Source organism: Dermochelys coriacea, chromosome 3 (assembly GCF_009764565.3).
Source record: "Dermochelys coriacea isolate rDerCor1 chromosome 3, rDerCor1.pri.v4, whole genome shotgun sequence".
NCBI classification, from domain to species: domain Eukaryota; kingdom Metazoa; phylum Chordata; order Testudines; family Dermochelyidae; genus Dermochelys; species Dermochelys coriacea.
This window is the reverse complement of record NC_050070.1, coordinates 155,326,272-155,398,360: the sequence shown is the minus strand read 5'-3', so window position 1 is coordinate 155,398,360 and position 72,089 is coordinate 155,326,272. Positions and strand designations below refer to the sequence as shown.

Here is a 72,089-nt window from a genome sequence, read left to right as displayed (position 1 = left end):
TCAGCAACTATTGCTCATGCTGAGCAAAGTTGACAAAACATATGTGACTAACCCCAGTGGGGCCCGTTAATTTGTTCCATCTTTCCTCACTTACAAAGTAACCTTTTCTGGGAGGAAGAATGGACTTCTGGTTAAAGCCTGGGGATCAGGAGACTCATGGTCAATTTCCAGCTCTGCTACAGACACCTCATGTGATCTAGGGCACATCACTTAGTCTTTCTGCGTCTCAGTTCCCCATCTATAAAATGCGAATATTAGCACTTCTGTCCCTCACAGGGGTGTTGTGTGGATTAAAATCCATTAACAATTGAGACATGTTCAGATACTCTGGCCAATGTGGGCCATAGAAGTCCTTAGATAGAAATAGACCTGCAGAGATTCTGCCTAAGCTGCTCTACCCTGGAACAGGTTCTGGAACTAAGACATTTCTAAAAGGCAAATTTATAAGGACTAGGCCCAGAGCCTCAAAGGTATATAGGTGCCTAACTCCCATTGATTTCAGTGGGAGTTAAGTGCCTAAATACCTTTGAGGATGTGGGCCTAGATGGCTCAGGGAATTGATAATGAGATGAAGAAACTTTCACTGCTAGGTCACTGGTTTTAATCCAATCCTGCTGGCAGTAAGGACAAAGTCGTTACCATGTGATAGCTCTTTGGTAACCTGTGTACAATGACATGATGTTATCAGTCCATGTCTAACACGTGTTTGCATCACAGAGAAACCCCAGCACCAGCTGGTGTCCTCGCTTATTGACTTGACAAAAAGTCGTTCTGCAAAATGCTTTGATTCTGTTTTAAAAAGGCACAATATATTAAAACAAAGAATAGAAATGTCAATCAAAAATGAAAAATGGGGGGGGGGGGGAAGGGAGACACATGCCTTCGTACGTTTGCAAAGGAGAAATAAGAAATATAGACCCAGATCCACAGTGGTGGCAAGGGGAAAAGCTCCCTTGAATTCAGTGTAGCTATGTCCATTTACACCAGCTGAGGATCTGACTCATGGATAATAAAAAGAGTGGGACAGGAAAAGTTTGTTAAAGAGATAAACAGCTGGACTCTAATTTCAATTATGCCATTGTAAATCTGGAGTGGCTCCATAGAAGTCAAGAAGCTACACCAGTGTAAATTTAACTGGTGTAATTTAACTTTAAAATTTAAGAGGAGAATTGGGACTATTAAGATTTTAGAAGAAATGTAAAGGAAGGCAAAGACATTGTAGAATGAATCAATGTTGAAGCTTAGTCCACCATAGGAGCAGCGAAAACAGAGGAACCAAAACAGGTAAAAGATGATACCCAAATGTCTCAGGCACGGGAGTGTGAAGAACAAGAGACAATATATAGAGTTAACAGGGATGGGTTGAGGCTATCACAAGAAAGATAGAAAAGCAGAATCTTAAACTTGGGGCCTAGTTTAGATCTTCCTCATACCAGTATAAATCCAGTGTGATTCCACCAAAGACAATGAGTTACACCATGTAGAGCTGCTGTAAGTGAAAGGAAAGTTGGATCCTTAATGTGGAACTGAATTGATGGCCAGGGCAACTGAAGATGAAGTGTGGAGACTGCACCCTGGTATTCACCCCTTGCATGCTATTGTAATAATCTTTGTACAAAGTATGCCTTGTGAGGAATCATTTGAAAGCTCATAATTTGCTGATCTTTATTGACCTGGTAAAATATGTGTGGCAACATTGTATGTAAAGTGATAAGATTCCACTGTATGGTGTAACTAACGCTTTTTCCAAGTCTGGGGAGTGGCTAAACCAGTCCCTCAGAGACAAAGGGCAAGCTGACACCTCAACCAGGTGTAAACAAGGTCAATGGGCCATCAGCTGCTAAATGGCCATTTTTTGGCAGGAAAGGGGATGTGGGTGAAAAATCTCATTTTAGTGAAGAAACAGCATAGGATTCCTGTCCACAGAGATTGATTGCCCCCATACTCCCAGCTGGTGATGCTTCTCAAATGGGGGGAGAGGACTATAAAAAGAAAGGAGCTACACCCCAGGAGCACCCCCCTCTTTCTCTCTGTCCACCACATCTACAGCACCCAAATGACAAAGGAAGCAGTGTTCGACTGGGGAGGGGTCCTGACCTAAGAGTCTGGCCAGTAATCTGCTAAAGCATGTGGTGAGAAAACCTTGTTTGGAATTCACATAGTTTGTTAAGTTAGTTGCTTTTTATCTTTGTTTTACTTGTAACCATTTCTGACTTTTATGCCTCATTATTTGTATTCCCTTAAAACCTCTCTCTTTGTAGTTTATATATTTGTTTTATTGCTTTTCCTAAACCAGTGTGTTTAAATAGAAGTGTGTGGGAAACTCCATTTGGGGTAACAGGGCTTGTGCATACCATTTCTATTAATTAAATGATAAACTCTGTATAAACTTGTATTGTCAAGTAAGGGCTAGGCAGTACAGGATATACATTTGTGGGAGGAAATTCAAAACTGGGAGTGTATTGGGGCCACCCAGCAGTAAAAAACAGGCTGTTAAGAACCAATGTGTGGCTGGCTGAAACACACACAGAGACATAGCTGGAAGTAACTTACATGCTGGAGGCTGTTTGTGAGCAGTCCAGACTGGAGGTTACAACAGCAAAGCAGTGTAAAGGGCACCCTAGGTTACAGGGCAAGAGGACACACCTATTCATTAGTCTAGATTATACCCTGTGTATGTCACAGTGACATATGAGAAATGTGCAAGAGCATAGTAGAAAAAAAAACCCTGAGTGGTTTATGAGAAGAAGCAAAAATGCCAGTTGCTGCTGAAGAAAATTACAGCACTCAAGGCAAGTGATAACAAGAGCAGGAACAAGAAGATTAGGTAAAGTGAGAGAGAAAAAGGCAGATTCTAGAAATACTAAAGAGATGGCAAGAACAGGCTTTCACGGTGACTAGAGAACATTTTCACTTGAGGATAACGAAAGGTTAAAAAATAGCCTCAAATTTGCCAGGGGAAGTAGCAGAAGTGAGAAATTTAATCCAATTGCAGCGGCGAAACTGTCAGAGAGAAGAAAGAATGAAAGGAAAATTTGAAAAGTTAATTTTTATCCAAGTTCAGTTTAGCGAAGAATTGAGATATCTAGAGAAACAACACAGAGACTGTGAGAAAGCGAACAAGATGGGAGGAGTAATGGATGGGAGGTTAAGGAAAACCTTAGGACTGCTGGCACTAGAGCTGGTTGGCAAAATGGAAAATTGCCTAAACAATTTTTTTTCACAAAAACTGGTAATTCTGGAACTCCCAGTTAAAACTGTACATTCCCCATTCTTCATAAAGTGACATACGAAACTGTGAATATTGCATCACATTAAGGAGCAGGAAGAAATTGCAAGCACCATCTGAAATTCTTAGGTACAGAAAAAATTGTCTGCTTTCCACAGAAAATTTCAAATTTTCATTGAAAAATATAAAAGCTCCCCCAAACAAAGTATTTCTGCCCAAACCAGAAAATTTATCTCTGGCTATGCCACAGTGGTGTAGTTCAGCTGTCTCATCTCCCCATTCTCCTCTTTGAGCTGGACAGCTCAACTGGACTTCATCTCTCATGATGATCTCATCTCTCACCTGCCCTTAACATGAGGGATGCTCATGGTGCATCATGAGAGATGTAATCTGACCGGGGGGCCAGCCTATGGAGAAGAATGGGATCATGAGGCATCTGATCTATAACTTCCATGATGCACTGTAGATACATTTTGATATCTAAATATTTCCTTTTTTTAAGTGAAATATTTCAGTTTTGGAATTTTTGCCAAAAATTTGAAATATTCCACAGAAACCCCACTCATCCCTATTTTCCAATCAACTGGGATTCCTAGCTGCATATTGAACAATCAGTAGACATAAACCCAAGCAGAGAAGTTTGGATCTGTACTTTCCTCAAGTGTGCTCAGGTTGGTATTTGGATTCAGAGTTCTAGCTGAAGTCTATTATAGAGAGAGACCTCAAAATTCCAGTCCCAGTGTAGACTGGCCCAAAGTCCTAAAGGGTGGGGATCTGGTTCTGTTCAATCCTAACAGTGACCTTTGCATTTTGGCAAACTCTGAGGCTAATTCTGACCTCATATAGGTATGAATCAAGAGTAACTCCATGGAACTCAATGATATTGCTTCCACTGATGCTCAGAGTTTCTTCTTACATTTGCATTTCCAAAATCCATTTTTCTTTCTGAGTCTGACTCACTTTCAGTACTTAATTGCATTTACAGATAAACCTGGGCTTAACTCCCTTCACCTACTCTTCAGATGTGCTCATCATCAATTCCCCTATTCACTAGTATAGTCTGCATCTGTAGCATGCATAGAATATGATACAATGGCATCATCTGCATTCACAAAGAAGTTTCAACCTTTTTCTGCCAATAGCTCCCGTATCCAAGTCCCAGTCTGAGACCTATTGAAAGCCACATGAGTGAGAATTAGATTTTTCTGTAACTGTCTTTTCCCTCTGTTATTGGCATTTAATCAGTTAAAATTGGTGGCTAGCTAGATAATTCAGGCCCCTGTTCAGCAAGGTACTTAAGCAGGTGCCTAATTTTAAGCACATGGATAATCCCATTGACTTCATTGCCTTACTCACATGATTAGAGTTAGGTATGTGCTTAACGAGGGCCCCAGCATTAAAGCAAGAATGACAACACTTTTCCAGTCACTAACTTTTTATTCAACATAAATGTTGTTGACAGCACAAATAATTTTCTTATGTAAGCACTGAGGATCTGATCCTGCTCCCATTGAAACATACACTGACTTCAGTGGGCTAGGATCCAGCTCTAAAAGACAGGGCAATAAATACAAAAGGGAAGAGAAAGAGAAGCATTGAGATAGCGCAAGCTATGACTTGCTGACGGTATACACAGGGTAGGATTTTCCAAACTGCTGCACCTTTGCCTAACTCTGCTCCCACTGGAGACAATAGTAAAACTCCCATTGACTGCAATGGCAGGAGAGTTCTGCCGGTGCTGAGTGCTTTGGAAAATCCTGTTAATATTGTGTGCATAAAAGTTATATCCATGATTGTTTTATCAGTTCATCTCATTTGGCTCCCCTTTCCCCAAATAGTTTAGTTGTTAATCTCAAGCAAGCAGTGAAGTGGCTCTGCTTCTCTTTGTTATTTTCTTCTGGTCAACTACATTTCTATAGATGGCCTTTATTCTTGCAACTACAGTGATGAAATAAGCCTACTGGCTGCAGTCATGAAAATACTAAATGGATGTTTAATTTCAGCAAGGCAGGACATTTTCTTAATGCCATGGTAATAGTAATGTTGGCGTCAATGACCCACTCATCAATTTTCAAACAATGGGTCTTTCAAATTTGGGCCAATCCCAGAAGATATTAAGATGATTTCCTATAATTGGCACACACCCCTCCATTATTTTGCTGTGAATTTTGAGTCTATATGGTTTAGCAAAACTGGTGTTTGAAAACATCTAGTCATAACTTTCCACTGGGATACTCTCTCTGAGGCCGGGGGAGAACTAACAGTGCTCACAGTAGCTAGTGTTCTATCCTTCAAATCCAATTTTCTATCTTATTTCTTTTTCCCCACCTAACCTTACATAATCAATATTACCCCTGCAGTTCTGTAGAAAAAAGTGCATACAATGTACCCATTTGGTTTATTTTTACCAGAGATTTGATTATCTTGTAATTTCCTTACCTAGTTCTCTGATGAGGATAAATCTATGATTTTGTAAAGAATGTCTTAACTGCAAGAAATTACTGCCTTTCTAATTTATGTTCCTATTGTAGTTGTGTGAAAGGTTTTAGCTCAGTTTTGTTAAATACATTTTCTTATATATTTTTATCTTTTTTGGTGTCTATTTTTCCTCTTACCTCTTTTATGAAACTGGGATATTCTACATGGTGGTACATTTAGAAATGTCCCTGGAAAGTGCTACTTGTTTTCTCACGTTTCTATATTTGCAACATTTTGGAAATCCATGGATTAGATGACAACATTTTTTTCAAGACTCTTCCCCAGTGAATGTCTGATCAATTAATTAAATGTTACGCCCTCAGGCTTTAGACAGAGAAATAACAACAACATCAAGGTGAGGCAGAACTCAGGTAATGTTCTCTTTGTTTTGAACAGTCTTTTAGAATAGGAGTGGATGTTAACAGGAGTTAACCACACTGACATGCAACTGCGAGAGTGAACACAAGGGTTGGTCCATTTTCCTGGAAATTTACCATGGTTCAAACAACGCAAAAACAGATACATGGTAGTAATTAATTAAGGCTCTTCACCACATCCCTGTAAAGTGAGTATTGTTCTTAAATAGAGGAGAAAAAGCTTGACTCATGGCTGGCTAAAACAGCATATATTGAGAATAAGAGTAACATTTTCAAACTGGGAAGCTCAGAACTGGACATCAAATCACTACACCTAGGCACCTAAATAAATGCAGTCTGATTTTCAGAGGTCCCAATTTGCAATTAACTTCAATGGAAGTTGTGTACGCTTAGCATTTCTGAAAATAAAGATGCCCCAGGTAGACACCTAAGTCTAAAAACTTGAATTTAAAATTGCTATAATTTATCGCCTCAGTAGGGAACACTACTGAAGACCTGGAACAATGTTAACTAATCAGATGGCCTGTGCAAAAAGGTGTAAGCTAACTGGCTATCACTGAGTCTGGTGAAAACTATTTCTCAAGTGTGAATAATACATTGGTTGTTTTAATCTTGGATGACAGATTAATACCTTTGGAACATTAACGTAAAATGAAAACCTGTGACACATGAATTTAATAGCCATAATGTAGGGGTTTACTTATACATTTTGAATGTCTTCTTGAGATCTATGTTATAATACATGTACAATGCAAACTTCATGTTTCAATTAACAAAGATTTTATTGTTACTCAAGATGCATATTAGTCTGGACTGGTATATCTTGATGTCCATATCAAAATACCTCAATGACCTTGATTCTTCTCTCACTTAGACTAGCATAAATCAGGAGTAACTCCACTGAAAGTTAACCCTTTGATTTCTGGGAAATTCTGAAAGTGGAACATTGGAACTATACTAAAGGGTTAAGAAGTATTGGAATAAATATTCTGCACCAGTTGTGAAATATTCATACAAATCTTTATATTTTCTCCCTGGAACATGCTTCCATTCTTCTACACCTGTCAAATACAACTTTGCTTTACCCTCATCTCATTGTATAATATGCAAACAAGTTGGATTGTAAATCTAGATTTATAAATGCAGTGCGGTGTAATGTAGTGAAGGGAACTCTAGCTTGTTTTAGTTGGAGACAAGACATGTAAATTACCAGTCATCTTCAATAATTTAGTCTGACATGACATTATGATGAAATCTGAATAAACTGCCGGCAGCTGTGGTCTTACTTTCTGCACTTCTGTTACAGAATTAAGACTCTTCTAGAGATTATGCAATGGACTATATTGTCCAGTAGAGGTAACTGATCACATGGAAGGTATTAATACTCCATTAACAAATATGTTTTGATAGCTAAAAAGAGCAAAGCAATTTTACCAAGAGCAGCCAAACAAGTCTAAAAGCTCCTATCCCCTTAGCAGCAGAATAAACATGTCAGGTTGATTATGAACATGAAAGAGATATGTTAGCAGCTCTTGAAGACAACAGCCATTAAGCTATTAATAGTCCTTCATTTTATTGACTAGGGTTTTATACAATACAATTCATTGCATCTTTCATGCTGTGTCTCAAGCTGTCTCCCAAACCGCTTTGCAGAGTTAAATAATACAAGACAGTATATGCTATAAATTACAAGAAATGGTGGAGTAAAAGTTGTATGGTGAATAATTAAAGCCTTTGTTCGCAAGGACTGGAACAGAGGGAGACAGCAGTGCTGAGCATAAACCAAGGAGAAAAACATGTTCTCTGATGAGACTTGAAGCGACAAGAGAGCTGAGAGGCACAGGAAGGCTGTTTGAGATGGCTGGGGCTGTAGAGACAAGCTCGCATATTATTACTGACCAGCTATCTGGACAGAAAAGAGGCCAGCGCTAGTTGAGACAAGGCCCTGGAGTTTTTAAAAGCCCAGATGGCAGATTTGAATTGGACCATGACATGAATGAGGAAATCACTTACCCTGGGCCTCTGGCCCCATTATCTAGGAGAGGCTAGGCAAGGAGGTTTCATGCGTTCCTTAAGACCCTGCGGAGGTATACAGCCAGACCTCAACCTGGCCCTATATTTTAATTGCATCCAGGCAGATGTAGTCTATGTCAAAGACCAGCCAGGGAGACTTCCTAGACTTTACAGGGGTATATCATGGACATACCAATGCTCCCCTGAGTTCTGGAGTTGCTGCTGTAATAAAGAGGCAAAGCAGCACTTCTGGGTGAGTAATGAGAGATGAGAGATAGCTGATGTGCCTGGCTTTGGCATTCAAAGCAATGGCCTCACATTACATGTTTACTACAGCTACCAGAGGAGCAATATGGGATGCCTTTGTGAAGTGTGATCAGTAATAAATGATTAATTAATGGCTTCTAAATGAGCTGAGTTCATTATGCAGTTGGGAGGATGTGAGGAGAGCAATTATTAAAAAATTCATATGTCCATGGTCATAGAACTTATAAATATCCCAAAATGCCCTTTGATTACAAAGTGGCAGACACTTTGCTTGCACATCATATTTTTCTTACTACTTGCCAACAAACAAAGGCAACTCTTGTGCTCAGTAGGCTCCCTGAACATGCTTTGATGACATCAACCACTTGCAGGCAAAATGTCTGAGTGCATTTTTCTGAAAAGCAGCATCGCTTACCCCATAACCTCAGCCATGCAGAACACAGTGCCATCCACAGCCTCAGAAACAACTCTGACATCATAATCAAAAAGGCTGACAAAGGAGGTGCTGTCGTCATCATGAATAGGTCGGAGTATGAACAAGAGGCTACTAGGCAGCTCTCCAACACTACTTTCTACAAGCCATTACCCTCTGATCCCACTGAGAGTTACAAAAAGAAACTACAGCATTTGCTCAAGAAACTCCCTGAAAAAGCACAAGAACAAATCCGCACAGACACACCCCTAGAACCCCGACCTGGGGTATTCTATCTGCTACCCAAGATCCATAAACCTGGAAATCCTGGACTCCCCATCATCTCAGGCATTGGCACCCTGACAGCAGGATTGTCTGGCTATGTAGACTCCCTCCTCAGGCCCTTCGTTACCAGCACTCCCAGCTATCTTCGAGACACCACTGACTTCCTGAGGAAACTACAGTCCATTGGTGATCTTCCTAAAAACACCATCCTACCCACTATGGATGTAGAAGCCCTCTACACCAACATTCCACACAAAGATGGACTACAAGCCATCAGGAACAATATCCCCGATACTGTCACGGCTAACCTGGTGGCTGAACTTTGTGACTTTGTCCTGACCCATAACTATTTCACATTTGGTGACAATGTATACCTTCAAATCAGCGGCACTGCGATGGGTACCCGCATGGCCCCACAGTATGCCAACATTTTTATGGCTGACTTAGAACAACGCTTCCTCAGCTCTCATCCCCTAATGCCCCTACTCTACTTGTGCTACATTGATGACATCTTCATCATCTGGACCCATGGAAAAGAAGCTCTTGAGGAATTCCACCATGATTTCAACAATTTCCATCCCACCATCAATCTCAGCCTGGACCAGTCCACACAGGAGATCCACTTCCTGGACACTACGGTGCTAATAAGCGATGGTCACATAAACACCACCCTATATCGGAAACCTACTGACCGCTATTCCTACCTACATGCCTCTAGCTTTCATCCAGATCATACCACTCGATCCATTGTCTACAGCCAAGCGCTACGATATAACCGCATTTGCTCCAACCCCTCAGACAGAGACAAACACCTACAAGATCTCTATTATGCATTCCTACAACTACAATACCCACCTGCTGAAGTGAAGAAACAGATTGACAGAACCAGAAGAGTACCCAGAAGTCACCTACTACAGGACAGGCCCAACAAAGAAAACAACAGAACGCCACTAGCCATCACTTTCAGCCCCCAACTAAAACCTCTCCAACGCATCATCAAGGATCTACAACCTATCCTGAAGGACGACCCATCACTCTCACAGATCTTGGGAGACAGGCCAGTCCTTGCTTACAGACAGCCCCCCAATCTGAAGCAAATACTCACCAGCAACCACACACCATACAACAGAACCACTAACCCAGGAACCTATCCTTGCAACAAAGCCCGTTGCCAACTCTGTCCACATATCTATTCAGGGGACACCATCATAGGGCCTAATCACATCAGCCAGACTATCAGAGGCTCGTTCACCTGCGCATCTACCAATGTGATATATGCCATCATGTGCCAGCAATGCCCCTCTGCCATGTACATTGGCCAAACTGGACAGTCTCTACGTAAAAGAATGAATGGACACAAATCAGACGTCAAGAATTATAACATTCAAAAACCAGTTGGAGAACACTTCAATCTCTCTGGTCACTCGATCACAGACCTAAGAGTGGCTATCCTTCAACAAAAAAGCTTCAGAAACAGACTCCAACGAGAGACTGCTGAATTGGAATTAATTTGCAAACTGGATACAATTAACTTAGGCTTGAATAGAGACTGGGAATGGATGAGTCATTACACAAAGTAAAACTATTTCCCCATGGTATTTCTCCCCCCCACCCCACCCCCCACTGTTCCTCAGATATTCTTGTTGACTGCTGGAATTAGCCTACCTTGCTTGTCACCATGAAAGGTTTTCCTCCTTTCCCCCCCCTGCTGCTAGTGATGGATTATCTTAAGTGATCACTCTCCTTACAGTGTGTATGATAAACCCATTGTTTCATGTTCTCTCTGTGTGTGTATATAAATCTCTCCTCTGTTTTTTTCACCGAATGCATCCAATGAAGTGAGCTGTAGCTCACGAAAGCTTATGCTCTAATAAATTTGTTAGTCTCTAAGGTGCCACAAGTACTCCTTTTCTTTTTGCAAATACAAAAGGCTGCTACTCTGAAACCTGCATTTTTCTGGAGTGTTTGTTTGGAGTCTGATTAGATAAGCTAATAGCCCCCAAAGGACCTGGGAACATAGTTCCCCCATATTTGCACAAAGCCAGTTGACAGAGTACAGGGCTGGGAGTCAGCAGAATTAGATTCTATTCCTGCTCTGTCACTAAGTACTGTGTGGACGTCAGCAAGTCGCTTAATTGCCTGGTGCCTCAGTTTGTCCAACTCTAAAATGGGGATAATGATGCTGTAACCCACCTTTGTAGAAAACTTTGAGAGCTAGTAGTATTAAGTATTATTATTACTTCATATTCAGGGTGCTTTACAAATCTGAAGTACATAACATCTTGTGAAGCTGGCAATTAACTATCATCCTTCCTGCTATACAGATAGCGAAGCTAAGGTATAGAGATTAAAACTTGATTTTCAATTGCACCTCAACCCGGCCTCTGTTTTCACAGCTGAAATTTTGCACCAGCAAATAACTGTCTACATTCCTGCATTTACAATGAGAACATGCATATTAGCTGTTTGCCATCTCATTCAATGCTTTAGAGGTGCAAATAGGCCGTGAGATGTCTGTTAGCATTTGTGCCTACAACTCACTGCATGTGTAAACAAGTGGGAGCAATTATTTGTTGCAACTGCAAAAAATGGAGGCTGTTTCTGACAAAGAAAAAAAAAAAAGCAGCGCCACAGTGACTGGCCAAAAGACATAGAAAGAATCACTGAACAAGTTAGATAAAGAACTCAGGATTGGCTGGCTCTCAGTGCAGCGCTCAGATCACTAGACCAAACTTGTCGGATGCCCAGATGCCCCAGAGATGGGCGCTATAGAAACAAGTATACATTAATATTGCTACCATATCTGGTGGGGCCAAGTGCATTTGTAGACCAAGACAGAGATAGGGCTTCACAGTTTCCCCTATCACTCCCTGCAGCCTTCCTCCCACAAACACAATCAGCTCAGCAACCTACCCTCAGAAGCTGCTCTAGCTAGAAGTGAACATTGGATGGCAGATTTTTGGATGGTTGCCTAGGGTGTCAGATCTGTCCTGTCTGGTCCTCCATCATGCTGGAGGGGGCAGCTGGGCCAAACCTGAGTGGCACTGTGAACCTGCACACTGGGTCTCAATGCCACCCACTGAAATTTTGCTCAGTCACCCCTCCATCATGACAGAGGGGTGGCCAGGCCAAATCTGTCATGCTAGGCCAACGGGGATGAGAGTGGCACACTGAAGTTTTGCCTAGGGTGACAGATTACCTTGAGAGGCCTCTGCTTACCCTGTCCCCTGCCTGTGTCATATTTTTTTCCATAGGGTGTCCCTGTCTCTGCATGTTCATATGAAGCAGTTGTCTCTTCTTCCTTAAAACTCTTTCCACTGGATGCAGCTCAAAGGATCCTCTGGCACATCTATAGCCCAAGAGCAACTGCTGTGCATGACTGAAAAATACTGATAGAAGGTCTACCAGAAAACAACAGGACACTAGTGGCTTGTTAGTTTTTTGACTAGTCTATTGGTTCCCCAAAAGAGTGGTGCAGCTGCCGACCTAGCCCTTCACTAAGGCCTTCTCTGACCCCATAGTCCATGCCTGTTGAGCCTTATGACTATGCTGGCAAAACATGTTGAATTGACAGTGCTGGAGAATAAGGTCTTTGGTTGCCCATGGAAAAGGTGCAGCCACTAGCAACGCAAGCTGACCCCCTAAGCACTCTGCCAATGTACATATTCAAAACAGACCAGCTCTAGAGGTCATCCAGAGACTCCAGGAAGTCCACTGGGGACTTTGCTGTGACTACTGATTATATGTGGAAGGCGCTGAGATACCACAATGATGGGAGGCAGTATAAAACCCTAATATAAACAGATGACTCCATTCAGCCCTTGGCCTCTCCGCTAATGTGACCCACAGTAGGAGAGAATGGGTCTTTATACTCCTTTAATGACTGGTTCATTTGTGAGGAATTCCTGCTGTTGAAGGCAATGCAAGCTAGTGTGCACCAGCTAGGGATCATAATTAATTAACAAAAGGGATGCTGCCAAACAGAGCCTTTGGTGCTGGGCATTGAGTTGGGAGGGAGAAATAGTCCCTTAGCATGTGAGAATGCTCCAAGTTGGCTTTTGCTCCTACAGCTAATTAAACTTTCATTTTCAAATATCTCCAACGGCCAGAGATGGGACACTAGCTGGGGAGGACTCTGAGTTACTACAGAGAATTCTTTCCCAGGTATCTGCCTAGTGGGTTTTGCTCACATGCTCAGGGTCTAACTGATTGCCATATTTACAGTTGGGAAGGAATTTCCCCCCCAGGTCAGATTGCCTGAGAACCTGGATTTTGTTTCACCTTCCTCTGAAGCATGGGGCAAGGGTAACTTGCAGGTTGAAACTAGTGTAAGTGGTGAATTTCCTGTAACTTGAAGTCTTTAAACCATGATTTGAGGACTTCAGTAACTCAGCCAGAGGTTAGGGGTCTATTACAGGAGTGGCTGGGTGAGGTTCTGTGGCCTGCAATGTGCAGGAGGTCAGACTAGATGATCATGATGGTCTCATGATCTTAAAGTCTATGAGTCTATGCTCTGTATGGCTTTATTACATTTTCCTATTCATCTGGTTTATAAACTGGGTTTCCCCTCCCTTTTCTGCTCTGCAGTGGGTAAATATGTATTGCCCTGAAACCTTGCTCACAATCTAAATGTTCTTGAAAATTCTGCAGAGGCTCAAAACCAGCCATTCCCTTAACCTCCATGCAAACAAACCCCCTTTAGCACAAACTTGGGGGTGGGGGCAAGTGAATCAAAAAGAAGTGTGAATGAAGTGAAGAGCAGTTGCTTGGGCATTAGAATGAATGCTCAGGAATACACTGTTTCCATATGTGCCCTGCTCCCGTTGAGACACTGCATCCAGCTTCCAGTGAGGTCCCTGCTATCGGATTCCAAGTAAATAACGTGTGTCACAAAGGAAGCAATCCCTGCATGATTCATGCATACAGATGGCTGCTATTTTCTCCCCGGTTCGTCAATAGATGCACAGTCTCTGCACAAACATCTGTGAAAGGAAGGAGATCTCGAAAGGAAGGAACTAAAGGGATAAATGTTACTGCGGCACATGATATGAACCCTCAGAGAGGGAACTGTGTAAATGTTTGAAGTGGATCCCTACCTTGCCTATAAAAAAATAATGAGGATGATGAGGAGGAAGATCTCTCAGAATAACCCATGGAGCTGAGCTGAGACTTCCTTTTGTTTTATTAAAAACATGTAATGTTAATCAAGCTCTCAAACCAAGACACTTTCCCCCTGTCAAAACTAGAGTGTAGTTAATATGGTACCTGTCTGACTGCTCTTTGGGCTACGTTCAGCATCGCCAAATGACCGGTTTGTGTAACTGAGCTGCCAGAGACTCTGAATCATTCTAGTCTGAATACCTTTTCCATCTCTATAATATCCTGTGAGCAGTCAGAGGAGAGAACACTTTGATGAGTGTTAGCATCAGATGTAGAAGGCAACAACCTAGAGCATTACAGGCAGGCATTAGAAAGAAATCAGGGACGTTATGGTGATCCAAAGAAACCAGGAGATCCTGTGTTCATGGGAATAGGATGAATACAATCAGTAGAATCTTCTCACTTGACTCATATCAGCTACATATTTTTCAACCAATAAGCTGATATTTACACATGTCATCAGCAGGGTGCAGATGGAGGCAAGTCTACTGAAAAGTTAAGGGTGATTGTTGCTTGCCTTATATAAGGCTGGCACTCAATGTGCCAGCATTTTTTGTTGACTCGTACAAGGACTTTGCACCTGTTTTATGGATTGAATTGCTCCCGGATCCAACAGGCAAGATTTATATTTGTTAAAGAGCTTTCCTATATGTATGACTGGGAATATGCATGTTCTTTTGAATGTCCTAATTGGCCTTGAACCTGCTCGAGGTTGGTATTGCACTTATACACCCACTACACTCCATGTCCACATTGTGTCCACGCACCTGATTCACATGCTTACACCCACCATGAGAATTTATCATGCCTATCTGACTGTCCCAGATTGTCATACCGAACAGTCATTCCACTTTGGGTTCTCACTGCTTCTGTATGCCTGTCACACCTGGATGTATAGTGAACCCTTCTAGGCCAACAGCAGGGTATGGACATAGGCTCTGAAGAACTAAATGCACGAGCTTTTGCTCTATTGGTTGTAGTAGACCCTTATCCTCTTTTGTGAGAACAGCTACTAGAGAGGAACAAAGACCTACATGAGCTCATAGTGTGGGTTACATATGCACATTCCATTCTGTGTCTGTGTGCACCGGTTAGCCCACTATGCTCTTAGTCTCCATGGTACCTGTACATTCACTCCATGCTGGGTGCACACCACACCTTTATACCCACCCTGCTATATGCAAGCCACCTCTATCTAAGATACTTAATATGACCCTCATTACCACAGAGCATATCAAACTATTTGATGTATTCATTCTCATACCACCCTGGTGAGGTGAGGCAGTGCTATTATCCTTCTTTTTACAGATGGGACCTGAGGCACAGTGACACGAATCAACTAGCCCAAGGTCACACAGAAAGTCTGTGGGAGAGCAAGAAATTGAACTCTGGCTTCCCAAGTCCCATCTTAACATTGTAACTATTGCACCATGGCTTCCAGTTCTGTACTGCACCTGTACACTTGCCGCATGTGTAAGTTTTCAGACTCATGTATGTGGGAATCACACAGCTAAAACTTTCCAGACTGAGGGGAAAATGTAGGGGCAAATAATGTTCAAGCAGATTAGAAATGCAAACCCAAAGCCACGGTCCTCTGTGCTGGGTGCTCAGAACCCAAGCACATATGCTGCTCAGTGCTGGCGCAGTGTTCCTCATGAAATAGCTTTTTTAATGTCTATCAAAGGAAAATAAAAAAGAAGACTAATAATCTCATTCCAATCTGCCTGTCTCTGTAGTACTTTTTAAAATCAGAATGCTATTAAAATCAATTCAGCTCTAAACTGCGACGGACAGCAATGGCTTGATTGCAGCAATAAGTCATAAAAATACAGCAGCAGCCTGGTCTATTTGGACCATGGGGCTGGAGTGGGGTATGTGTGTGTGTGCTTGTGCATGAGTGTAAAGAGGCAAGAGGTGAGTAGGCAAGGACAAGTTCTTCATAGAGGATGCCACTTACATCTTTAGGACAAGGACTGAGAAATGATATAGCCAGCAGGTGGCAGTCTGAGAACAACTTGGCTTTGGCCTCTAAAAAGAAAAGGCATTTATACTGCTGGAACCTCAATATAAATGAGTTTTCAGACTGTTATGATTGCTCTTGGTATAATGAGCTGTGCCCAAGGAAGTTGGCTTGAAATTAGAGGTGGGCTTCGACCAGCACTTTGGGTTCAGATATGATTCTGCATCAGAACCTTGCAACCCATTTCTGCCTACAAAGGAAAGTCAGATTATGCTCAGGGTTATCTCGAGGGAGTTCTAAGCATGTGGCACTGGGCCTCGTATTTCTGTACACGTGGGTCCTCCTCTCTTATCTCCTTTCTAGAGCATAAAACATGTCTGGGTCTCATTAAGCCAAAAATTCTAATAAACATTTCAGTAACATTTTCAATCATGTATCAGACACTTTTAAAAATGAAAATACAATGAATAATGGGTCAGGTTTAACCAGTTCAGAATGCAAACAAGCTCAATTTGTTTGGCAACAGGTTTTCATTATTTGACTAGCTTTAGTTCTCAGGAACCTGAACCATGGATGGAATTCAGTGTGGTCCAATGGAGAGGGCACTGGATTGGGAGTCAGTTCTTGGCTTTTCCACTGATCTGTTCTCTGACCTTGGACAATTCACTTCCTTTCTCTGTCTTATTCTTTTCCCATCTGTAAAAAGGAGATAATAACCTTCCTATGAAAAGTGCTTTGAGATTAGCAGATGAGCAGTGCTAGAGAGGAGTTAAGAGTCATTATGTTGTACATGTGCATCACTTGTTACAGACCAGTGAGATATTTGTGTGTGGGCAGAGATGGGAGTGGTTGAGGAATCTGAATCTGAATCCAAAATAGGGCTCAAACAAACCAGGTTGCTTTGCTGCTCTGTCAAACCACCCCCATAGATCAAGTGGTTTGAAAGAGAAAAGACCCAGAAATCTAGAGAAACAAGTTGTTTCCCTGTGTTGAAAACAGCAGATGCCCAAGACACAGCAGAAGCTGCTCTCTGAATATGCCTGTTTTCCTGAAGACGAGTCCTGGGATGCTCTCCCTTTGTTTTGTTTTGAGGAAGAAAGATTCAATTATTATAGTCACTCACACATATATTTGAGATCTCATGCTGCAAAGCTTTCACACCGCCCCCCCGCCCCCCCCATCCCCGTCATTACAGCTCTTTCTCCCTTTTGAATTCCTTCTGAAATCCCCCAAGGCCTGGAAGATGTCTGGTAATTACCCCAGCCCTGCACATACAATTTATTCTGGGCATCTTGTCCATAATCTTCCATTCATTTTTAATTTAGCCACTGCTCCCTCTCTTCCTCCCTCCCTCTCTTCTTTTCTCTATCCTCCCTTAGAGCTCAGAATGAGAAACGCATTCCAAAGAAAAGACAAAGGGGGAAGGGAAGGGGGAAGATCTTTTCTGCACAAGTCTGTTCTCTGGCATTTGCAGCTGGACTCCAGGCTATAGGCACAGAGCACTGGCTCCAAGTTCAAACCAGGATCACAAAGGTGTTATCATTAGTAGTAATGGGAATTCCAGAAGGTTTGGGAGCCTTTGTCAGAAGGGGAAAGGATAAGGCCATGGAGTTTTCATGGGTTCCCTGTTGATGCTGTGCTCTCACAGAGCGATGTCTGAGATTAATGTGTTCTATTATCTTTGGCAGGCTAGGACAGTGGTTTTCAATCTCTTTTCATTTGCGGACCCCTAAAAAATTTCAAATGGAGGTGCAGATTCCCTTTGGAAATCTTTGACATAATCTGCAGACCCCAGGGGTCCATGGACCACAGGTTGTCCTTGCAGATGATGACCTGGCCTTGTTCATAGTTGCCTTCATTCTCTCCTGACTGGACAATAGAACACAATCTACCTGCAGTTGACTGCCTCAATCCCAAGGAAACTACAACCTGTACAGAATGCAGGCATGTGCTTCAGCAACATGGATTATTGCAAGCAAATCACACCTGTATCGCTGTCCACTGTATCACTATATAATGCTATGGTACATTCAAGATCTTTGTCTTTGTATTCATGGCACTTAACGATTGGGCTTGGATACCTAAACATTGCCTTCATGCTCTGGGATCAAGATCACAGTCACCAACTCTGCTCCTCTGGCACAGTGGAATTATCTATTGCAGTGGTAACGCTCATTTATGCAGCAGACAGCGCTTTCTCAGAAGGCCAGTTCAAGGCTGTGAAACACTCCTCCTCCTTTCAGATATAATTCAGTGTAACTTGGGTTTGTTTCCAAGACAGTCATCCTTCCCACAATTCTGTGCGTCATTTCTCCTGAACTAGCTGGCTGCTCCCTAAATGAGGGGTGCCTCCTACGAGATCCCAAAGAGAGTTAAAGATGATGGGGTAGAGAGTCCAAGCAAGTAGTCCAGTGAAGTCAGAAAGTTGCGCTCCTAAAATTTTTTCCTGTAGCACTGCAGACGCAAAAGATCTGCTGTATTCCACCCCACAAATGCCTGCATTTAATTTGATAACTGAGAAACTGAAACATACTTTAGGAGCCTGCAGGATGAGCGAGTATTTTTAAGAAAAATAAGCACTCCTTTTCTGTACTGTATCAATGTAGACTTACCAGTGTTTGGTTGCTCCTAGTGCCCACAATGTGCTAGATTAAACACAAGAAAACATGGTCTTTGCCCTGAGGAGAAACACCATTCTCCATACTTTTTCAATTCCCCTTATGGAATATATCATCCACAGAGGTGCTTCTCTCTGCCATACATTGGTGTGATTTCCCAGTCCCTATCATGTTTTGTGAGAAACTTCAGTGCAGAATAACAGCAGCAATTTCCCTGTTGAAGATGGGATAAAAGAATAAATTGCCTATAATTGTGTGGTAGGCTTCTCATTCCATCACACACGGCTCGCAGAGAGCTGAGGCATTTGCTTTTTAAAGGAAGTTTATTATATTACTCCCATTGTGAGTGGGAGCTTGGCTAGAATAGCCAGCAGTGCTGCTCTATGCAACTCTGGGAATCTCCAGGGCCCAGGGGGTTCAGTTGCAGATAATCACTGGAAACATTATCCCCTGTGCCATGAAAAGCAACTGCTGGAGAAACCAAATCCCTCTTCCTTCCCAAGCCATCTTGGCTCCTGCTTTTGTTATCTTCTGCCTAAGAAAAAGAAGGCAGGCTGCCCAGAGGCTCTGAAAGACAGGACAAACTCTCTCCACATTCCATCTGAGAACAGTGATACCGGAACCTGTGTGTGAAAAGGACCCTCCCTCTATAGTCTGTTGGTGGGTATTATCTATCACCTGCCTCTCACACAAGCCAAGCCCATTGCTGACCTCATTTGGTTTTGCTGGAAGACTTTTTGCTACCTGGATTCACAGCTGGGATCTGAACCAAAATGAATTTGTTTCCAAAATGCTTGATGAGTGACATCACATATTCTGTATTTATCTTTAGAGAATGAATTCACTGCTGGCAAAAGGTACAGAATTGACTGCCCAGGAAAATGAAGCCCTGTAATACGTATATGCGCAGTCCTTATTATTTGCATTATGGTAATAGCTGCAGGCCCCAACAAGATCACAGCCTCATTGTGCTAGATGCAGTAAAGACACTTAGTTTGAGATGGTCCTGCCTTAAGGAGTTTATACCCTAAATAGACAAGGCAGACAAAGGAAGCGCTATTAACCGCATTTTACAGACAGGAATTGAAGCACAGAGATTAAAGGACATGCCCAAGGTCACGCCAGAAATCCATGGCAGAGCAGAGAACTGCACCCATCTCTCCCAAGTTCCAGTTCAATGTCTTAACCACTGGGACATCCTTCTGTATAATGCCTCTTTTCTCGTGTGCCTCACACCATCTCTAAAGGCTTGTGAGTAGTTCAGTCTCCATGACCCATCAACCCTTGCTCCCTCTGCTAACCGCCAATTAACTTTACTCTTGCTGGAGTTTCTTGAGGCATGGATTCCTATCTGCTAGCGCCAGACCTGAGATTAGCAACCAGAGGTGGTCAGAAATTTTTCAACTAAACCTTTTTCTCCCATCAGAAAATGCCAATTCATTAAAACTGAAATTGTTTGTGAGAAAGGGTCAAATTTGATTACTCTCCCACTTTGAAAAAAAATTGAAAAAAAAAGTTTGAAATTATCAAAACATCCCATTTTGACATTTTTGAAATAAAAACATTCTTTTTTTGGGTTGCAATGACTTTTAATTTAAAAATTTAAATTAATTATTGTAATTAAAATTCCTTTTTTTACTCTGCTCCCCCCCAAATATAACAAATATACCAGATTCATCATAATGCACAAGGTAAATAAAGAGGGTTAGGACAAAGGGAGGGGAGGGGAAGTGACATATCTATCTTCAGGATCTATTCAAATCATACTCCTCTAAAAAGTCAGCCCAAATTACTTTGAATTTTTCAGGCATTCCCTTTTTGCAGGTAAATTTTATTGTAAATTGTCAAGATCAAAATGCAGCTTTTCAAACCTGTCCATTTGAAATGATTTGATTGACTTGATCTGAATTTTTTTCGAGTGTTTTGGTTCCCAGAAATTTTAGAAATTTTGACTTTTTGTCACAATTTGCGAGTAGAATTTTTTTTTAAATCTCGACAATTCTTACAGGATGGGAAAAATAATTCCCACCCAGCTCTATTATCAACTCAATTAATATCCTATAGGTCATCAACCAGCCCTTATCTGGGAAGGACTTTCACTTCCCTCTATTATAGATGATAGATATCAAATGGTAGCTTATAGCTTTGCTACAAAGGAAACAGTTTTCATTTTACTCAGATGAATGCAGATATAAAAAATGAGAGACAGACCCACTTTCAAATGTAACTTCCTTTCTACTCCTCGTCTGAAAAAAGGCAGATTCTCTATTTGTCATTTTCTATTTGAACTAACCAAAGTCAACCCTCTCTTCCTTACTTCTTGTTCTTTGACTCTAAATGTATGAGGTGGAAGATTCAGCACATTCAATTTTCCTCCTCTCTTTGGATTCCCATGAATCCTGCACACTCCAGCCTGGAGTCTCATCAAAGTGAAAACTTCATTATTAATGCTGAGGTAGGTTTTTTTTTTTTTTTTAAAAAAAGCAAACGCATCAAGCACTCACTTTATCACATATGTTATTCCTAAAAGAGACTTAAAGCTTAAAAGAACTAAGATATTCGGTTCCTTTTCAAAGCTGTTTGTGAACTGAGGAAATGAATATTGTATGGATGGAGCTTGCTTAGTGTGCAGGAGGGAAGAATTTTGTTTTGTCTTTTCCTCTATTATATCTGATATTCATGAGCTTTCAGAATATTCTTTCTGATTGAGCTGTACATTGTTGTTGGTTATTATGTCCCTTCCACTGCTTTTGTTTGCTTGTTTTGATTTTTCTTTACTCATTACCAAGTATATATAATCTCACTATAGGCTGGATATGACACCTATAGTTAAAGCTGGCTAACACTTCCCATTATCAGCCTGTGTGTTAGTTATTAATTTCTTATATTATACACATACAACTATGTTAAATGAATGCTAAGGTTGCAAAGTCAAGCACTAAAGAATTAGGAAATGCCAGAATTACCAAGACTGACCTCTCTGCCTCATTGCCTCCAATCCGTTCCAGTACCAGTCCTGTCTCTCCTTCCCAAGTTTCTTGTCCCAGTCCCATTCTCCTCATCTGATCAGTCCCAATCTCCACCTCTTAGGTTCCTTGTCCCAGTCTCTTTGCCTATCCAGTCCTCATCTCTGCCTCCAGACTCCCTTTTTGAGTCCCAGTCTTCCTCTCATCCTGGGCTCTTCATCTCAATCACCCTTCCCTAGCTCCTTGTTCACTTCCTCTTGCCCAGCCAGTTGCAGTTCCCACCCCACCATTTTGGCTCCTTTTCCTATATGTCTCCCTCCTCCCCACACTGGCTCTCAGTCGCAGACTTCTTACCTAGCCAGTCTCAATCTCCCTTCCACAGCTCCTTGTTCAATCTCTTCCCCCAAAACTGGATTCCAGTTGTCTCCTGCCCATTTCCTCTTTAGCTCCCATTCTCAGTGTCTTTGCTTGGCCAGTCCCAGTCTTGTTTCAGTCCCCCCACACTTGATTATCTCCCTAATCCTTCAGTTACATTCTCCCCACCCCAGACTTCTTGTCCCAATTTACTCCCTCCACTGCCCTCCCTGGTCCAACTTTTGTCCCCTCTGCATTCCAGTCAGGCAGTTGCCTCCTCTACGCAGCCTGGGTGCCAGTACAGGAGTCATTGAGAACACAGGAGAGACAGGGTCCTTGCTCTCAGTTCCGGTGTCTGGTGCCACAGTGGCCTGCAGCAGCTAGGAGCAGCAATTGCAGAGAAAGACATGATCAGTCCCTGCAGCCCCCAGATGGAGCATGCCCCACATAGATAGAATCTTCAGAAAATGTAGCTGCCAAACTCTAACAAGTTTCTATCAACCATGTGCAAACTGTGATTTTCCAAAGGCAAATAACTTGGCAAAATGGAGGCAGTTTTTCATAGGCACAACAAAAGGTGCCTTCCTCTGTTGCCAGGACTTCAAATACCTGTCGCAAATAATAGAGGAGACAGAGCTTCTCAATGAAACATTTGTAAGAATTTTTTAACATGGGCAAAACAATGTATTTTCCCCTAATTTCTTTCTTGGAAATGACTGAACCTTTTTTGGCTAAAACTTTCCAAAAAACAAATTCAGCCTGAGGCTGACAGATGGCAAATGACAAATTTCAGCCTGATCCGTTAAAGTTTTGCAAAGTTATCAGCAACCGCCAACAGAGTCTTATAATGAAGTGTTGGGCAACCTTAAGCATAGGTGACACATTCAGCTCTGCCAATTAATTAATTACTATATGTTATATTGACAAGATGGGTGAGGTGAACTGAAGAAGAGCTTTGTGTTGCTCGAAAGCTTGTTTCTTTCACTTACAGAAGTTGGTCCAATAAAAGATATTACCTCATGCACCTTGTGTCTTGAGTATCCCGAGACCAACACAGGTACAGCAACACTCAAAACTGTATATTATATTATACAGTGTGACCTACAGGCTACAGCACAGGACTGGGACTCAGGAGATCTGCTTTATATTCCTGAATCTGCCACTGTCCTGCTGAGTGAACTTGGGTAAGTCACATCGTCTCTCTGTGCCTCAGTTTCCTATCTGTAAAATGTGGATAACAATACTTACCTCCTTTGTAAAGTGCTTTGAGATCTACTGGTGAAAAGTGCTCTATAAGAGCTTGATACTACTATTATATTACATTATCACACAAAGAGTGAGAGGATGAACAAGAGAGATGGCTCACTAGATTAGAGAATTTATGAATCCATGTATTCCAGCTGTGTATCTGATGCAACATGTTTAAAGGGACATTAAGGTATGGAAGCATACAATTAATTAAAAATAACAAATTTCTTTACCTACATTACAACAAAATCTTAGATTATTAATACTGAAATAATTTTTAAAACCTCACTTTTCCCTATTTATGACTGTTTACTTTTTGCATTGTGCTCTGCTCAGAGAGTGAAGCTAGCCTGGTTATTTCCCCTCTTTGCATCTCAGTGAGGCCTAATCCTGCAAAGCTTGACACACATGCATAACTTAACTCACCTGAGTAGCCCTGTTGGTTTGAATGGGACTACCTATGTGAGTGAAGTTACTCAGCTGTACAAGTCTTTGCAGGCTTGAGACCTTGGTTCAGACCAAGAAGACTGCAAGGATTGCAAAGTGTGGCAACAAACCATTAATGAAAAATTGACTCCTATTCAAATGCACTCACAGTTCATACAGTCTCTTCAGTAAATGTACACATGTAAAATAGCACAGGGAATATTCCAAAATCTTGGCACCTTTCTCTGGCACAAAATTAAAAATATATATAAAAAAATCTCTTGCAGGAAACAGAATGATCTTAATGTAGATTTTTTTTTCTTTTTTCTCCTCCCACTCTTGTCTGCATGGATATCAGTCTGACCCCTAAGTAAAGAGCTCATTTAACAAAGCTGAATGTGAAAGCCCTGGGAAGGAGGTCAAACACTCTTGTATTTTATAAGATATTCATTCATTCCAATTGCATTTGGAGGTGGGAGAGCTGAAGGTAAGAAATATTACTGTTGGCTCACAGCCTGGGGTTAGCTGGTAATTCGTTTAAGTAAATGATTTTGCACTATGTTGTGTCAGTTGTGCTTGAAATGCTTCCCAAAGGTAACAAAATAACTGTGGGGGAATTGTAAATGGCTCTGGCTGATTAGAGCAGGCTTCCTTAAGCCATCCTCCTCTAACTGAAGGTTTAAACAACAGACTGAACTTCTACATAGAGTGCTTCCGCCGAGGTGCACGGGCTGAAATTGTGGAAAAGCAGCATCACTTGCCCCATAACCTCAGCCATGCAGAACACAGTGCCATCCACAGCCTCAGAAACAACTCTGACATCATAATCAAAAAGGATGACAAAAGAGGTGCTGTTGTCATCATGAATAGGTCGGAATATGAACAAGAGGCTGCTAGGGAGCTCTCCAACACCACTTTCTACAAGCCATTACCCTCTGATCCCACTGAGGGTTACCAAAAGAAACTACACCATCTGCTCAAGAAACTCTCTGAAAAAGCACAAGAACAAATCCGCACAGACACACCCTTAGAACCCCAAGCAGGGGTTTTCTATCTGCTACCCAAGATCCATAAACCTGGGAATCCTGGACACCCCATTATCTCAGGCATTGGCACTCTGACAGCAGGATTGTCTGGCTATGTAGACTCCCTCCTCAGGTCCCACGCTACCAGCACTCCTAGCTATCTTCGAGACACCACTGACTTCCTGAGGAAACTACAATCCATCAGTGATCTTCCTGAAAATACCATCTTAGCCACTATGGATGTAGAAGCCCTCTACACCAACATTTCACACAAAGATGGACTACAAGCCGTCAGGAACAGTATCCCCGATAATAGCAAAAAGAAAAGGAGTACTTGTGGCACCTTAGAGACTAACAAATTTATTTGAGCATAAGCTTTCGTGAGCTACAGCTCACTTCATCGGATGCATTTGGTGGAAAATACAGAGGGGAGATTGATATACACACACAGAGAACATGAAACAATGGGTTTATCATACACACTGTAAGGAGAGTGATCACTTAAGATAAGCCATCACCAGCAGCAGCGGGGGGAAAGGAGGAAAACCTTTCATGGTGACAAGCAAGGTAGGCTATTTCCAGCAGTTAACAAGAATATCTGAGGAACAGTGGGGGGTGGGGTGGGGTGGAGAAATAACATGGGGAAATAGTTTTACTTTGTGTAATGACCCATCCATTCCCAGTCTCTATTCAAGCCTAAATTAATTGTATCCAGTTTGCAAATTAATTCCAATTCAGCAGTCTCTCGTTGGAGTCTGTTGGTCAAACTGGATAGTCTCTACATAAAAGAATAAATGGACACAAATCAGACGTCAAGAATTATAACATTCAAAAACCAGTTGGAGAACACTTCAATCTCTCTGGTAACTCGATTACAGACCTAAAAGTCACAATTCTTCAACAAAAAAACTTCAAAAACAGACTCCAACAAGAGACTGCTGAATTGAAATTAATTTGCAAACTGGACACCATTACATTAGGCTTGAATAAAGACTGGGAGTGGATGTGTCATTACACAAAGTAAAACTATTTCCCCATATTTGTTCCCCTGCCCCGCCCATAGTTCCTCACACATTCTTGTCAACTGCTGGAAATGGCCCAACTTGATTATTACTACAAAAGATTTTTTTTCTCTCCTGCTGGTAATAGCTCACCTTACCTGATCACTCTTGTTACAGTGTGTATGGTAACACCCATTGTTTCATGTTCTCTGTGTATATAAAATCTCCCCACTGTATTTTCCACTGCATGCATCCGATGAAGTGAGCTGTAGCTCATGAAAGCTTATGCTCAAATAAATTTGTTAGTCTCTAAGGTGCCACAAGTACTCCTTTTCTAACTGTGGAGAGTACATTTTGTTAGTGTTCCCATTAAGAAAGCACAGGCTGTAGCTCTTCCTCTTCACCCCACCTGACAGCTTTGGAATCTCCCAGTTTTGCTCTATGGGAAAAATCTCAGCCCAGGAGCAGATGGGGAGTGGGAAAGAATCCTCCCCTTCAAACCGCAGAGTTGCACCACTGGGTATGTCTACACTGCAATTAAAAACCTACTGCTGGCCTGTGCCATCTGACTTAGGCTCGTGGGGCTCTGGCTAAAGGGCTATTTAATGGCGGTATAGACATTTGGGCTTGGGCTGAAGCCCAGGCTCTAGGACCCTACAAGGTGGGAGTTAACATTGCAAGCCCCGTGAGCCCCAGTTAGCTAGCATGGGCCAGCTGCATGTGTCTAATTGCAGTATAGACATACCCACTGAGGCTGCAATAGCCATGGCCCTAATTTGTCTCCTCCACTGGGGGAAGGAGGATGGGAGGGACCAGGTAGCTGCAGATTCTCTGGCCTCGCCTCTCCCTCAGCCTGTTTTTCCCACCGTTTCCATGCTAGCAAGCACTGTGCCACAGTGGAGCTCAGCTCTATGTAGAGGATGTGCAGACCTTATGCAGCTACTCCACTGGCAGGACCACCTTGTTAGCCATGGAAAAAGACATCCCTCGTAGTGAGGCAGCAATAAATTCCCCCTTGTGTAATTCCACTGACTACTATAGTGTTATCCCAGGGACGTTTTTTCCATGCTCCAGCAGGAGGCTGCTAGCTACCCAACCAGTTTCCAAGGAGCTGTTAATTGCAGGTGTGGCTGTCAGGACTGAGTGGCTAAACCCCCTTCCACTCCAGTACACACACACTGTGCTCACAGTAAAAACAAAGAGGAGTCCTTATAGCATCTTAGAGACTAACACATTTATTTGGGCATAAGTTTTTGTGGGCTAGAATCCACTTCATCGGCTGCATGGACTGGAAAAATATAGGAGCAGGTATAAATACATAAAAGGATGGGAGTTGCCTTACCAAGTGTGAGGTCAGTCTAATGAGATAATTCACTTAACAGCAGGATACCAAGGGAGGAAAAATGACTTTTGAAGTGGTAATGAGAGTGATCCATTTCAGACAGTTGACAAGAAGGTGTGAGTAACAGTAGGGGGAAATTAGTATTGGGGAAATAGGTTTAGGTTTTGTAATGACCCAACTCCCAGTCTTTATTCAGGCCTAATCTGATGGTGTCCAGTTTGAAAATTAATTCCAGTTTGCAGTTTCATGTTGGAGTCTGTTTTTGAAGTTTTGTTGTTGAAGAATTGCCACTTTTAGGTCTGTTATTGAGTGACCACAGAGATTGAAGTTTTCTCCTACTGGTTTTTGAATGTTATGAATCCTGATGTCAGATTTTTCATAGGAAGGAGTTGTAGACCAAGCTGGATGAGCAAGCATCTTAGAGAGGTGATTATGAAGAAGCAGAAAGCATACAGGGAGTGGAAGATGGGAGGGATCAGCAAGGAAACCTACCTAATTGAGGTCAGAAGATGTAGGGATAAAGTCAGAGAGGCTAAAAGTCGAGTAGAGTTGGACCTTGCAAAGGGAATTAAAACCAATAGTAAAAGGTTCTATAGCCATATAAATAAGAAGAAAACTAAGAAGGAAGAAGTGGGGCCGCTTAACACTGAGGATGGAGCGGAGGTTAAAAGATAATCTAGGCATGGCCCAATATCTAAACAAATACTTTGCCTCAGTCTTTAATAAGGCTAAAGAGGATCTTGGGGATAATGGTAGCATGACAAATGGGAAGGAGGATATAGAGGTAGATATTACCATATCAGAGGTAGAAGCGAAACTGAAACAGCTTAATGGGACTAAATCGGGGGGCCCAGATAATCTTCATCCAAGAATATTAAAGGAATTGGCACCTGAAATTGCAAGCCCATTAGCAAGAATTTTTAGTGAATCTGTAAACTCAGGAATAGTACCGAATGATTGGAGAATTGCTAATATAGTTCCTATTTTTAAGAAAGGAAAAAAAAGTGATCCAGGTAACTACAGGCCAGTTAGTTTGACATCTGTAGTATGCAAGGTCCTGGAAAAAATTTTGAAGGAGAAATTAGTTAAGGACATTGAAGTCAATGGTAAATGGGACAAAATACAACATGGTTTTACAAAAGGTAGATCGTGCCAAACCAACCTAATCTCCTTTTTTGAAAAAGTAACAGATTTTTTAGATAAAGGAAATGCAGTGGATCTAATTTACCTAGATTTCAGTAAGGCATTTGATACCGTGCCACATGGGGAATTATTAGTTAAATTGGAGAAGATGGGGATCAATATGAACATCAGAAGGTGGATAAGGAATTGGTTAAAGGGGAGACTGCAACGGGTCCTACTGAAAGGCGAACTGTCAGGTTGGAGGGAGGTTACCAGTGGAGTTCCTCAGGGATCGGTTTTGGGACCAATCTTATTTAATCTTTTTGTTACTGACCTTGGCACAAAAAGTGGGAGTGTGCTAATAAAGTTTGCAGATGATACAAAGCTGGGAGGTATTGTAAATTCGGAGAAGAATCGGGATATTATACAGGAGGATCTGCATGACCTTGTAAACTGGAGTAATAGTAATAGGATGAAATTTAATAGTGAGAAGTGTAAGGTTATGCATTTAGGGATTAATAACAAGAATTTTAGTTATAAGCTGGGGACGCATCAATTAGAAGTAACGGAAGAGGAGAAGGACCTTGGAGTATTGGTTGATCATAGGATGACTATGAGCTGCCAATGTGATATGGCTGTGAAAAAAGCTAATGCGGTTTTGGGATGCATCAGGAGAGGCATTTCCAGTAGGGATAAGGAGGTTTTAGTACCGTTATACAAGACACTGGTGAGACCTCACCTAGAATACTGTGTGCAGTTCTGGTCTCCCATGTTTAAAAAGGATGAATTCAAACTGGAGCAGGTACAGAGAAGGGCTACTAGGATGATCCGAGGAATGGAAAACTTGTCTTATGAAAGGAGACTTAAGGAGCTTGGCTTGTTTAGCCTAACTAAAAGAAGGTTGAGGGGAGATATGATTGCTCTCTATAAATATATCAGAGGGATAAATATAGGAGAGGGAGAGGAATTATTTAAGCTCAGCACCAATGTGGACACAAGAACAAATGGGTATAAACTGGCCACCAGGAAGTTTAGACTTGAAATCAGACGAAGGTTTTTAACCATCAGAGGAGTGAAGTTTTGGAATAACCTTCCAAGGGAAGCAGTGGGGGCAAAAGATCTATCTGGTTTTAAGATTCTACTCGATAAGTTTATGGAGGAGATGGTATGATGGGATAATGGGATTTTGGTAAGTAACTGATCTTTAAATATTCAGGGTAAATAGGCCAAATCCCCTGAGATGGGATATTAGATGGATGGGATCTGAGTTACTATAGAAAATTCTTTCCTGGGTATCTGGCTGGTGAATCTTGCCCATATGCTCAGGGTTTAGCTGATTGCCATATTTGGGGTCGGGAAGGAATTTTCCTCCAGGGCAGATTGGAGAGGCCCTGGAGGTTTTTCGCCTTCCTCTGTAGCATGGGGCATGGTTGACTGGAGGGAGGCTTCTCTGCTCCTTGAAGTTTTGAACCATGATTTGAGGACTTCAATAGCTCAGACATGGGTGAGGTTTTTCATAGGAGTGGTGGGTGACATTCTGTGGCCTGCGCTGTGCAGGAGGTCGGACTAGATGATCAGAGTGGTCCCTTCTGACCTTAGTATCTATGAATCTATGAATCTATTTGTGTCCATTTATTCTTTTGTGCAGAGACTGTCTGGTTAGGCCAATGTACATGGCAGAGGGGCATTGCTGGCACATGATGGCATATAACACATTGGTAGACGTGCAGGTGAACGAGCCCCTGATGGTGTGGCTGATGTGGTTAGGTCCTATGATGGTGTCCCTTGAATAGATATGTGGACAGAGTTGGCACTGGGGTTTGTTGCAGGGTTTGGTTCCTGGGTTGGTGTTTTTGTTGTTTGGTGTGTAGTTGCTGGTGAGTATTTATAACTGCTCCTATATTTTCCACTCCGATGAAGTGGGTTCTAGCCCACGAAAGCTTATGCCCAAATAAATTTGTTAGTCTCTAAGGTGCCACAAGGACTCCTCGTTGTTTTTGCTGATACAGACTAACACGGCTACCACTCTGAAACCTGTGCTTACTGTAGACCACTAACCCCAGCACAGCTTCACCTGCTGCCAATTGTGGGCAGGGATGGCTGTTTCTAGAATTTGATTCCTCAGAGAATCATACTAGCAAATGCATCTCTTCTGCTGGCTGCTCTGGTTTATTGGCCTCTCTCTCAGTCTCTGGCCCCTCCTCTGCTGCCTGGTGTTAGCTGCCTGCTGCTTTGTGTACCTGCTGAACGGCTGTTAGGTGTTATCATCCCCACTGCTGTCCCATCCCCCTGTGGACTCTCTGCTGCTACTTTTCTTTTTCCTGACTCCCTGCTGTAACCCTCCTGCTCTACTGTGTCCTGGCAGACTGCTTTATGTTCTGTTCTGACACACAGCTTTGGCTTCCTGTTCACATTTGGCTTCCAAACTGTGCATCCCCCTTTCCACCCCACATACACATAATACTCTCACCAAGAGGCGAGTCCTGTATATCCCTTAGAAGAAAGCGTACTGCAGGGACACAGGACATTGCACTCCTTTACCTTCCCCTGGCTGTGAGAGCCCTGAATATTCTGGCCTGTTCTTTGAGATGGTGCCCTGGTAATAGAAAGCAAATCTGCATTGTCTGTCCCACAGTTTTGAGGTGCCACCATATTCTGTTCTATCCTGCATTCTGCAGTCTTTGGTGGCAATGTACAGTGCAAGACCAGTTAGGTAATTGCATTGGAAGATACACTGGTTACTGCAGGCATCTGGGGTGGTGGATGCTGAGTTTTCAAAGGGTGCTATTATTGTAACCATTGGCATCTCTGGGAAATAGAGATGGCAGCTCTTATTTGGATTTAATCGTGTCAGGCACGCAGCCAAGCACAAAAGCATAATGACGAGCTTCATTTGGAGCACAACTAATGGCAACTTATTTTTCATTGTGCTAATCCTCCTCCAACTTAAATATCTGCTTGAGCTCTGCTCATAGCGTATTACTGACAAATTCTCCACTGGGGAAAGGCTGATCAGGGACTGCCTCTGGTATGCCAAAGACACGAGTGCCTGGAATGCACCAAGCCTGCAGAAGGAAAAGAATTGGGGCCAGAACCACTGAGTAGTCTGCATAGATTCTGGTTTTAACTTTTTTGTTATTGGAATGCTCTTTGGATTGCAAATTAACATCCTTGTCTCATGGTTCCACTTGCCTTGGAAAGCAGATGCCATGGGCTCTCGTGAATGGATTGAAAGGTCATTTGATTTCACGTTGCTCTTATAAGTACCTTTGTGTCCTCCACTGAAGAGTTACTGTGCAACTTCTTCAGTTACAATTGTTTCTGTAACACTATAGGCGTGTTTAGATAAGGGGCCAATACCTGCTCTCAGTTACGTGGGGTAAATGGAAAGTAATTCCATTGATGTCAGTGGAGGTGCTTTGGAGTTACAGTGATATAAGTGAAAACAGAAATTGGCCATAACAGTCTATGGCCTCCCCTCATTACGATAGGTCAATGTAAGCAGTCTTGTGGTCTACACTTAAATTTGTCTCCCACCCATGTGTGTAGCCCATTATGCTGACATAGTAACACCAGCTCCCCAAGCGGCATTGACTCAAGGTCGATGTATGGAAGTCGACACAGCGGGAGTGGAGACACTGCATCACCTATATCAACCCTACCAGTCCTCTAGCAGCTACCTCACAATGCCTGACACTGACTGCTCTGGTCACAATTGTTAACTCCACTGCCCAGGGATCACGCATACTGGAAGCTCCCCACATTTAAAGCTTCCATGAATTTTTAAAATGCCTTTTCCAAGTTGTCCAGCTTGGTGAGCACACGTCTGTCTGCTTTCCTTTGTTTTGCTCAGCTGACCATGTTGGCTACACACTCGTGCTGAAGTAGACAGATGATATTGGATATCCTGGGCCTCTGGGAAGAAGATGCTGTGCAGGCTCAGCCCCGAACCAGCTTTAGAAATGTTGACTTCTACAAACAGTTTGACAGGAACCAGCAGCAGTTCCGCATGAAAGCCAAGGAGCAGCGGCAGGCATCCCAGAAGGCTAGGGAGGCCAACCATCAATCTGTTGCTAAGCCACAGATCTGCCCCTTTTACAAAGAGCTGCATTCCATACCGGGCATAACCACCACCACCATCCCGCACGCCAATGTGGATGCCACCAAGGAGCCCGAAGCACAAGCCTCTGCCATGAACAGTGAGGAGGAGGTGGATGAGGAAGAGAAGGAGCTGTATGGGGGAAATCATGAGGAGCTCTCCATCTCTCTTCCACCTACATCTACAGACACTACACCAAGTGACTGAAGCGCTGATCACAGGGGAGAGCCTGGCTGAAGAGCAACCAGCCAGCCTGTGGTGAGAAGCATCTACGTTTGTAAGGACATTGAAAGTGTTAAGATCAGCTTAGAATGCATTTTGCTTTTATTTCATTTAACCAAATCTGACTTGTTATACTTCGACTTATAATCACTTAAAATCTGTCTTTATAGTTAATAAATCTGTTTGTTTATTCTACCTGAAGCAGCGCGTTTGGTTTGAAGCTTGTCAGAGACTCTTTTTGGGATAACAAGCCTCATACATATCAATTTCTTTGTTAAATTGACAAACTCATATAAGCTTGTAGTGTCCAGCGGGCCTAGGGTTGTGTCTGAGACCGAGTGTCTGAGGCTAGTGTCATTGGGTGGCACAATCCAAGGAGCAGCTTACATGCAGAGGCTGTGCGTGAACGGCCCAGGAGTGAGGGTTCTCACAGCAGAGAAGGGTAAGGCTGGCTCCCAGAGTCAAGGATTGGAGTGGCCTAACAGATCACCAATCCAGATAACACCAGAGGGGAACGTCACAAGCAGCCAGAATGTTTTTGAGAATCTGGTACAGAGACATTTCTGCTTTATTGGCATGAAAGTTGCAGAGGTATCTGTTAAAGAGGAGAGAGTAACTTCTTTCAACCCTGGCACACTGGAAACGCTCAACCCTCCATGGATTCATGTCATTTTAAGGTTTCAGAGTAGCAGCCGTGTTAGTCTGTATTCGCAAAAAGAAAAGGAGTACTTGTGGGACCTTAGAGACTAACAAATTTATTAGAGCATAAGCTTTCGTGAGCTACAGCTCACTTCATCGGATGCATTTGGTGGAAAAAACAGAGGAGAGATTTATATACACACACAGAGAGAACATGAAACAATGGGTTTATCATACACACTGTAAGGAGAGTGATCACTTAAGATAAGCCATCACCAGCAGCAGGGGGGGAAAGGAGGAAAACCTTTCATGGTGACAAGCAAGGTAGGCTAATTCCAGCAGTTAACAAGAATATCAGAGGAACAGTGGGGGGTGGGGTGGGAGGGAGAAATACCATGGGGAAATAGTTTTACTTTGTGTAATGACTCATCCATTCCCAGTCTCTATTCAAGCCTAAGTTAATTGTATTCAGTTTGCAAATTAATTCCAATTCAGCAGTCTCTCGTTGGAGTCTGTTTTTGAAGCTTTTTTGTTGAAGTATAGCCACTCTTAGGTCTGTGATCGAGTGACCAGAGAGATTGAAGTGTTCTCCAACTGGTTTTTGAATGTTATAATTCTTGACGTCTGATTTGTGTCCATTCATTCTTTTACGTAGAGACTGTCCAGTTTGGCCAATGTACATGGCAGAGGGGCATTGCTGGCACATGATGGCATATATCACATTGGTAGATGCGCAGGTGAACGAGCCTCTGATAGTGTGGCTGATGTGATTAGGCCCTATGATGGTGTCCCCTGAATAGATATGTGGACAGAGTTGGCAACGGGCTTTGTTGCAAGGATAGGTTCCTGGGTTAGTGGTTCTGTTGTGTGGTGTGTGGTTGCTGGTGAGTATTTGCTTCAGATTGGGGGGCTGTCTGTAAGCAAGGACTGGTCTGTCTCCCAAGATCTGTGAGAGTGATGGGTCGTCCTTCAGGATAGGTTGTAGATCCTTGATGATGCGTTGGAGAGGTTTTAGTTGGGGGTTGAAAGTGATGGCTAGTGGCGTTCTGTTGTTTTCTTTGTTGGGCCTGTCCTGTAGTAGGTGACTTCTGGGTACTCTTCTGGCTCTGTCAATCGGTTTCTTCACTTCAGCAGGTGGGTATTGTAGTTGTAGGAACGCATGATAGAGATCTTGTAGGTATTTGTCTCTGTCTGAGGGGTTGGAGCAAATGCGGTTATATCGTAGCGCTTGGCTGTAGACAATGGATCGAGTGGTATGATCTGGATGAAAGCTAGAGGCATGTAGGTAAGAATAGCGGTCAGTAGGTTTCCGATATAGGGTGGTGTTTATGTGACCATCGCTTATTAGCACCGTAGTGTCCAGGAAGTGGATCTCTTGTGTGGACTGGTCCAGGCTGAGGTTGATGGTGGGATGGAAATTGTTGAAATCATGGTGGAATTCCTCAAGAGCTTCTTTTCCATGGGTCCAGATGATGAAGATGTCATCAATGTAGCGCAAGTAGAGTAGGGGCATTAGGGGACGAGAGCTGAGGAAGCGTTGTTCTAAGTCAGCCATAAAAATGTTGGCATACTGTGGGGCCATGCGGGTACCCATCGCAGTGCCGCTGATTTGAAGGTATACATTGTCACCAAATGTGAAATAGTTATGGGTCAGGACAAAGTCACAAAGTTCAGCCACCAGGTTAGCCGTGACAGTATCGGGGATACTGTTCCTGACGGCTTGTAGTCCATCTTTGTGTGGAATGTTGGTGTAGAGGGCTTCTACATCAATAGTGGCTAGGATGGTGTTTTTAGGAAGATCACCGATGGACTGTAGTTTCCTCAGGAAGTCAGTGGTGTCTTGAAGATAGCTGGGAGTGCTGGTAATGAAGGGCCTGAGGAGGGAGTCTACATAGCCAGACAATCCTGCTGTCAGGGTGCCAATGCCTGAGATGAGGGGGCGTCCAGGATTTCCAGGTTTATGGATCTTGGGTAGCAGATAGAATACCCCAGGTCGGGGCTCCAGGGGTGTGTCTGTGCGGATTTGTTCTTGTGCTTTTTCAGGGAGTTTCTTGAGCAAATGCTGTAGTTTCTTTTCGTAACTCTCAGTGGGATCAGAGGGTAATGGCTTGTAGAAAGTGGTGTTGGAGAGCTGCCTAGTAGCCTCTTGTTCATACTCCGACCTATTCATGATGACGACAGCACCTCCTTTGTCAGCCTTTTTGATTATGATGTCAGAGTTGTTTCTGAGGCTGTGGATGGCACTGTGTTCTGCATGGCTGAGGTTATGGGGTAAGCGATGCTGCTTTTCCACAATTTCAGCTCGTGCACGTCGGCGGAAGCAGTCTATGTAGAAATCCAGGCTGCTGTTTCGACCTTCAGGAGGAGTCCACCCAGAATCCTTCTTTTTGTAGTGTTGGCAGGAAGGTCTCTGTGGGTTAATATGTTGGTCAGAGGTGTGTTGGAAATATTCCTTCAGTCTGAGACATCGAAAATAGGATTCTAGGTCACCACAGAACTGTATCATGTTCGTGGGGGTGGAGGGGCAAAAGAAGAGGCCCCGAGATAGGACAGATTCTTCTGCTGGGCTAAGAGTATAGTTGGATAGATTAACAATATTGCTGGGTGGGTTACGGGAACCATTGTTGTGGCCCCTTGTGGCATATAGTAGTTTAGATAGCTTATTGTCCTTTTTCTTTTGTAGAGAAGCAAAGTGTGTTTTGTAAATGGCTTGTCTAGTTTTTGTAAAGTCCAACCACGAGGAAGTTTGTGTGGAAGGTTGGTTCTTTATGAGAGTATCCAGTTTTGAGAGCTCATTCTTAATCTTTCCCTGTTTGCCACAGTATGCCAACATTTTTATGGCTGACTTAGAACAACGCTTCCTCAGCTCTCGTCCCCTAATGCCCCTACTCTACTTGCGCTACATTGATGACATCTTCATCATCTGGACCCATGGAAAAGAAGCTCTTGAGGAATTCCACCATGATTTCAACAATTTCCATCCCACCATCAACCTCAGCCTGGACCAGTCCACACAAGAGATCCACTTCCTGGACACTACGGTGCTAATAAGCGATGGTCACATAAACACCACCCTATATCGGAAACCTACTGACCGCTATTCCTACCTACATGCCTCTAGCTTTCATCCAGATCATACCACTCGATCCATTGTCTACAGCCAAGCGCTACGATATAACTGCATTTGCTCCAACCCCTCAGACAGAGACAAACACCTACAAGATCTCTATCATGCGTTCCTACAACTACAATACCCACTTGCTGAAGTGAAGAAACAGATTGACAGAGCCAGAAGAGTACCCAGAAGTCACCTACTACAGGACAGGCCCAACAAAGAAAACAACAGAACGCCACTAGCCATCACCTTCAGCCCCCAACTAAAACCTCTCCAACGCATCATCAAGGATCTACTACCTATCCTGAAGGACGACCCATCACTCTCACAGATCTTGGGAGACAGACCAGTCCTTGCTTACAGACAGCCCCCCAATCTGAAGCAAATACTCACCAGCAACCACACACCACACAACAGAACCACTAACCCAGGAACCTATCCTTGCAACAAAGCCCGTTGCCAACTCTGTCCACATATCTATTCAGGGGACACCATCATAGGGCCTAATCACATCAGCCACACTATCAGAGGCTCGTTCACCTGCGCATCTACCAATGTGATATATGCCATCATGTGCCAGCAATGCCCCTCTGCCATGTACATTGGCCAAACTGGACAGTCTCTACGTAAAAGAATGAATGGACACAAATCAGACGTCAAGAATTATAACATTCAAAAACCAGTTGGAGAACACTTCAATCTCTCTGGTCACTCGATCACAGACCTAAGAATGGCTATACTTCAACAAAAAAGCTTCAAAAACAGACTCCAACGAGAGACTGCTGAATTGGAATTAATTTGCAAACTGGATACAATTAACTTAGGCTTGAATAGAGACTGGGAATGGATGAGTCATTACACAAAGTAAAACTATTTCCCCATGGTATTTCTCCCTCCCACCCCACCTCCCACTGTTCCTCTGATATTCTTGTTAACTGCTGGAATTAGCCTACCTTGCTTGTCACCTTGAAAGGTTTTCCTCCTTTCCCCGCCTGCTGCTGGTGATGGCTTATCTTAAGTGATCACTCTCCTTACAGTGTGTATGATAAACCCATTGTTTCATGTTCTCTGTGTATGTGTATATAAATCTCTCCTCTGTTTTTTCCACCAAATGCATCCGATGAAGTGAGCTGTAGCTCATGAAAGCTTATGCTCTAATAAATTTGTTAGTCTCTAAGGTGCCACAAGTACTCCTTTTCTTTTTATGTCATTTTAAATACATGAAGGTGGGGCTAGTTGTGAAAGGAGCTGGGTGGACAGGGCTGGAGAATTAAGTTCCCAACTCAGAAAGGGCAATCAATGATACTGAAAACTTCCTCACTGCCCTGTTAGGAAATAGTTTTACATTTCCCCACGTTTATTCCCTCCCCCCTAACTGTTCCTCACACGTTCTTGTCAACTGCTGGAAATGGCCCACCTTGATTATCACTACAAAAGGTTTTGTTTTGTTTTTTTCTCTCCTGCTGGTAATAGCTCACCTTACCTGATAACTCATTACAGTGTGTATGGTAACACCCATTGTTTAACGTTCTTTGCGTATATAAAATCTCCCCACTGTATTTTCCACTGCATGGATCCAATGAAGTGAACTGTAGCTCACGAAAGCTGACGCTCAAATAATTTGTTAGTCTCTAAGGTGCCACAAGTCTTCCTTTTCTTTTTGTGGATACAGACTAACACGGCTGCTACTCTGAATCCTGACATTCAGTCTACATTTTCTTGTGCTCAGATCCACTAACCTACGTGATTAGGACTATCAGCAGATACAGAGAGTGTGATTCCACTGCATAAATAGCCCATTGCCTACTCTGCATAGAAACCAGTTAAAAAGAATGATTTCTGAAGATAAAAAAAATGTTGCATTTAGTAATTGATTTTTTTAATATACTTCAAAAATACTAGCTAAGACGATGAGTCAACAGCAACAGCTTCAGCAACTCAGGTGTCAGAGAGTTTCAATAGCAAACCAGGAAGAGTTGCTGTAAAGTTATCTTAGAAATTAAAGTTTCACCGTCCATTCCATCTAAACTATTCACCGGGGCACAAAACTATAAATGTGAATGATAACACTGTGTATGATTGAGGGTTTCTAATGGGCCTGGCTTAAAAGGAAACATTTCAGGAAGCTGAACCACTGTGAGACTAACTGAATGTGTTTGAAAAGGTTCTAATATTTGACCCCAACCCTCTTGTCACTTTGTAAGTTAACACCTGCTGCCAAAATTGGTGAGAGCTTGAGAGGGCATTCATGCCTCTTGCTGGTTACTAAAAGACACCACATTAAACCCTTTCACTGCAGAAGCCATCCTCCTCCCAGTCCAGGCTTAGTGTCAGCAGTTGTGTTAAATAGACTGATTCAAAGCTTCCCGAAACATATCTTTAACTGAATCATCCAGAGCAATGTCTCAATCAGAGATGAGCTTTTATTAAGGAGTGCTTTCTGCTCCCAGTGACTAAAATGGTAAAATGGGGTGCAAACTTGCCCTTTAAGGCTGTCAAGGGAAACTGTCAGGTCCATCACCATGACATTCTAGGGTTTTACTCCTGGCAAAAGGTTGTGGGTCAGGGAATGCATGTATTCAGAGAGAGGAAATAGTTGTGATGAGCCTGCTAAGCAGGAGACTGCAACTCCCATCAACCCTCTCCCCATTGCACAGCCCCTTCCTCCTGGCCGGGTAAGGGAGAGGGAATCCTGAAGCAGTAAGTGGCCAGGCTCAATTAGGAAGAAGCAGGCTTATGGCAAGCCAGGAGCGGCAGAGAAACGGGATGCAGAGAGGAACCTCCAGGAACCGTATGCAGAGCCGCATATGGGACAGGCTGTGAGTGCCAGACGTTATAGCTGGGTGCAGGTCTATGTGGGACTTATGGGGGAGAAACAGCAGCTGGGCAGGGAGCCAGTGCAGAGGAGTCTCAATGAGAGGCACTAACTGAGCCTGGCCTGGAAACGTGCAAGCTCTTCTTTGCTTGAAAAGAGACCGGAGAGGGCACCCCAGGTATTAAGACTGAAGAGCCCCGACTCTCAACTGGGCTGTCCCAAACAGGAACCGCTCTTGCTCACTTTGAACTGTACATGTTTAAGCCTCTGTACCTAGGGTATCTGCAACCTTTCCCTTTCCTGCCAGCCCTAGTAAAATACCCTTTTTCCTAGCCATGTGTCTGGGTTCTTATTGGGACCAACCAGGGCTCACCCCTTCAAGGCCTAGCTACTGAAGTGCTTTCGGTGCTTTTTTTCTGAGTCATGGTACACCTGGCATGCTACTAGCACCCTAGAGGTTTGGTGTACTCCAGCACTGAATAGCCCTATTAATTCCATGGTTTTGGGAAGTTGGTGGGTAGTTTGAGAACCCCAGGTTGATGCCTTTATTCAAGGCCTGAGACTGGAACTCCCTGTTGAATGATGGGCAAGAACACTCCTCTTCCTCTGTTTGCAGGGGCTGCTGGGAAATGTAGTTCCAGTTTAGCTGCAGTTGTAGTTTAGAACCCAAAAAAGCATGCTGGGAAGGGGGTGGTGTATTTAAGTAGCTTTCTTAGTTTGTAAACCAGAAAGGTGGAGATTATTCCAGAAAAAGAGAAGCTAACTCTGCCTGTTGAAGGGTCTTTCCCTCCCCTGCCCCCCTGAGTTCTTCAAAAATAAATCCATGGGAGGAGAAGCTTGTTTTAGACTGTGACACTTTGTGGGCAATCGGCTTTATGGAAGGAAAAAAGCCTAAGGAAAAAAGAACTCCTAGGAGGGGCAGTTGGTTTGTTTGACACTTTGAATCATCAGCGTTGCCTGCTCTTATGATATTTGATGCATTTCTTAAAGGCCCAGCTCCTGGAGCTGTATGATTTTGTGGGAATCTTAGCTTTCATTAAAAAAATTGTAAATTTCTAGTCTTTGTGGTTGTGGAGAAAAGCTTGGGAATGTGACCCTGACTACACCTAAAGGCTTAAAAACCAGAAAAAAATACAAGAGACCCAGAATGTATTATTTTTTTGAGGCTTGACTCATTGTTTTTTGAATAGTAGAGCTTGTGTTACTGACTCAGTTCCTCTGGCAGAATCTGTCCTACCAGAAGAAAGACAGGGAAAGCAAACCCCAAAGGAGGAGAAGCTTGCTTTGTTTGACCAGAACCCCTCAGGTGCTTTGGTCCCTTGATAGCTTTGGCCTGCAACAGGCCTCAACGTAGAAATTATTTACATGGCTCTCATCATTTACAACTGAGCTGCAGATGCAGCTAAAGCGAAATATGGCTGCTGTTTTACAACATCCAGAACACTATATGGCAATTCAGGAAATGAGGGGAATACTATATCCAGCTGAAATTGCCAGTTCAATTTTATTTAGAGAAACCTGGATTACCTGAGATAGACTGGCTAGGGACTCTGGGGCTAATTCCTCTAGTCTTTGGAAAAGTGCCATGGGAACTTTAATACTACACCTCGGGGGAGGGGGCTTTGGTTATATTTCTCCTGCAAAAGTTGACACCTTCTACCACCTGTCTGTGGTTGGCTAAATTCTACTTCAGGTAACATTCAGAGTCAGAGGGAAGGGTGCAATCTAATGAACCAGTAGAACTACTTTCTGCAGCATCTATGCATTCCTCGGAGGTCCTCCCTCCAAATAGTTACCCAACTCGACACTGCTTACATTTTAAGAGTGGGCATAATGACAAGCTGGGATGCTATGTCTTACTAGCCCTGGTAATTATTTTTTTCATAAATTTCCAGTGTGCTCAACATCCCAAAGCCAATTCATATCCAATATTCAATCTCAGTCTTCGATTACATCCTGTGGATATTACATATTCTAAATAGGAAACAGCAGAAGGTTCATTCAAAGGGGAATTTCACACAGGAGCGGACTTAAAAAACAGATAAACATTCATACCAAAAAGCAATTTACCTTACCAGCTGTTCTTTTTATTCCTCTTCCTGTTACTGCAAGGGATGCTGTGAAGTTCAAAATCAGACATTTGATGTACATTCCCTGACCAACAAACAAACCAAAACCAACAACATAAAGATGAAGTTAAGGTTGAGAGTACATGCCAGTAATTTACAGGTATAAAACTTTACAGGGATGTTGTAGTTATCCCTAAAACAAGCATTTCAATCCAGGAAATTCAGAGCTAAGGTTAAACTGGAAAGAAACCCAACCATGGTAACGTATAGAACTACACATTAAAGGCATCCAAATAACCTTAACAACGTCTTTTAGTGACTGTACAATAAATATACAATAATGATCAAACAGATTTTTAACGACACAGTCAGGGTTTCTCCCGTTCCCATATTTTCCCCTTAATGTTTTTTTGTTTTTTTTAAAGAAGATTGAAAAATCATAAATTCCATGATGTGGAATTATATTGACACACTCGTAGGTCATCAGTATGGTTGGGACCTTTAGATCCAGAGCACAGACCCGTGCTACTCGAGCAAAAGGAAGTAGTAAACTATTAGCCTCTATGTCGACCAGCCACTACAGGGAGATGAGACACATGCTAAAGCTGGTCAGGAAATGCGTTTTTCCTGTGAATTTTTTTTTTCATTTTGTTGACAATTTTATTTGTAATTTTTTTGGAAGAGAGGGGGTTCATTGAAAAACTGATTTTTTAAAAGTTTTTGGCAGCCCAAACCTGCAAAATTATTAGAGGGTTTTCTATGAAAACCCCCCAAAATGCAGTTTAAAATGGCCATTTCCTGAGGAAATTTCCATTTCAGCAAAAAAGCCATTTTCCACTGGGAAAAATTTTCAACAGAACATTTTCAGCCAACTCTAATGCACACTTAGACAATGGGCTACACAGCTATTTGCTGTACAGCTGAGGAACATTGGGAGTCAGGAACGTTGGGTCTGTTGCAAGTTCTGGAGGGGAGGATGCCTTAGTGGTTTTAAACAGCACAGCATGTAGATTTGGCATTTTAATATGGGGAAAACAGCAAATTTTCCCCTCACCTCTTTCTGTGAAACAAATGGATTGTTTTGGCTGAAATTTAAAATAATGAAATAAATAAATTCAGCCAGCCTCAAGCAGACACCCATCTGGGAAAATTTCATCCCAAACAGTTTAAGTTTGGCAAAGTTATAACTTAAGCAATTGAAAAAAGGGACTTATAAAGGGAAGTGTTGGGCAGCCTTAATAATAGGCTGACAGTATTGTGTTCTTTAAGACACAACAGTTTATCTTGTTTGATTGCAGTGATTGATTGGAAGGAGGGGAGATCTCCCCTAGTAGCCTAGTAGTAAAATATATTTATTGTATGGTCACTACAAGACATTGTGCTACCAGTTCTGTCTATCATACCTGACATCAGGTATAGCTACACTGAAGCTGGAGGTGTAGATGTACTTGCAGTGGGAATGGCAGCATGGGCTAGCTGCCCCAGTACATTTCTGTCCAAAACCCTAGGTATGTACTCAGGCAGCTTGCCCATGCGTGTGCTAATTTGTTCAAAGCTAGTGTGTACATCTAGCTGAGCTGGAAAGTACACCGTCAGCTGCAGTGTAGACATACCCATAGTGTCCCATTTGCATCACAGTCTAATCTGCAATGAGTCAGAGGCTACTAGGGGAGATCTCCCCTCCTTCCAATCAATCACTGCAATCAAACAAGATAAACTGTTTTGTCTTAAAGAGAACAATACTGTCAGCAAATTATTAAAACCTGAGACAAGTGTTAAATCTGTCATGTGGCTTTTGGTATCTGATCACTTTTAGGCAACATTGGGAAAGTTTGCTCTTCAAAAACGGCTTCCATTTAAATGTTAGTATCTAATAAATAGCCTGACCTGCACCTCAGCTTTGTAATGAAGCAGATGGAAGCTGTTCAGAGTGTCAGCTCTTGGAAATTTGTGGTCATGGTATCAGGAGTAACATGTCCCTCTTGCTCTCTAGCTCTGATTCTTTGAAGGCGTGAGAGGGTGAGTGACTGATCTGTCTGAGCCATGTGAATGAGCGATTTGTGGGATGGGAAAACCCTAGGGGAGAGGGAGCCGCAAGAAGGAAAAGGATGCTGTGTTGTATGCAGCAGTGCACAGGAAGGAAGGGACACTGGGACAGGAGGGTGAATGAACTGTGGAGAAAGGGGACCCTGCCATTGTGTGTGAGAGCTCTGTAGAAAAGCAAGAGCCTGGGATGGGTAAGTAACTATAAGGAGCAGGAGTGGGGAATCTCAATTATGTGAATGATCCTGGGGAGGGATGATAAAGACTCTGGGCTGTGGGGGTGGTGAGCCTGGGAGAGGGCTGAGGGCTTGGATATGTAATGACCTGACCCCAGTAGAGGGGCAAAAGGGGGGGTACATGGGCAGTGGGGGTGTTGACCCTGGCAGAAGGGTGAAGGGTTCCCTGCATCTGTGGGTGGTGATCCCGGGGCATGTGACCCAGCAGAGAGATGGAGGGGATCCTGGAGGGTGTGGGATCCCAGGGTGTGTGGAGTGACATTGGCATAAAGGTTGCCAGGATGTGTGGGGTAGTGACCCCGGCATAGAAGTGGAGGGGATTCTGCGGAGTGTAGGGCAGTGATCCCTGGGTGTGCAAAGTAGAGATCCCAGAGCGTGTTTGGGGTTGACCCTGGCAAAGGGATGAGGGTGGATATTGGGCTTTGTGGGTGACACTTGTCATTTGGGGCATTTTGCAGGCCAGTGAGAAGCAGTTATACGACATATCGTTTCCATTCATTTTCTCTGTGTGTGTTAAAGAGTCTGCAGCTTTTGTGCCATAAATCCCAGAATGGTCTCTAACCCTGCAAAGGAAGCTATCTGGTGAATCAAGGCTTCTGCACTGAAACTTGACTTCCAGGCAAGTCAGAGCAGCATGACCTCTCTCATTAAAATGGCCTGCCAACTCCAAGCAGCCAATTGAAAAAGAAACATCAAGATAGAGTGATGTTCAATGCACAGTCAGATAGGAGAGTCTCAGAAAGTCATTTCCCTCAATGGCCTCTGCTCCCAGGGCTCAGCTCCAGGACCTCTCATTAATGCTATATATAGTGCAAGCTGGCTGTCTAGGAAGACTCCTATCATATCCTATTCAAAGTACCCCAAAGTAATACAAATGGCATTAGTTCAGTTACTTACTATGCTAATGTTCTCATCATAGGCACTGAACTCAGCAGCCTTCAGTGGGTATTTTTACCTCTTTACACCATGCAAAGTTCAGGTCATGTCTGCTGGACCTGCTGGTTACAAAATAGTGACTAGAGCTGAAAGAAGCAGCTGATCCTATCTTCTAAAACACACTGCTCAAAGTGGGATAAAGTAAGCAGGGGAGTTGCTGGGAGGCTGCAGAGCTGGGCTGAGCCAGGAAGGGACCCTTGCAATGCTCAAGGGCGGCTCTTCCCAGAGGGAAAACTGCTCAGGATGATATAGGGAAGCAGGGGAGCATCTGTGATGGTGCAGGGCAGGTCTCAGCTGGAAACGTCTGCTCAGAATCGCATATTAAGGCTGTATCTACACCTGCAGAGTTTTTTGTACTGCAAGTTTCACTGGTGATAGGGAACCGGTGAAAGTAAAGCGCTGGTTTGTGTACTCACCTTAATTCCTTGGGCTTCAGAGACTGTTTACATTAGCGGCACTTCCATTGGGGATGAGAGCCGCGCTCTAGGGCAGCTGTCCCACAGTGCAGCTCTCTCCAGTTTGACAATGGGTCTTGTGGGAAGGGGGGGTTGATTACGGCGTATCCTGGGTCCCTGCACAGTCTCCTCTCCCCAAACACTGATAAGCTCCAGTAGCTCAGCATTGCTCCACGCAGGGGATCGTGGAGCAGCCACTGTCACCTGGCCAGATAAGTGAGCACTTGCCAAGAAAACAGGAAGGGGAGTTTCAAAGTTCCCGGGGCTTTACAGGGGGAGGAGTGGACGCCTGTTTACCTGGCAACAGAGCAGCAGAGCTGCTGGCCAGAGTGGTCACCTAGGCACTGTGGGATATCCTCTGGAAGCTAAAAGCTGTTTACACAGGAAGAACATGTCTCCACTTGCACATCACTGCAAAAGCGTCACTGGTAAGAGCTGGTTTCAGAGTAGCAGCCGTGTTAGTCTGTATTCGCAAAAAGAAAAGGAGGACTTGTGGCACCTTAGAGACTAACAAATTTATTTGAGCATAAGCTTTCGTGAGCTACAGCTCACTTCATCGGATGTATTTGGTGGAAAATTCAGAGGGGAGATATGCCTCTCGTGGAGGTGGTTTTCTTTTTGCGGTGAAACTTCTAAGGTTCACTGCAAAAAGTCATTGGCAAGTGTAGACGCTCCCATGGGACTTTTTCCGCTTTAAATGACAAGTGTAGACAAGCCCTAAGTGTTCCCTTCCCTTTTATCTCCCACTGGCTTTCATACTGACCCCATTTCCTTCTTGCAGAAGTTCTGTCATAGCCTTTCTGTTCAGGTGAAGCAATACATTTCTCTTAAAATTCAGTAGAAGTGTCAGGGCTCAGCTTCTGCTGGAATAATAAGTGACAGGCACAAGTAGGTCAAACATCTTAAATAAATTGTATTGTTTCTGGAGCTGCACCAATGGCATGAACAACTATAAAGAGAGCTATAAGTGTGGGCTGTACACAGACTGTATTATATTGTATTACATTCTACTGTAATGACATGGTGAAAATGCATGTGCACCACTTCCCTCTGCTGGATAGACTCAAGTTGCTCAACTGTGTGCCATTGGCTCTGTACTGCTAACAGCTTATGGAGATTCTCCTTTAGCGCAAGTGGAAAGGAGTTTGTGCTTTTGCTTTCAGAACATCTTAGCTCTATCCCTACTGCTTTCTTGAGCTTCTGAGTGGCCATTGTACGTACAGTAATTCTGCACTTAAAGTTGTCCCGGTTAACACTGTTTGATTGTTATGTTGCTGATCAATTAGGGAACATGCTCGTTTAAAGTTGCCCAATGCTCCCTTATAACGGGGTTTGGCAGCCACCATCTTTGTCCACTTCTTACAGGAAGAGCAGCCCATTGCAGCTAGCTGGTGGGGGCTTGGAACCAGGGTGGACAGGCAGCTCCCCTATCAGCTCCCTATTCCCCTAAGTTCCCTGTGCAGTGGCCGCCCAGCAGGCTGTCAATTGCCGGCAGTTCAGCTGTCCATCCCCACCACTGCCGTGTGCTGCTCCTGCCCTCTGCCTTGGAGCTGCTCCCAGGAGCCTCCTGTTTGTTGTGCAGGGGAGGGGGAAGTGGGGGGCTAATGTCAGGGTGCCCCCCCCACTTACCCGTTCTCCATATAGAGCAGGGTGGGGACAGGACAACACGGCTCAGGATGGAGGGAGCTTGCTGGCCGCAGCTGCTATCTCAACTTCCCGATCTTTTTAAAGGCAGTGTACTTAGAATGGTGTCACGTACTTAAAGGGGCAATGCACATCTCTCTCTCACTCGCTCACACACACACACACACACACACACACACACACACACACACACACACACACACGGTGTGTGTCTCTGTCTCTGTCTGCCATGCTATCTCCCCTCCCTCCATTCGTGCTGCCTTGTAGAGTGAGGCTACATTAACAACAATGTGTTAACCCTTGAGGGCTCAGCTGAATGCTAGTTTATCATTTAGCAGTAAGGCATTTCCTGGGAAATATCCCACCCCTTCCACACTCTGACTTCACCACCTCAAGCAAGCTTCACAATCATCATTGCTGTGTACGGTATTAAATTGTTTGTTTAAAACTTATATTGTGTGTGTGTATATATATAGTTTTTTGTCTGGTGAAAATTTTTTCCCTGGAACATAACCCCCCTAATTTACATGAATTCTTATGGGGAAATTGGATTCGCTTAACATCGTTTCACTTAAAGTCGCATTTTTCAGGAACATAACTACAACGTTAAGCGAGGAGTTACTGTATGATAATGACAAGTACCATGGAGTTCCTGGACAGCCACAGATTTGTTATAACATCGTGCATTAATAATGCCCTTTAGAAACTGAATTGAGCTAAATTGTGTATTATTTCAACCTCATTAAAATTACACAGCAGCATTTCCCATCATCACTGATTGACTCTCATCGTTTTATTCTTCTTTTGCAGAGCTTGGCACCACACATTTAATTAAGGGATATTTCTAAACCCAAAGGTCTATGTTAAATGGGGCTAGGTCTCCTTGAAGCAAGAGCATATTGCCTTACATTGAGATGAGGGGGTCACCCAGGTGTGTGGGGTAGTGACACAGACACATAGACTGGATTCCATGCACTCTGTTATAATAAAAAGACAGAAAATCAACAGCCTTCTGGACAAAAAGAATGGTCCAGATCCTCAGTGGATATATATCAGCCTAGCTCTATTGACATTGATGGAGCTTAGCTGCTTGATGGCAGTTGAGGATCTAGCCCAGCTGAGAGTTGTATATAACAAATCAAAGCACTGCTGTAGCCCTTCACCCGAAAGGCCCCGCCCCATCGCTGCTGTGCCATCACTTGTTTGTGTTGGGCCTGGGGCTTCCTTCATGTCATTGCTCCTTTGAAGCTAATGCAGTCACCCCAGTGTAAAACAATGGGAGAAGAGACTCAGGCTTGTGTTAAATGTAAAGCCTGATCTTGCAACTCTTGCCTTTGGGAATAATCCCATGGGCCTACTCACACAAAAGGCCTGATTCACTACTGCCTGGTGCCTTGTGTACTTATTTACACCTGTGCAAAGTGAGTGTAAATGACTGCACAAGGTGCATACCAGGGCAGGATGAGGCCCAGGGTCTTTTATTTGTCAGGATCATTTTTGATGCTATAGAAATAATAAAAAAATAATAAAAACTGAGTGAAGTTGGCTCCTGCCCCTTTCCTTCAGAATTTGAAGATGATTATACTTGTTCTAGATCTATAAGGTTTAAATGCTGTAAAAACTAACCTCTTTTTTAATATTTGAATGAACCTTATTTATCTTAGATTATACCTGTAGTAAAGTTAATGGATCATGGAACAATCCTAGGGAACATTTTATATGTCATTATTCTGTAGGGGTGACACTTTGGTATGAATTATTCTGGCTAGCCAGTGGAGTTTACATCAGGTTTACACTGGGTAACAGGTTGTAGGTCTGATTCTTTACTTGGTTACATGAGTTTTATGTTACTCTAACTCAAGTGAAACCAAGGGAGTTACCCCTGCCTAAAATTGGTGTAACAGAGCAGAGAATCAGGCTCTAGAATTTGGCTTGCTATGTTCATGGGATTACTCCAGATGTACATTGGTTTAACTGAGAGCAGAGTCTAGCCCATTGTCTTCAGGATATTGTCCAGATTTATTATGGTGTAAAGGGAACAGAGTCTGGCCCACTGGTTTCAGAGGAGTTAATACAAATTCACACGGGTCTAACTGCGATATGAATCTGGTCTCTGGATCATTCAGTTTCCCCATCTTCCCGAGCACTTCATAAACTCAGCTAGAAGGAGAGAGAATGATATGACCCTTTTTATGTCCCTCTTGCTTGGAAGGGTCTGCTTTTATTGTCACGCCTCATTCTTTAGAAGAGCAAAGCCAGTTAAAAATATTTACAGTGCTATCTCATGAGGAAAAACTTTATGAGATTGGGGCAAGTGCATTCAGCATATATGCCGGTCGATACCCAAACTGGCGAGAGAGTGGCTCCTTTTCCTTCTGTCATTGTCTGCCAAATGGTCTGGGACTAAACATTCCCTCGATGAATGATCCCGGTCTCATAGGTTTTAGTCCATTACTTTAATGGTAGTTATTCGTCAGTGATGAACCGTGCAGTTAACTTGCTGGAGACAGCATGGCTAATTGAAGATGAGGCAAGAGGTTATTTTAATATTATTATTTTGTCTCCATTTGCTTTCAGTATCTCCTTACTCCTTGGTGAGATCTGATATAAGTTTTAATTACCTCTGAGAACAATAACTTTATAAAGGCCCTAGCTCTTTGTCTGAAGTAGTTTTCCTGGAGATGAGATATACTGTAAGTTTCTGGTCTCTAAAGAAAGCTGAGTGGGAACAAGGTTGGCAAAGATGGTAAATTCTCATTACCCACTGATATCTTGGAGTAGTAAATTTTGAAAACTTTTTTCCCACATGCCTATTCTGGACAACCTGTCTTATCTTTTCCATCTATTGTAAGTACCTCTCTTCTAAGGTACCTCTCTCTCAGGTGTTTAAATGCCACATGCAGAACAATGTAGGTAGCATTATTAATGTTCCAAAGAAATAATCTCAGCTGTCCATCTCATCACATTTGCGATGTGCTTTCTCTTCTTGCCTTTCTTATCTCATGTTTCAATTTACTCTCCTCCTCTCTCTCTCATCTGTCCCTTAGGTAGATGATATTGCAGTAACGCTTTTGAAAAAAGTAGGGCTTGCATTTTGATCTGAACACACTCAGGTTTGGACTCAGTCCAATCTATCACACTGTGATATCAGTATTAGGGCCCAGATACCATGTAAACTCTTCTCAACCTTATATACAGCAGTGTTATCACCCAACTATAATGTAGCAAGATGTTAGAGAAGATACAAAAGAACCTTCTTCAGGAAGGCTAATCTAGAGGGCTCGTTAAAAAATGATATATATGTTTTGCAAAATCTTTCAAAGTTGTTTCCAGTTTCAGGGTTCAAAATGGACACGTGCTTTCAATATTTTTTCCACTGGAAATTTTATTGAAAAGTTCTTGAAATTGTAATCAAAATTTTTGGTTCACCAAAAACCGGGTTGTTTGGCAAATAAAAATTGTTGGTAACTATTGCAATAATGATTCAGAGACTGTTTTTTGATTAAGAAAAACTTATGCAAAATTTAGTGGAAATTTTTTAATAGTCAACATTTTTTGGTTAAAAAAATAATTTTTGCAAAAAAACCCAAGACATTTTTAATTAAAAAACTTTGTATAGGAAACATTTTGACAAACTTTACAGTAAATACTGTACCTCTGGAAAATGGGGAACTGGTTTGGATAAAATAAGAACGGACTTAAATTCTAACTCCAGGCTCACATCCAGCCTCTCAGGAAATTCAAAAAAAGTTCAGAAATGTCTTTCCTCCCCTTTATTTCTGATTTTTGTGCTGCCTTTGCACATTCAGCCTGAACTGCTGCATTGCCCTGGTCTTGCAGAATTTCCTGCATACCCCAATGTATCAGGAATCGCAAGAGAATTTTTATTCTCCAAAGATTTCCAACCCAAATTTTGCAAATTCAGTGGCTGAGATTTTCATATCTGCTAAAAGATATCTAATTCCCATTTACATTGAATGGGAGTCCCTTAAATAGCTTTGAAATTCCCTGCCAAGCAGTTTTTAGAAGCAGCTCAACTTCTAGATACTTTGCTGAACCTCTGGCCCTTTTGATGTTAGCCTGTCACTAGTGCCAAAGTTAAGTCTCTGAGCCTTTTTGGACCTGCCCTGTTATTCTGAGAAGGCCCAAGTATGGTAGGTGCAGGGTGGGACAGTTGACATTGCAGTGCGGGAGTGCCCACTGCTGTGAATAGCACCCCCCACCTCTTTTATCCCTCACTCCAAAATCTTGCCAACCCCGTTCAGCTCGTTGTTCTTTTTTCCCCTTCCATATACAATATTCTAAAGAACTGCTGCAGAAAAATAGAGCACTTCATGGGTCTCACAACCAGCAGGGTGGTTGCTATGGATACTGCAGATGAGACAGCAGAGTTATAGGGCCGGCATAAAGGGAAGGGTTGATCTTGACAGCAGCTCTGAGCTCTACCTGTTGTAACTATTTATAGGTGGCAATCAGTAATACCATGCAATGAAATTACCACTCTGGCTTAAAATCACACCTTTCCTCGCTAACACATCAGTATCCTGGGTCTCCTTTCATTTGGGAGTCGCCTGGTATCACTGTTGAGGCCAGAATGAGTCACTGAGTACAGAGAGGTCACGGGGCTTGCTGGACAATAGCCAGTTAAAGGGCAGCAGCTAAAATACAGGTGGCCAAGCGATGGTGAAAAAACAACCATGATTCATTTAAAATGGAAGAGTCCAAATTAAATATATGACCTCCCTGTCTGGGAATCTAGGAGGAAAACTTTGTCCTGCATACGCACTTCACTAGAGCTGGTTGAAATTTTTCTGACAAAACGTTTCTCCTATCAGTAAATGCCAATTTGATGGGATCAAAATTTTTTGTGGGAATGGGTCGATTCCATCTAAACATTCAATGGACATCAGGCAGGCAGGCTGCTTAGTTTCCTACGAGCTCTCCCCCACTCTTCCAGGCTTTCCAGCTCTGATACAGCCTGCCTGGTGGGTTGCCTGGGAGCTTAGACAGAAATTTTTGAAAAATTCTATTTTGGTTCTTTTGAAATGGAAGTTTTTGAAACTCTCCCTCCCCAAGCAAATGTTGCATGTCTGACTTCTCATTCCAATTCACAATGATTTTTTTTCCCCCCAGAACTGTGAAATTTTCTGTGGAAGGGAAATTCCAATTTCTACACAGCTCTACACTTCACCCACCATAACATCATAGCCACTCCTGGGATGGAACACATCAACAATTTAACAATGCGCTACAATACTACACAACATCTTAGGACAGGAAGTGAAGGGAAATTCTATATCCAACTCTTAGGCTGCCAGGATCTCATCTCTGATGGCTTGAGCTGGAATTTGATTATGATCATATAAACATCCTAATCCTACATTAAGTGCCACGGACTCTTTAATGACCAAACAGTCAGTGCCTTGGTTTGACATCTCAGCCAAACAATGGTGCATCCAGGAGTAAAATGCCCCTTAACATAATGCTGGACCAGTGGACCCATAATGACTTAGGGTATATCTACACTGTGCCAGCTGACTCATGCTCACAGGGCTCAGACTAAGGGGCTGTTTAATTGCGGCACAGATGTTTGAGCTGGAGCCAGAGCCCTAGGACCTGTTGGTCCTACTTTGAGCAGGGGGTTGGACTAGATGACCTCCTGAGGTCTCTTCCAACCCTAATTTTCTATGATTCTGTGACCCTGTAAGGTGGAAAGCTCCTAGAGCTCAGGCTGCAGTTCAAGCCCAAACATCTATACCACAATGAAACAGCCTCTTAGCCCAAGCTCAGTGAGTTGAGTCAGTTGGCACGGGCCAGCCGCAGGTGTCTAATTGCAGCGTAGACATACCCTTAGAGGGAAGGGCACCATCCAGTGAATCAACACCATTCACCTGTGCTGTGCCTATGTATTCTGTGTACATTTCCCATCTTGTTCCTGGATGGATTTCAGTTTATTCAGCCATTAATCTGGGACCTTTCATTCCCTACTTGATTAATTCAAAATAACTCCATAAAATAGTCCACAGGAGCTCTCCAGACCTCTGCCACTCCCTCTCCCCAAAGGAGCAGACAATGAAACAGGAGACCTGAACCATTGCTGCTGTGCATCCAGAAAGAGTTTCTATATCCCTGTCAGTGTGAAAAAATGGTCACTTGGCTAATTCAGTGTGACATGCGTCTGCTCCCTTCCCAATTATCTGGTCATATCAGCTGCAATTTACAAGCTAAAAGGAATCTGTCACTATCCGGAGTCCTGCAGGGTCAGCCAGGGCTAAGAGGGGCCCAGTTTTTTTACTTTTCATTCATTGGCATCTTTGGAGTGGGATGCACTTTGGCCTCAGCGGTTATGCCCCACTGGCTGCCTCCTTTTCTTATCAGTCTCGTTCAGTGTGGAGCATTTATGTTTTTGTTACCTTAAATAACAGGAAGTGTAACAGTAAGACGGGTAAGTGGAGTTCATACTGAGTACAAGCAATTTGTCCTTCAGAGGAGTTGTCGCTTGCTTCTAGGCAGGTCATGATCAAGAGCAGCTCAGCACAGGGAAGAACACTAGGCAGCTCAGCACGGGGTGCAGGGCAAATGGGCGTAGTGCCAGCCTGGGCAGGGCAGGAAGTGGGTAACACTAGATAGATCGAGTAGCAGGACAGGGCTGGAGGGAGGTAACTCTAGGCCGCTCAGGAAGGGGGTAAGGGCAGGAGGAGAATAACTATAGTCAGGAATGAAGGACGGGTGTTAGAACAGCAGGAGGTAGCTGACAGTAGCTGACAGCCTGGTAGCTGAGTCAGAGTAAAGGGGTGAGAGGAGAAAGGGTGGGGGGTAACACCAGAGTGACAGGGCCTTGAGAATTTTGGCAGTGCCAGGCAGAAGTCAGCTTGTGGACACAGCACGAGAAGGGTGGCAGTGAGCAATCGTTAGAGCAGAAGGAAGGCAACACTGCACCTGGCAATGAGTTGCTTCTCTCTTCCAGTGCATGAGTGATCGGGAGGGCGACAGAGCTTCTTCGAACATTGCTCTCAGTGCCTCAAACCCTGGTATCAGCTGGGCCTATGCCAAATGCTGCCACCTCCAGCCCCTGGTGAATCCACTGCAGCCTCATCCTGGGCTGTTGTGAGGATTACGTTTTGCACTGTACCTCAAAAATATAAAGTGCTGAGGCGTGAGAAGGGAGCGGGCATTCCAGACCCTGCCTCTGACTGGGGCGGCTCCACAAGAGGGCAGAGTGCACATGGCACAGCAAGGAAGCAGCAGCTGCTGTGGGGGGCGCCAATTCCATAATGCTTCAGTGGTTTTCTACCTCTGCTCATAACCTCTGCATTGCACAATGGGATGTTGTTTCACACCTCGCATTTTGCACATCTACTATGAATATTTAAAAGACAAACAACCATTATATTGATCTGTTCTGCTTTCAGCAATACCTGCAGAGAGCTGCTTCCAGCTGAGATTAGCTTTGCTTGACCAGAGGAGGGCAGGGAGCCATAAAGTTGCTGTCTGCAGATCACAAGGTAACATGCAGGACACACAAAGAGCAAGTCCAGCTACTGGGGGGAGAAAGGGGGCATGAATTGCCAATAACATAACATCTGACATTTAGATAGCACCTCTTACCTTCAAAGATACCAAGGCACTTACAAGCAGATCCCCAGCTGGTCTAAACTGATGGAACTCCATTGGGTTCAGTGGAGCTGCACTGATTTATAGCCTTTGAGTATCTGGCCCAATATGTATAAATCCAATGTTCCCAGATCTTCATGTGTCACTGTATCTGGTGTTTTTCTGAAAGCTCCAGCTACTGGAATCATGTTATTACCGGAGAGTCTCTGCCTTTATTTAAAAAAGTAAGCTTCTAGCCTTCATAGTTTTGGAAGAAAGTTGGAAAATGTTGAACCCTAAAGTCTTCAACTCCAGAAAGCAAATAAAAAGAACTGAAAATGTATTATTTTTAAATCTTGTGATTTTTAAGCCAATTTCAAGATTTTTGGTGGCTTGATTCATAATTGTTAAACATTTAGGGTTGGTAATCCCATAAATCAGTGGTTTTCAACCTGCAGTCTGCAGACCCCTGGGGGTCTGCAGAGTATGTCTAAGGGGTCCGCAAAAGGTTGTCGTTACCATAGAACAGTATTTTCACCCTTTGGCCCAGGGACTCCTGGTGGTCCGCAGATTATATCTAAGATTTCCAAAGGGGTCCGCACCTTCATTCAAAATTTTTTAGGGGTTCACAAATGAAAAAAGGTTGAAAGCCACTGCTGTAAATCACTTCATCACTGCATTGCAGCTGCTTCTGGGGTGGGACTCTGTTGACTATTGGACAGCTGCATTGCACAACTGTTCAGGGAAGCAAAAGAAGAAGAATACTATGTCTGATTGAGATTGCAGGCAGAATGTGGTGGTGACCCACACTGGAATTTGGCCAGGATATCAGGGCTAAAATCCATGCCATGTGTTCCATTTATCTGAAAGTTTTATACAGCCACTCATCATCACATTATCTGAGTTCTTCCCACATAAAATCAATAGCAATGGTGAAGTGCCTAGTCACAGAATTTGGCATTTTTCCCTTTACAGAGTCAAAACTATGCTTGGGATAGGGTTTTAATTTTGGATTTTTTTTTGTTTTTTGGGTAGTCAGTGTATTTTTTATCGATCAACCACGGTACAAAATACAGGGGTGTTTTTTCTGTGATGGATTTAACGTGAAATCTGATGAGATACTCTAGCATGGATCAGATGAAAGTAGGGCAGCAGACTGTAAGACTTCTATACTGTCTGGTTTTTAGTTGGCAGACACATGTTCTCTAACCAAGTAGTTAATTACTCCTTTTGCTGTATGTGACTTTCAAACTTTTGATAATTCTGTGATGGCTCCTTTTAACCATCAAAATCCAACCAGTGTGAATCAATATTAGCTTTTAGATCTTCGACTGCATGAAAAAATATTCCAAAAACTGTCTCCTTATTGATTCCTCTGACTTTGTCTTTTGAACTACAGAGGTTTAAGAAACATTATTTTATTTTGAAGGTACTTGTCTCTACATTCAATATGAACAGAACATTTTCCCAGCAGGATCTCCCATTAATACCAATGTCTCTGATATCAGTGGCCTGAGGTTTTCTTATCTGATTTAATTCCAGGCAGAAGAAAAAGCAAACAAACAATATTTAATTGCTAAGGATATAAAGTAAAAGCCTGAAGTGGTAGCTTTCACTTAAGTTATTGGAATAACATAAATTGCTTATGTTCACAGAATGATAGAAATCAGAAATGGAAAAGATCAGTTGTAACATCTCAATTTACTCTGATGACATAGACAGTGGGTATAAGCCTCCCCTAAGCCAAGCCTTGGTTCTGCCCATGCTCCACCCATTCCCCCAAGCCTGTGGGAGTTCAGCTCTGGCCGGAGGCCAGCAGCCCAGTGCTGGTGCCGGTGCTGAGGCTGGCCAGTGACACAGTGCTGGGACCAGGTTGACACTGGGGGCAGCCGGTGGCCTGGTGCTGTGGTCGGGGCTGAGGGAGGCCTGGGATGATTTGGCCAGGATCTTCCAGCGGTGTGGGGGGCACTCGGGTCTCCGGCGAACAAGGGGCACTTGGGGCTCCAATTGCAGGGGGGCACTTGGGGCCCCAGCAGACAGGGGCTGGTGGGGGCGGGGCTGGTAGGGCGGGGCCATGTGTCTAGCCTCCCCAAAGGGCGGGGGAGGGCTTCCGTGCCACCCATGCCTCAGGACCAAAGCTGGTTGACTACTGCAAAATATTCCTAGCAAATATTCAGTTCAAATTTTCCAACATGTTAACTCCATCTGTGTCTCACTGAGTGAAAATCACCCCTGTGCAGGGTACCAGCACAAAGCCTGGGACCTACCACTTACATCCCACATAAGCACCTGGGGATCAGCTCTTAATTCTGCAAACTTAGTGTTTTTTTAACATTGTTTTTTTAATGGCATTGCCTAGAGCAGTGGTTCCCAAACTTGTTCCACTGCTTGTGTGGGGAAAGCCCCTGGCAGGCCGGGCCGGTTTGTTTACCTGCCGCGTTCGCAGGTTCGGCTGATCGTGGCTCCTAGTGGCTGCAGTTTGCTGCTCCAGGCCAATGGGAGCTGCTGGAAGTAGCGGCTAGTATGTCCCTAGGCCCGCGCCCCTTCCAGCAGCTCCCATTGGCCTGGAGCAGCGAACCGCGGCCAGTGGGAGCCGTGATCGGCCGAACCTGCGGACGCGGCAGGTAAAAAAACTGGCCTGGCTCACCAGGGGCTTTCCCTGAACGAGCGGCACAACAAGTTTGGGAACCAGTGGTCTAGAGTATTATTGTTAAAGAGAAAGGAAATTCATTAGCTGGAAATATTTGGCTAAACACCTACAGAATGTCCCATCTCATGCAAAGCACGCACCCGCGAAGCAAATGCTCCTGTGAGGCACCACCTCAGTCACTGTGCTCAGTGAAGCAAAGGACCCTGTGAATCCCTGCCTCACTTACCATGCTCCGCCGCTCAATGAGGCAAGGGCTTCTGTGGATGACCCACTGAATACCCAGCTTATATCAATTACAACTCTGTGTTGGGCAAAAGTACATCTATTACCATGTTATACAGTGTACCTCTTCCATTGATCCAACAGAAGTACCAGGCTCTGACCAGAAATGGAGTACCCTCTACTTACCACATCCTTGGCTTAATTATACCTTGGACTTACTCCTCAATAGCTGATTATGCCAAAATGCCAAATGACCCTTGATTCCTTCCTGAAGACTGGAAGAAAACGGATGCAAACCCTTCAGCTATGAATGGTGGCACTGAAAGTAGCAGCCCTTATGTGTATTTGGTTGGGGATGGGGAGGTCGGCAAAGAGAGCAAAATAGCTTCAGCTCCTATTTCCATTTTAAAATGAAGTTTGCCTTCAAACAACACATGATAGGATTAATCAAGGTGTTTGGCTTGTACCTCAGAGCAGTGCAAATCCAACATGTATATTCCAGAGTGTGAAGAACCAGACGTACATCTCATTAATAAATACTTTCTCCCTTATGCCCAAGAGTAAAAACTGAAAAGAAACCAAGCCCTTTTGCTAGTGACTTGATTTGTTTTAATTTACAAGGTATTGATTTGCAACTACTATACATTCTCCCAATTCTCATGATCGTTCACAGAATAACAAAGGTATTCTAATAAAGTGGCTCATGCTTTAAGGCTGACGTACATCTGCACACCACTTTAGTCCTGAGGCCTATGCAGACACCTACGGAGGATTTAAAGAAGGCCTTGTGTGCAATGGTGTGACGCTACCCAGTGGTACTCAGGGTTGTGTGGCACCGCCCCACTGCCTTTATCTGTGGATCAATTCCCTGAATCCACCAGCCTCTGTCAGCACAAGCACTACATTCCAGGCCTCCGCAGGCCTTGCTGTCTGTGTGTGGGTAGTGATAGGCACACACCAACCCCCGAGTCCTCAGAGCATTCCCTGCAGTATCCAGCCCCATCTCCACCAAACACTCACAGAACTACCAGGCCTGCGGTTCCCAAAAGAACAGGACACAGCTTGTGAGATGCAGCTCAGGACCAACATTTTGTTAAACATGCAGCACTCGGATATATTTATACAGAAAACAAGAATATGTTGATTATCAAAGAACTGAGATTCAAATATTAATGAGTAAGAACATTGGAAACAAATGGTTGTATATAAAATGAAATCATAACACGCTTTCTAGAGACTAAACTTAACTAGCAGATTAACCGTTGCCTGTCTAAAGAAAATTTATCTCACCTGAACTTCTCTTTAGTGTTTTCAACCAAGGGTGGCTAAGAAACCTTTTAGTATGAAGCAAAACTTCTGTCTTTTTACTTCCTCAGAGAAGAGTGTCTGGGCACCCCCTTGGTCTCCCCAAATATAATCCAGCAAACCTCTTAAGTGCACCCACCAGATGAGATTCTCCCTCCCATGCTATTTTTCTGTGTTGATCATTCCTCTCTCTGAAGTTTTTACAGTCCTTCATTTACATTCAGTTCAGACCGGTGATATGAAGATCTTTGTGAATGAGACAATACTCAATTTACATGTGAACAGATAGTTAATAAACCTCTCTTGTCTGCCAGAAAACTTGTTTTTCACCGTTTGCTGGTGACCTGTATCTATAGATGTTAAGAACGTATGTTCAGTATGTACATAACTCCTTACATAGCATCTGTACATACATTTCACAATGATTTTGATGCCCACAATGACAAATGTTTTTACTCAAGACCTCACCTGACACTTATTGGTGAGCTAGAATGTACTCACCAGATTCATGAGATGCCTGTAACCCCTCTGCATTCCCTTGCCAGCTGGCATTAAGAGGCTGTTGGGTCACAGGTGGTTGCTGTCTCAGCTTTGTAAAGTGATTTGAGCTCCATGGATGAAAAAGAGAAGTATTATCATTGAGCATAGAATCTCAGGATTGGAAGGGACCCCAGGAGATCATCTAGTCCAACCCCCTGCTCAAAGCAGGACCAATCCCCAATTTTTGCCCCAGATCCCTAAATGGCCCCCTCAAGGGTTGAACTCACAACTCTGGGTTTAGCAGGCCAATGCTCAAACCACTGAGCTGTCCCTCCCCTCCCTGAAGTGATACACCAGGGATTGAACTGGAGAACTTCAAAACTAAGCAGGTGCTGCTACAGCCTGAATGAAAGAGTCAAAGCCCTTTAGCTAGGGCTGTCCCAGATTCATAGCCTCAGTAGTTCAGGCACAGAGGTGGCCCTGAAACACCCACCCACCAGTGGGTTACAGTAGCCCTGGGTGAATTTTACCCTTCCTGAATATTAAGGCAAAGTGTAATAGCTCCTAGCATTCAGAAGTCCAAGACACAACATTTACCACAAAGCAAATTCCCAGGCTTTGCCAGTGGAGGCCAGTGGACACCTTCTTGGCTCTTCCCCTTTGCAAGTAATTCACTGCATATTCTGCATTTCATTGAATGGCTCCTCTGACAGTTAATTAAAAGACAAGCTGTAGGCAGATAGTGAGCACAGATCATTAGTTTGTCTATGGGCTAAGACTGAAAGATCATCCTGGCCCTGCAAAATTAGCACCAGATGCCCGAGCAAATCTCCAAGTAGATAAAGCTCATGTCCTCTGGCAGCAGGTCTCCTCTGCTGTTAAATCCATTGCTGTGCTATAATCTAGTCCACAGTAGCAGTGCTGACCAGCTGCAGCCTCTCACAGTACAGTGTCACCTGTAAGCTTAAAAAAATACCATCTATGTAAAGCAGCCTGAGAGATGACACATCAGACACCAAACCACCTGCAACATTTTCACTGGCTTCCTAGATCAAAGCAAAATTTATGTATTATGTTAAAATAAAGTGAGTTTGGAGCTGGTGAATGGTGCCAGATAAAGAGACCTGTAGGTAGAAGTTTCTGTCCACAGAACAGCTAAAGTGTGGCCACTGACAGCGTCCAATTCCACCAATCAAGTTGGCCAATGATGCTAAAATTAAAAAAATACTCATACTAATACCCAGCTCTTATATAGCACTTTTTTATCAGTAAATTTCACAGTGCTTCACAAAGGAGGCCAGTATCATTATACCCATTTTACAGATCAGGAAACCGAGGCCCTGAATGTAGACTTGACTTGCCCAAGGTCACCCAGCAGGCCAGTGCCAGAGCCAGGAATAGGACACCTTTGTGATTTCTCCCATGTTGCCCACATGCTTGGAACTGTAAATATCCCTGTAAATATCTTCAAACCTACCTCATTCAAATCCTTTCTTACAACCCGCTTTGCCAGCTTGCTTACGAAAACTTGACAGTAGTGGAGCAACGGGTGTGCTGATACTAGTGCCAATCCTGATGAGCAATGCTGACTATTTCCTTGTGCTCTCTCGTTGGTCTGTCTGTACCCATCTGTTGTCTCTCGTCTTAGACGGTAAGCTCTTTAGGGCAGGGTCTGTCTTTTTGTTCTGTACAGCGCCTAGCACAATGGGGGCCTAGTCCATAGTGCCTGGGTGCTATGGAAATATAAATAAGAAATAATAAAAACAACATCATTGCCCATCAATATGTTTCAATGCTGCCCTTGGAGAGACCATCTCTAGTGGTAAGATTGGAGTTCAGTTTCCAGGACCTTTCAAGCCTTGGTGATATAAATAATTCTATTTTTTTTTCCCTGCCAAAAGCAATCTTCAGTGATGCAATAGCTTGGTCCACCAGAAGTGCCATACTGCTGACACCTCCATATGTACTAGTAAAAAATGCAGTGGCCATACAGAATGAAGCGGAGCAGTCTCTGCTCTTTGGTCAAAGTAGAGGGATAACAACAAACTGGCAAAAAGATGTTCAAGTGAACAAAAGGGGTCATGTTGTTATGGCAAACTTAAAGAAAAATAAAACCTTAGGAAAGAGGAAAATACGGTGTTGTTGTAACTGCTGTTCTTGTGGCTGAAAATTCAGCTAGCTGACTGGAAAAAAACACAACAAAAGAAAAGAAAAAACTCTGAACAGCTTGGAGGAGTTAAAAGCATCAATAAGTGACTGATTTCTGTGTCCTGAGAAAGAAATAACCCAAGGAAACAGCTTGGCTGAGTATCTTCTAGGCAGCTGAGAAAGCAAAGAGTAGCAAAGTATTTTGATTGGTACTTTTTATGGGGGAAAATAACAACATATGGGCAAAGAGATGATAGAAAAAGATTAGATTGGAACGAATATGGGGAAGGACTACTGGAACACTTTTGTACCTAATACAATAGAAGGTGGTAAGAAAAGAAATAGATTTGAGTTATACCGGCATAAAACTAGAATAATACAGTGGCGAATCAAGTCTGCATGCAGTCTTTTGTCTGTATGTGAAGGGAAAGCATATAGGGTCACAGCCACAGCTAAGAGGGAGCCACAACAAAGTTAGTTATGGCTCCCCCATCCTGGGTCCCTCACCTAAGCCAGCTCTGGCCCTGGCCCCAGAGTCACCAAAAAGATGTTTTGTTTCATTGGCTGGTTGACTGGCTATGGCACCAAGGGACCATCTGCTAATTAGGGATCAAAGAAGCACACTGCACTCTAACCAGACCCTTCTCTGTCTGGAAGGACCCTTTATATCATGGTTGGGGGGGGGGAGGAGGGTGCAGGATTGGAGCAGCTTGACCAACTCTATGACTGCTGGGGACTTTCCCGTGCTTGGTGAATTGTCAGCTATGTCCTTGCAGCTGCTTTCCTTTCCTTTCCAGTGTCTGGCCCATAGGGGCTGATTCTCCCATACCTAGCAGCTTGTGTAGCCAATTACACCGATGCCAAGTGGGTGTAAAATGCTGCCGAATTAGAATTCCCCAGTGTAAATGATTACGCAAGGTGCAAGGCGGTGGGGAATCAGGCCCATCGTTAGTACCTTAGTGATCCCAAATGTTCCATCATCAAAATGTTAAGAAAAAAGATGTAAATTCGTTAAAATACACCTGGTGCAAGAGACACTGATAATAGCTTAGGTGTCAAATTCTCAGCTGGTACAAATCAATGTAGCTCTATGGAAGTCATCGATGCTATGCTGACTTATATCAGCTGAGGACCTGATCTGAACCGTTTAAATTTCATCAGAAGAAACAAAAAACCCAAGGGAACCTTTGATACTATTCTTAGCAGAGCTAAGAAAGATTGCAGAGAGTTGCCAGTTTTGGACAATTTTTGGAGGCAGCTTTATGGGACAGATTTGTGTGTGGGATACATTCATCTGCAATACAAAGGGAGCTACTAGCAAAAACAGACCTTCCACCAAGCAAGGCTGTGAACACAGCTGTCAAGCATAAGATTGCCGAGAAACAAGCAAATGAGTTAAAAATGTGCATTGCCCCAATTCATAAGATAAACTCAAAGCAACTATGTTTTCACTGTGGTAAACACAACTACTCAGTTGATGTATGCTATTATAGAAATGAGAAATGTCACATATGCCAAGTGCCTGTGCACATTATCTGGACGTGTGGGAAGGAAAGCAGCCTGGGGAAAAAAACATGAACACAAGCTAAGAAGAAGAAATGAAATATAGGAAAGATATGGATAAAAGCAAACAGAGACAGCAAGTGACAGTGAGGGGAAACCACTGCTCAGGGAAGTGATTCAGAACAGAGCAATTAGTTGTCAGTTGATACAGTAAAAGATGGGGAAATCAAAAGAATATCCAGAAATTTATTGGGTTTGCAATAAAATTAAAGATCCTCAGCTGGTGCAAATTGGCACAGTGCCACTGATCTCAATGGAGCTAGGTGGGTTTACAGCAGCTGAGGATCTGGCCAGGTGCCTGGAAGAATAACTACATTAGGTTTTAAAAGGAATCCAGGAAAACCATCCAGGTGTGGTTCATATTAGAGCTACAGCTAGAGCACATGCTTGGCAGTAAGATACTGAATAACAAGATGCCAGCAAGGGATACTCTAAGGTGCCTAGGAGAGTTGGCTAGGGAAGGCTATGGAGAAACCCAGTCTTAACTGCAAACCTCATCAGTTTGTACAATCAAAGGCTTGTTTTGGATCCCTGGAGATGGTCACTGTGCCCACAGGACCAAGTCCATATTGAGGTTGCTGGTCTGTTAGGTGACAACTTTCTGATCTTGGTAGGAGCCCATAAATTAGCCATGTGTCCTTTCTTAATGCAGACAGTGCCATTTAGGCTTCATTTTTTGATTACCTGAAAAATTAATATCTGATATTGTACCTGGATTTACATCACCAGAATTCAATAACTTTCTGTAGGTTAATAAAATTTAATATGTTTTATCTGCCCCCTACCATTTGAGTTCTAATGGGGAAATCAAATGTTTTGTTAGAACTTTTAAAACTGCCATGAAAACTGTCAAGGGAGATAAACGATATTTAAATCAGAAAATAGCTTCTTGCTATTTTATCAAACAAGACTATATAGTGTAGTTCTACAAAATGTACGTGGGCTGAACGACTAATAAGGAGACATTTATGTGCAAGACTGGAAGTACAAGACCTGATTTGGATAAAGTATGCTATAACTATTCCTCCAGGGAACAAAATAAAGTCTGTAGAAGTTGGAGATCTAGTACTTCCTTGCGGCTACAAGAGTGGAAAAGAAATGCAGATATCATCCTACAACAAACGAAGCCCATGTTGGTCCAGGTAGACGTTCTTGCTTAAAAATATTGAACAGCTTTAGACCAGCTCCCTTAATCAGTTGGGTAATATGACTTTAGCAGAGAATGGTGGATGCGAAGAAACTATTAATACTCTTGTTCTCCCTCAAGATGCCATTTTCTCACTGGCTTCTGTTTCATCTTAAGAAAATGTGCCCCCTCCTGATGAAAGTGCAGACAAAGGAAATCTAAGAGACATGGCCAACGTCTGCTCTTAATTCTACCCACAGAAATCCAGCTTTTAACTGGTCTAAATGAAAATAGACTCTCGCCCACTGATTTAAAGAGGGTCCCATGGAGAGTAACTGCTATTTCATCATTAGAGTTCAAAGTACTTCACAATCTTTAACACATTATTATCTGTTTGATAGATGGGGAACTGAGGCACAGAGAGATGAAGTGACGTGCATAAGCCTGTTCAGCAAGTCTGTTATGGAGAAAGAATTGAACCCATGGCTATTATGGCCTAGGCTAGTGCCCTAACTTACAGACCATCCTTTCTCCACCAGAATCACAGGCTGTTGAGATACCACCCCAGTCGTCTCACAAAGAGACTGTTCACGGCTTTCCACATTCAGGAAGCATGTCAGCTTACGTTCAAGATGTAAAAATAGAGTAAGTGTATATTGAGCAGAGTCAGACAGTGGCAAGACTGGGTATATCTACACTGCGATTAAAAATCCTGTGGCTTGCCCGTGTCAGCTGACCCGGCTCAGGCTAAGGGGCTGTTTAATTACAGTGTAGACATTCAGGCTCAGACAGCAGCTTGAGTTCTGGGATCCTCCCTGCTCATAGGGTCCTAGCACCCGACCTCCAATTCTAGCCTAAACATCTACAATGCAATTCAACAGCCCCTGACCCTGAGCCCTGCGAGCCCAAGTCAGCTGGCATGGGCTAGCCTTAGGTTTGTAATTGCAGTGTAGACATAGCCACCATGTCGCAGGTTTAAGGCAGCGTACCCCGTCATTGTGGTATTTCAGGTTATGTAAAAGCACAGGTTCTGATCCTGGGCAGCACTCTTAGCTGCTTTGCATCACTCCAGTGGCATAGACATCCCCTGGAGGACCTCTGCTCAGAAACGGGATCCTCAGGTTATGCAGAGCTGGGGAAGCAGCATAGAGGGTGTAGCCATGCCACAGGTCTTCTTACTGCAGTGTCGACATACACTTAGGGTATGTCTATGCTGCATTGTAAACCCAAGTCTGTGGAACCCAGGTGTACAGACTCAGTGTTTCTAAGCCTGTGCTCAGTACTTAAGTTGAGGCAGGGCTGAGCCCCAGCACCTCTACGCTTGGCAGTTCATAGCCCTGGCACCTCTGGCTTGCTGCTTCAGTTATTAATATAAAAAAATTCCTTGAGTCCCAGCACCTAATTGCTTGAGCCATGGCATCTCTTTCATTACAAACTACCTGTGCTTGAATATCCACACTGCATTATAAACCTGGGCTTACAATTGCTGGACCAGGGTCTCACAGCCTGGCTAACAAGTCCATATTGCACAATGCAGACCTTCCGACTTGGGTCCATGGCTTGAGCTGTGTCCATGCTGCAAAATGACAGGGCTTGGACCTGAGTCACAGCAAGACTCAGGCTCTGACACCCCCGCACCGAGCAGAGTCCTAGGACCTAGGTCCTCAGTGCTTGCTGACCTGAGTCAGATTGATCAGTGTGTGGATGGAAGGGAGTCTAGGGCTAAAACCTGAGCCAGAGCCCAGGCATAGACCTGCAGTATGGCCACTGCTGGCCCATATCAACTAATTCAGGCTTTCAGGGCTTGGGCTAAGGGGCTTCAAAATTGCAGTGTAGACATTTGGGCTTGGGCTGGAGCCCAGGTTATGAGAACTCGTGAGGGATGTTACCTATCAGCTCTGTGTTCTTGGGGAACCAGGGTGCAGTATCCAGTCTGTCTGACTCATGAAAGACCTCCTCCGTGAGCCTCTGTTTGAGCCAAAGCCAGTCAGAAGAAAGACTTACAAAAAGCAATGAAAAGGTAGCGGGAGACACACCTAAACCCCTCCGGACAAGGGTGACAGGATTAAGGACACTACCCTAGCCTCATTTGCATCAAAGATGAGACAGGGAGGCATCCCCGTTAGAATACAGAATGGAGAACAGAGATTCCAAGGCAAGAACTGCACTGAACTCTGGGACCAGAAAAGCAGGGAAGCACTGCATGATGGGGGATCTCTGCTCCAGATGTTAATGAACCCAAGCCTGCACACACCCAGCTCAGTAGTTATCAGACCAATTCTAATAATAAATCCTTTATTGGTATCCAAAATACTGAAGCTGCCTAATTGCATTGTGGGCTCCCTTGAAGGAAGATCCATAGCCAGGAATGAGCAGTTCCTATTGCCTAACCTGAACAAAACAACTTTGGTATACTCCCTTGAGCCATCAGTTTACCCATAAACAAATCTAGTGTTCTCCCTTGAATCATTGTTCTTTCCCTACAAAAACTCCTACCCATGCTCAAGTAAGTGCTCTGATGTCTGGATCCAAAAACTCCATCAATTCCACTGGGACTTCATCTTCTCCTGACTGATCGTGCTGGGGGTTCTGCCAGTCTCCAGCACTCCAGACCCTCAGCTACCACCACTACCTGGAACCCCGATCGATTCAAGCTTCATGGAGTGGTGAGAACACACTCTCTCTCTCTCTAGCCTTCTGACCCTGACTTGTGAGATCTGTTATAGTTTTCTAAACCTGACTTTTATAATCAAATTTAAGTTAGATTTAATATAACTCTTTTGTTTGTTTGGCTCCCCTTGTATAGTTATTACCTGACAATAAATAACTTTCATGGTTAAGCTGGTTACTTCTCTCTCTCTTCCCCCCTCCCCTGTGGGTGTTTTTTGGCTTCACCATTTGCTCTGCAGCAACGCTCCTCGTACCTAAGCTAAATATCCTTGCAGTGCCCAAAAATCATGTGCGGTTTGGTCATCAAGTGGGTTACTACCAGAACAATTGTAACATGAAAATGGGGATAGGGACGTGCTGAACCTGGGGCATATGAGGGTGGCAGCTTGGAAGTGCTGCTCGACCCAGCCTACTGAGTCCAGGGACATATAATGGATATGGTTGAGAGTGCTGATTAACCCGGTCCTCTCAGATGTGCTCTGTTAATGTGTGTGTGCGTGCGTCTGATTCTGGGGTCCTGCAGGATAGCTCCATTGGGAGGGAACTTGCAGCAGGGAGACGTAGAGCTCCATATGAGAACACAAGTGACACAAGCAGTACGTTGATAGAATTACAGACACCCCCCCTGCCCCCCAGAATAGTAACCCTTATCAATGATCGTGCCCCAAAGTAACGGGTAAATCTGGTAATGGGGGAGGGTCTCAGAGCCTGGGCTTCAGTCCAAACCCAAATAGCTATATTGCTATTTTTAGCTCCAAAACCCCAGCCCTGCAAGCTCAAGTCAGTTAACCTGGGCACAAAGACTTGGTGCTCCAGGGTTTTTATCACAGTGTAGGCAGCCAGAGTGGCCTGCCCTTTAAGGGCCAGAGGCCAAGGGCCAGCAAGTTCATTACTCAGATGCAGCAGAAAAGGGGACAGGTGTTCCCTAAAAAGAGCTGTGGGAAAGGGGAGGGAGTATAGAGAGATGCTGCATGAAAGGACAGTCTCTTGTAATAGTTGTTGGTGTGGGGAGAGTCCAGGCGGGAAGCCCGGGGAGATGTGGCTGGATAGAAAGTCCCAGTTGGATGTTTTGTTTTTCTTTTGTGAATTCTTTGCTTTTTTTGGACAATAAATGGAGGTTGGAGGGAGGGGCTAAAGACTGAGTTAGATGTGACTAAGAATTCCCTAGGCTCGTGAGGAAGGTTGCCCGGTTATATGTGGTGGAGAGTACCGACATGATGATCGCCCTTGAAATAAGGGAAGAGTGAGACTGGTTGGAGCTTTGAAGGGGGAAAAAAGACAGAGCTGAAGTGTTTGGAAGCCTTCTTTGGTGAAGAAAGATTTGCCCTCCCAAGCTGCTATATGGAGGATCAGTCATGGTCACCAGATATTCTGTGCCAGCTTACAGAAGCGATCAGGCCGGCAAAGCAGATCCAAGTGGTCCTCCAGCAGCTCCTCAAGAACCAACAAAACCAGTGGGAACTACAGTTGGATTTGTAGAAGTCACTGTCCTGGATAGAGGAGCAGCAACAGGATCTACAGGAGATCCTGTGCAAGGAAACAGTCTGAGTCCATGGGGACTGGGTGCGAGTCATGTATTTGTGGCCCAGGAATTGATAGGTCTAGATGAAGGTGTATTGTGCCTGGGGGCAAAGAAGGCACATCAGAAGAATGTGACCTTAAATTAAATGTTATATGATGACTGGCTTGAGAGGGCAGAGCACTGGAAAAATTGTAACAGGAGGAGGGCCTGGGTTCCTCTACAGCACACTGAGAAAGGGGGTGCAAAGACCCCAGAGACCAGAGGTAGAAGCACTAGAGAGTCTAGACTTGGTGGGACGCTACAGGATTTTTGTTGGTTGGCCTGTCTGCCCCCTCCCTGTCCCCAGAAGGGGGAGTGGCTATAAGTGACCTGGCCAGAGATCTGAGGCATAAGAAAGAGTAGATCATCACAGGGCCAGAGTGACTGTTGGCCAGGGATGCCAGATGAGGAGAGCCTGCTATGCCATGCTGAGCCTCAAGGGAGTGTGCTGCCTGGTGAGTCATTCTTCTACATCTTCCTGCACCCCACTGATCTCTGGCTGCAGTAACAGCCCCTTGGGGGCCATTCACAGCTGGCACAAGTTAAAGAAGCCACCAGGCTGCTCTAACCTGTGCTGGGGGACCAGTCCAGTGCAGAATGGATCCAGGGTTGGGGGGACACAGAGGGCATTTTATGAGCCCCCTCTCTTCTATTCTACCTCAGCTACACTGAACACTACTGGGCCACAACTGAGCATCTGGCCCATGGTTTGGCATTTAAAACATATTGCTCAAAAGTTATTTACAGGGATATGTCTTGATGACCTTTATATAATGCTGTGGAATATGGGCATTTAAATATATTTTTGTCATTTAAAAGACATTGCTGATATTTATTTTAAGGGATAAGGGGAGTGCTATGAATAACAATAGTTGTCTCATCCCCAAAGCAATGCTGATCTGGTTAGAATTGTATACAGGTCTACTCTGTGCATGTAATTCTGCTGTGGCTATATTAAAACAATCTCCATTCTGTGTTCCTGGGTCCTCCTCTGGCCTATCCACTGTCAGTCCACAACACTTGGACTCTGCTGAGATAGGAAAGGGAAGCCAGTAAATGTCATTCATAACAGTGGACTTCCCCTGCCCCTCCATTTCCACACAGCACTGAAAGTTCTGATTTAATTCAGAAACAGAATTCACAAATGATCACAAGGGAGGCTGGTTTAGTGGTAGTTCTGATGTACATTCAGTCCGGAAGGGCTAGAAGCCTCATGATATCTAGTCATTACCCAAAATGAAAGGGCACAAAAAATACCAAAAGAGAGGTAAATTCTGATATTTCAACGTTTGTTTTTGTCTCCAATCAGGATGAAAAGGTGAAATATCAAAAAAACTTTTTTAGAATGGAACACTACAAACCACTTTGATTTGGAAGTGCTGCAGGGTTTCATTTTGACACAGTTCATTGAAACAAAACATTCTGACATTCATGAATAAAAATGTTTTGTTGAATTGACCCAAAATGTTTTGTTTCAAGTTAGCTCAGCATTAAACTGCATCTCCCCATTGTGGTGCATTGCTTCATAGGAGCTGTAGGTCAGAAGACTAATGCCTCCATTCTTCTCTATGAGCCAAGATCCCTGTCTGGACTGTATGATCTCCTAAGATGCACATGCAGTCATGCCCCCAAGCATAATGCACCTGCTGGACCACACAGCCTATTCATAGCAATGTCTGCATTGCATTATGGGAGATGTAGTCAGTCAGGAACCCAGCCCATAGATGAGAATGGGGTCCCAAACTAAAACTCCCATGAGGCAATATGTCAAAATAGGGAAATGCATTTTAGCATTGAAATAATGCAAAACCAAACATTTTGGGTTAGTTTAACAACAAACTGAAATATTCCAATTCACCTAGAACTGACCCGAAACAAAATATTTCATTACAATGTTCCTGACAGAAAATTGATTTTTGGCATAATTTGAAATTTTTGCCCAACCTGCATTTTTCCATTGAAAAATCATTCCAACAGAAGACTCCTGACCAGCTCTAGTTGTGTGTAAGCACATGACTCCAGGAGCTGGGGCTCTCAGAAATATACCAAATATTACAAAGGTTGTGATAATATCAGGAGTGTTGCAACATTATATAAAGGCCTATTTCAGAGTCCCAAGGGGGGGATTTGGACATGTTGTTGAGGCAGCCTTTGCTTACAGTGGGGCTCTCAATGTTATTTTACACAACATAGTCAGCTGTTTGTGTAGCCTTTAGGAAGAAAAGGTCTTGTAGGTAGAGTGGTGTACAGGGATTCAGAAGATTAGGGTACAGTTTCTGGTTCTGTCACAGGCTTCATGTGTGACCTTGGGCAAGTCTCTTTATGTCTCCGTTCCCCATCTGTAAAAGTGTGGATAATATTCATTCTTTCCCCCTGTTCTTTGTGTATTTTGTTTCTTTGCTCTTGGGTCCAGGGACTGCCTCTTACTCTGTGTTTGCACAGGGCTTAGCGCAATGAGTAACCTAAGTTAGGGCCTCTAAGCACTACTTTAATACAAATAATAATACTTTTACTGCAGTGTAAGCGGAGGTTTGTAATTCTTCAGCACATACCACGCCACTAGGTCACTGTTGCAAAAAAACAACATAACTCATTAGAGGCTGCTTGCTGTCTTATGTGAAATGAATTGATTGCTCTCTGTCCTCTTCTAGAGGAGAGGTGTCCACAAGTCACAAAAACTACCATTGAGACCACGTTGCATTCATGGATGTCCTTGCAGAGGGATCAAGGATGGATTGTGCACTGAGTGACCTTCTCTCCTCTGTAGAGGAAGCACTTTGCCAAAGTATTGCCTGAGGGAAGCTTGCATTGCCCTTGTCTGCACTACAGATAACTAGAGAAGTCTTCAGTCTCCAGGGCTGTCAAGCCAGCAGCCTGTCGCTGGCAGTTAATTCGGTCAAAAGATGATATTTTTTAAAGGAAAATATAATGAGGGGATGCACTTGCAAAAATGAAAAGCTTGGCTGCTTTTTTTTTATCAGTTCTCAGGCCCTTTGTGTTCTTCTCTGATGAGAGCTATTGTCATTCTGTGCAGCTCCACAGCTCCTTGTCCTGGAAGCAGATATGGTATTGGCACCTTCTGCATCTCCTGGAGACAGCCAGATATATGCTCTGTTCATTTCCTTCCTGATAAGCTTACCAGCCCATTTTGGAGCCTTCTCATATTTCATTTGGCCTCTCAGATAGAAGCCTCTGTTACTGCCATTTATTTATTTATTTATTTATTTAGCATTCAGTCAAAGAATTTTCTGAGGAGCCTTCCACCACTCCAATCTCCACATTCATATTTAATCATTAGCATTTCTTAAGTCCCTCTCATCCAAGGCTCTCTAAGCCCTACTATGAGCAGTGATTGTCTCCTGACATCCTTGTGCTCTCACTGTATACTAGCCTTACTTTACTGTTGGGGAAACAAAAATGCATGCCCTGTGGTTTTCAGGAGTTGCTGACTGCCAGTGAATTCAGTGAGCTATGGATGCTCCACACCACTGTAAAGAAGGCTGTAGGTGATATACCCTGAATCCCTGTGCGACTTCAGGTATGTCTACATTTTGAGCTGAGGGTGTGCTTCCCAGCTAAAGGAGAAATACCTGCGCTAGCTCTGTATGAGCTAGTGTATTCTATCCACCGTAAGCACCAACCTGTCCAAGATACTGGGCACATTCTTGGAGCGGCTAGCCTCTCCCACCGCTTGAGCTGCTGAGGCAACCTCCATTTTTAGCACACTTACTGGAGCAGACCTAGAGCATGTATGTCTTCTTGGCTTGGGAATCCCCCTTCTTCTCCCAAGTTTGGAGTGTAGACATACCTTTCTCTGTCCTTGAGGGTATCTGCTAGATGCAGCTTGCTTTCCAGAGGATGATAGTCCACAAGGCTGGGGAATATTTTTTCCTCTGGGCATATGACCAAAAAGTTAATGTCTCCTTCTTACAGTTATAGAGTTCAGTGCACATTCAACTGGGATATTCTTAGATAGATCTGTTCTTACCATGGCTTGTTAGGGATGGAAAGAGATGCATTAGTTGTGCCATTAAAAGATCAGATCTTGACATCACAGTGAAGCTTTTAACTGTCTAGGAAGAGGAGAAATTAGTGATCAGACTGGTGTTGTGTGTTTGCCGAAGCAAAGAAGAACAGGAATAGAGCTGATTAAGAAAAGGAGAAAGCCAGCCTCCCTCCCAACAAGCACTAATTTGTTAAGGTATTCATTTGGGA

At 43.5% G+C, this 72,089-nt stretch overlaps 1 long non-coding RNA gene across 1 annotated transcript; it reads right to left on the bottom strand.

Annotated features, from left to right (window-relative positions):
- Positions 1–49,528: 49,528 nt before the first annotated feature.
- LOC122459114 lies at positions 49,529–65,896 on the bottom strand. Its single transcript, XR_006279581.1, has 3 exons — positions 65,722–65,896; positions 63,666–63,668; positions 49,529–49,555 (listed from the first exon to the last, which is right to left on the bottom strand). It is a non-coding gene; the product is annotated as an uncharacterized LOC122459114 (long non-coding RNA).
- Positions 65,897–72,089: the final 6,193 nt, after the last annotated feature.